Source organism: Rosa chinensis, chromosome 2, assembly GCF_002994745.2.
Source record: "Rosa chinensis cultivar Old Blush chromosome 2, RchiOBHm-V2, whole genome shotgun sequence".
NCBI lineage: Eukaryota > Viridiplantae > Streptophyta > Magnoliopsida > Rosales > Rosaceae > Rosa > Rosa chinensis.
The window spans coordinates 58,849,950-58,922,038 of record NC_037089.1 but is presented as its reverse complement, the minus strand read 5'-3'; the positions used below and the strand labels follow the sequence as shown (position 1 = coordinate 58,922,038).

At 40.4% G+C, this 72,089-nt stretch overlaps 2 protein-coding genes across 9 annotated transcripts; both read left to right on the top strand.

Annotated features, from left to right (window-relative positions):
- Window positions 1-22,983: 22,983 nt before the first annotated feature.
- LOC112188973 lies at window positions 22,984-25,341 on the top strand. Of its 8 annotated transcripts, none has more exons than XR_005806879.1 (6): window positions 22,984-23,122; window positions 23,275-23,361; window positions 23,515-23,681; window positions 23,783-23,870; window positions 24,074-24,318; window positions 25,142-25,341. XR_005806879.1 is itself a non-coding variant. In XM_024328214.2 (4 exons), exons 1-4 carry the CDS (start codon window positions 23,113-23,115, stop codon window positions 25,199-25,201), a joined length of 384 nt encoding a protein of 127 aa, XP_024183982.1. In that variant the 5' UTR covers window positions 23,080-23,112; the 3' UTR covers window positions 25,202-25,341. The 8 variants fall into 8 exon arrangements, 2 of the variants coding, with proteins under 2 accessions (XP_024183982.1, XP_040370960.1); XR_005806882.1 differs by having other exon boundaries at window positions 23,780-23,870; window positions 24,096-24,318; XR_002931663.2 differs by having other exon boundaries at window positions 23,780-23,870.
- Window positions 25,342-42,911: 17,570 nt separating this feature from the next.
- Window positions 42,912-49,127, top strand: LOC112184639 (probable LRR receptor-like serine/threonine-protein kinase At1g51880). The gene is made up of 13 exons (XM_040515478.1): window positions 42,912-43,037; window positions 43,169-43,712; window positions 43,803-44,281; window positions 44,396-44,534; window positions 44,640-44,711; window positions 44,859-44,930; window positions 45,022-45,102; window positions 45,424-45,578; window positions 45,830-46,056; window positions 47,739-47,865; window positions 48,039-48,101; window positions 48,199-48,388; window positions 48,571-49,127. The coding sequence occupies exons 1-13, from the start codon at window positions 42,947-42,949 to the stop codon at window positions 48,968-48,970; spliced, it is 2,640 nt and encodes an 879-aa protein (XP_040371412.1). The 5' UTR covers window positions 42,912-42,946; the 3' UTR covers window positions 48,971-49,127.
- The last annotated feature ends 22,962 nt before the right edge of the window (window positions 49,128-72,089 follow it).

The following is a 72,089-nucleotide window of genomic DNA, read 5'->3' as shown; positions in this document are numbered from 1 at the left end:
TTGTATACACTAAAATGGAATCCAAACAAATATCTTTGGCTTAACTCAATAATACAATGTTCTTGTTTGGGAGGCAAAACAAGAAAACACGCATGTACTAGACAAAGAAATTTTAAGCTTCTGTCACCAATTGAAAGCCATCCTAAAAACAGACCCCAAAACTTGTTATTCTAGTGCAGCATAAAAACAAACGTTTTGGCAAACTCACCAAAATATCTGAAACCTCAAATGATAAACTGAATACACCTGTGTCCAATTATTAGTTCAAGCATGATCGCATGTCAAGAACAAAGCATTTCTTGAGATCAAACAGTAAAACCCATACGAAACAAAAACCAACAACAGTTTAACTTTTTCACTTGAAACCAAGCTATATAATAACATGAAATTCCACCACAGCTGCAATATCACAATCACTCAGTCACTCAAACGTTAACCTCAGGTTTCCCAAACAAATATCAATCCAAAACATTATGATATAGTTCAACGTATACTAGAAGACTAAATAAGACTCATTTTCTACTGCTACCATTGATCATAGGTCATTCCAATATTCAATTTACTGTCCCATAAAGCTGTACATGGCTAATCATTACGTGAATCACCAGTATACAGATATGCATGTATATATGTCACACAGCAATCACATTAACCAAAAACATAATCATTCAAAACATACACACACACACACACTTGGTTTTAGGACCTAGACCTATAAACTTTGCAATTACAAGAATAGGAGCAATTATAACTATGTAAATCAAATAGTACACAGATCGCTCTAAGCAACTAGAAGCATAAGCAATGATAGACATCACACATTAAATCGATCAAATAGTCAATAAAAAATTTGCACATCACTGATTCAAAATGCTTTAGTTTTCAAATGCAGATCATGATCCACTTCTAGCTGCCTAATAACCAACAGAACTTCATCTAAATACCTCAATAACCAAAATGATAAAGACCAATATTTACCTCTGTTTAGTCAATAATTGAAAAAGAGGTTACCAATTATAAAGGCTGCTAAATAACATGCTTTATTCCGAGGTCGATGTGGGTCGATCATTATCTGCTCATTGTTTGAAACCCTTGCTCTGAGGAAAAATGCCCCCGGTCTCTCTGGCCACATTACTCCATTAGCTCTGTTTTGCAGAATTTCAACAGATAATCTCATTTTCCTCAGCTAGAAAACCATTTCCACTCATAATTGCAGCAGGGCAACGCTTTCAATCTAATTCTTTGCAGGATTCTTATTTTGGCTGTTGAGACTCCAAGAACTGAAACACTTGGTAAAACTTGAACAGTAATGACAAATCCATATTGATAATATATATATATACAAATCCTATCCAGAGCGGAGCTCCGCTTTGAAATTACCTTGCGAAGTTTGAGTTTTTGGTCACTTTTCGGTCACATATCTACATCTCGACCGTTCAGTTTTTAGGTACTACACCGAATTTATTTTAATTACATTTTATTTATTTATTATTTCTCTATTGATGGAAATGTTGGTTTTCAATATATAAGAAATCCATTTTTGATTAGGTTTTCAGTTTGTAATAAGTTGTTATGTTTGCTTGATCATTGATATATATATATATATATATATATATATATATATATAGACACACACACACATATCTGTGTGTATAATAAGTTGCTATGGTCTTTCTGCTAGCAATGAGTTATTTGAACTAGTCTCTGACATAAATTTCTTGACGCCGAAGTTGTGTACTTGTGAGTATGTATTACTACATAGGTAAGACAAGGGTATCCAACTTGGAACATTGATAAATTTGGGGTTTTAAGTATATGTTTTTAGTTGCTTGTGTAATTGAGATTGTCGAAATTATCAGCTGCTCCAGTCGTTAACTTAAGATTGCAAAGGGAATACTTAACCCAAAGAAGATATGATTTTCGTTATGCAGTTTCCAGGTGTGGTTCGTTCAAGTAACCGACCTTGATTTAGCCTTGAGTCTTTATTTTGGAAATTTTAGCATGTATTTATGCTTACATATTTGAACCATTTACGGGTTGTTTCCAACATAACGCTTTGACGATGTTCTCCCTCAGTTGTTAAGGACTGTCAGTAATGAATGGAAGTAAATCTATCTCATAAGACACTGAATTTAGTAAGAACGCAGTGGGAATTATTCATATCACAATGATTGGCTAGGTTTAAGCTAGAGGATTGTTTTTTTTATAAGGGTTGATCTCTTTGTTCTATTGGATCAGTTTTGAAGCTAATTTTTACATGATTTGAGTAGACTTGCACATCTTTTTAGTGTCTTATCATAGCCACTGCTGTATGATTGATGTGCTATTCATCTTCGAGAATGTTTACTACGGATTGGTGTGTGCACCCATCTCTACTTCAACAACATGAAATTTCGAGGACGAAATTTTTATAAGGAGGGGAGATTGTAACGTCCCGAACCTTAGACGTTCACTCATTCACTAGTTATTGGACGATAAACGACAATCGCTCACGTTTTACATAAGTTTCGGTACCATTAGGGGGCCCAAATAGTTGACTTTTTGTTCGGTCAAAATTTGAGAAAGTTTTCTTGATGAAAGCTGTAGAGGACGTTAAACCGAGTTCGGAGACATGTAGCACGCTAAAATCGGAGTTGTAACGAAGAAGTTATAAGGGTTTTAAGTTAGTGGCAGTTTTATAATTTCATGGAATTCATGTCTATAAATAAAAATTTGGACTTTCCATTTCGGGAAACCCCCGAAAATTTCCAGTTTTCTTCCTCTCTCGCCGACGTAACTTTCCGCCGCCTCATCCGGCCACCTATGGCCATGAAATTGGTGTCCATCTCTTCGTCTTGAAACAAGGTTTCTATCCATTTATGCCTTGCACCCTATCATTCACCATAGACAATGAATCGAAGCCAACAAGTTCACTGTAGCAGCTCGGGTTTTCTGGAAAATTTTCCAGATTCCGGCCATCTCCGATAGTTTTTTGGGCTTGATCGATGCGCCTCGGGACGTGGGTGACGTTCGTCCAAGTTTTATTCCACAAATTGAAGTGAAATTGGTGGATCGAAGGTTTGACTTTCTTGAACACTATTCAAATCGAATGCCACTGTTCATTGTGTTTTTCGGGCAGTTCTAGGTGTTTTCTGAATTTTTTGTAGTTGTGAAAGATGCTTAGAATGTTGAGATGATGCTGTGGATGGAATTTGGTGGCCATCGGAGGTGGTGGTCGGCAGCACGTGGGGCCCACGTGCTGCCACTGTAAATGGCGCCTGGAGGCGCGTAGGGCAGGTTTTTAATTCTTGTTTTTAGCCAATTAAATCCTATAAATATTGTAGAGCTTGTATATGTAATTTGGTGGACATTGGAGAAGTTTGTATTGATTGTGAATTTTCCGAATTTTAGAATTTTGGTTAACAATTTACGAGAATCCGCCGGATTTCTCTTGGTTCTGCCCTAAAACCTTCAATTAAAGAATTGGTTCAAATGATAAAGTTTTGGTTTAGTCAAAGAAGAAATAGAAATGTTAATTTATAGGGATTTGATGTGGGAATCGTATTTAAATTCCAGATTGTTATTTACGAATTATAATTGTATACAGGGCGATATACCGAGCTATTGCTCGATGAACGAACTCGTATGCGTGATCGCCTAAATAGTACTGTGAGTGGACATTTATCTTAAATTAAATGTGCATGCAGTATATTATTATTTTCTGATTGAGGTTTAATTTATTATTTGAATTATTGAGTATTATGATTTTATGAGCTTGATTTCTTGAGATTTATTATGCTCTATGAGTTACGGGATTTTTAGTGGATTTCCTTCCTGAGGGCTTTCAATAGATTTTCAAGCTAATTACTTATGAGTTATTGAGTTGGGAAATGATTTGCGGGAAGTGACTGATTCAGAAAATATTATGAGAATATTGATTTCAAATATCAGTTTTTATGATGATATACGAGTATGAAAGATTTAGCAAATATTTGAGCATGATTGAATTATCGAGATTTATTGAGTTTTGAGCTCCGCACTTATCAGCCTTGAGTTAGATTGATATTTCTTTCCGAAAGCATTTATTGATTTACAGAGTATTTGATTTATGCTTTCGATGATTTATTGAGATATTGAGATTTGAGTTAGCGAGATAATCCTGAGTATGCTTTCGGTGAATTTTTAATGTTTTATTGAAGTAAGAGCGAGTTTCTTTCCGAAAGTAAGTAATTGAAAGAGGTTGTTTCCAGTTTAATGAGGAGGCTATTCAGTTTATTGAGGAGACTATCTTCGGCGCATGCGTATATTACCTAGTTGGCAGTCCCTTCTAGGTAATAGGCTGGTTGACATTCCCTTCCAGACTACATCCCAGTTGGCAGTCCCTTCCAGATGACATGAGGTAGTTAGTTGGCAGTCCCTTCTAACTACTTGTGGCTAGTTGGCAGTCCTTTCTACCCACCGCCTCCTATTCCGGTTGGCAGTCCTTTCCGATGCGTCACCTGGTTGGCAGTCCCTTCTAGATGACATGAGGTAGTTAGTTGGCAGTCCCTTCTAACTACCTGTGGCTAGTTGGCAGTCCCTTCTACCTACCGCCTCCTATTCCGGTTGGCAGTCCCTTCCGATGCGTCATCTGGGTGGCAGTCCCTCCTAGATGGCATGAGATGACTAGACAGCAGTCCTTCCTAGTCATCAAACGAGCCTCTTGAAAATGATATTTTTATAAGGATTGAGGATGAGATTTTAAGAGATTGTAAGATGTTTTATTTTTTACGTGATTAAGATTGCAGTAAAGATGGTGATTAAAAGTATTTCCAATATTGTTATTGCATACGAGGTTTTAGAGAATAACTTGGGAAAGCATTAAGTTTTACTTATTCATTCGAAATTATTTATTTTTCGTCCACTCACCCTAACGGATTTTAAATGTTTTCCCCTGGGCCCTTCTGTTTCAAATGCCCAGTTTGTAGGCCAGTTTAGCTTGAGGTCGAGCATACATGAGGTTGAGACATAACTGCCATAGCTTCCGCATTATAAAAGTATCGGTCCTTTATCTTATATTTTATCATCTTGTACGCCGGTACATTAGATTGCTCTGATAACCCAGGATATTAATATTTTTAAGTTCAAAATTGTTTGTGAAATGGGAGATGTTGTGATACGGGGAGCAGGGTGGCTCCAGAAGATTAAGGGTGAATTATTTTAGAAGTGTAAATGTCTTTGTACAGGTTTTTGGGTAGTTCATTTTTAGAGGGAGTTCTACCAAATTTTTTGGTAGAATTTCTTATGAGGTGGGCCCTGCAGGGCCACTTTGGATTTCAATGTGAAATCCGGGGCGGATCCTGTCAGTTGGTAATGCAAGAATGCAAGAAAGGGTTCAATCGTTTCTCTTTCGGTTTTCTCAGAGTGAACGCCTTTCAGCCAGTGTGTTGTTGGGCACCCATACTACTTAAGACGCCGTTCGCTGGCGTGTGATCATCGTGCCTTACTGGTGGCGACTTAGCAACCCACGGTGATGGAGGCCTTATTCCCATTTGTGCCGCGATTGACATCCTCGATCGCCCACATGCTTTCGTTTCTGTATCGATTTCCTTTACACATCTTTAAGCCATACCAAATTGGGTTATTTACTGTGAATTGGAAGAATTAAAATATGCCCTAAAAACTAGCTAGACACAATAAAAGATCAATTCATTAAAGAGAAGAGGGTGAGAATTTTTCTTATAGACGACTCGATGAGAATGAACTTGCTGCTACCCTAGCATGTTGATGGTTGCGTTAGTGGCTTCTCCATTATAATCTCATGACTTTTTGTTAAGGTTCCCACAGACGCGCTAACTGTTGGTGCAAAAAAATTTGGGAGGAAGATTACCCAACCAAAATCTCCCTCCTTCAATCTCCGAGAAGCCTTTGACATATCCATCTTGCAATCAATTCTGGGGAAGAGGGACCTGCAAAACAGAAATACACTCCGACGCCCGAGTAAATATCAATTCGAGAAGAATATCAAATTAAAGAAATTGAATTGATACTTGCCACTGTTGTTAACCATTATCCTCCTCCTCCCCTAATTCCTCCATAGGCTTGAGGATTTATAGTCATTGATTGCTTTTTCTTGGCCCTTACTCCATGTTGTAGTGGGAGGAGTAGTGTTTGCACGTTCTCCACTACACGATCATCTTTTACTGTATTTCACTTTAGCAAGTTGTTAGTCACTTTTAGGTTTTAATCTATGGGCTTAGTTTAATGAGTGGGAGCTCAAAACCAAAATTTTACACTCCCACATACATTAATAAACTTCTAATTGCCCTTTCAAAATAATAATAATAATAATAAAAATAAACTTTTAATTGTTTTTTTTTTTTTTTGAACAAAGGACTTTTATTGATAAAAACCTCAAGTGAGGTATTGGAGATCGTGACTGAGAACATCACGAATACATTCAGGGACTAGTCCCAACCATACATAGTTGTGGTTTGCCTCAAAACCTATTCCCGCCAATCTATGTGCTACCAAATTACTAGATCGGGGTTGATAGCAAATGCGAATGCTGGGGATGCATTGCATGGTACATTGTATATCATCTATTAAACCTCCATTAGCTAACATGCTGTGATCTGGGCTGAGAGCTTCAGCAATAGCAACTGTACTATCACTCTTGATGACAGCCTGCTGCACTTGAAGGGAAACCAGAAAATCTACTCTTGCTTTAATGGCTAAAAGTTCACATTGCTTAGGAGATGCAGCATGCTGAACTGGTCTTGCAAAAGCTGCAACAAAATTTCCTGAGGCATCCCTTAACACTCCCCCTATTCCACCTGTGGTTTGTTGAGGTAAGAAGGCTGCATCCACATTCAATTTGAAGGCCCCATCTTCAGCAGGCTTCCATCTTGTTCTTGGTTGTTTGTGAAGTTGCTTCACAGTACCTCGAGCTCTCTGATACTTATCACACCATGCAAAACTACTTAATATGACATCTTGAGTTGTCTGCCTGGTTCCTGCCCAGAGCACATTGTTCCTGTTCGTCCAAAGGGCCCATATTATCATCATTAAACGTGCAAAAAGATCTGAGCTTAGAGTTAATGCCCGTTCCAACATCCAATCCTTAAAGTTGATCGATGGCAGTAGGGTAGCTTGTAAATGAAATGGTGGACCTGAAAGAATAGTTGAAGCTATTTGACACATACAGAAAAGATGTGTCACATCTTCTAACTGGAGGTTACAGAGTATACATCTGTTGTCTCCACTATAACCTTTGGTAAGTAATCTCTCTCTCGTGGGGAGTATGTTGTTACACGCTCTCCACACACATATGCTTACCTTTCCAGGTACTTTGGCCTTCCATAAACATCACCAAAGTTCTTTGTATGGATCACCATTGGAGGTAGACGTGAGAGTATTTTGCATGACTGCGACCCTTGCAATCCAATATGCCGACTTAACAGAGTAATATCCTCTCTTCTCCGGACTCCAAATTAACCCTATCCGGACTATGATTTCTGCTCAAAGGAATACAGAGAATGCGAGAGGCTATATCATTTGGAAAGTGACTATGCACTGCCCCCGGTTTCCATTGCCAGTTTGGAGTATCAATAAGATCAGCAACTTTGTTAAAAGAAGTGTTTTGGGGTCTAGTGGCTTGATACGAAGCATGTACAGGAATCCATCGATCACACCAAATATCAACCTGTTCACCATCCCCAATTTTCCATTGGACACCCGCCTTAAGCATTGCCCTACCTTGGAGTATACTCCTCCAGGAGAACGAAGGAGAATCACCCACTTCAGCCTTCCAGAATGAACATTGTGGAAAGTACCTAGCCTTGTACAACTGAGCAACTAGAGAGTGAGGATTGGAGTGAATCCTCCACCCCTGTTTAGCCAGCATTGCAATGTTGTATGCATAAATGTTTTTAAAGCCCATACCTCCCTCATGCTTGGTTAAACATAGTCTCTCCCAACTTCTCCAATGGATTTTCCTTTTCTCCTCTGTGTCACCCCAAAAAAAAGAAGCACATAGTTGATGTATATCATCACAAAGGCTTTTAGGCAGCAGGTAGCAATTCATGGCATATAGGGGCATTGTTTGAGCAACTGCCTTGATTAGTATCTCCTTACCAACACAACTAAGAATCATGGACTTCCAATTAATCAACTTCTTGGACAACTTGTCTTTGATATAAGCGAACTTTGTTGTTTTGGATTTACCAACTCTCATTGGTAGACCGAGATATTTATCATGTTCATCCCTCCTGTCCACCGCAAGAATAGAAGCTAGACTGTTTTGAAGATCAATGTGGACATTCCTGCTAAAAACGACACTGCTTTTTTGGAAGTTAACCCGCTGGCTAGAGGCTTGCTCATATATATTAAGAATATGCTTAAAAGCAAGGCATTCTGCAGCATTAGCTGTGCCAAATAGAAGGGAATCATCCGCAAAAAATAAATGATGAAGGGTAGGAGCTTGTGGACACATAGTAAGTCCCTTAATAACATTGGATTGCACTGCTTGTGTGATGAGAGCAGAGAGACCTTCTGCACAGAAAATAAATAAGTACGGTGATAATGGATCACCCTGTCTGATTCCTCTAGTAAGCAGTATGTGTGAAGTTGGTTCACCTTGCACTAAAATGGAGTAACTGACCGAGGTCACATTGTTCATGACCATAGTGATCCAATTAGGATGGAAACCTAATTTGGTGAGGATAGCCTGCAGGTATGGCCACTCTAACCTGTCATAAGCCTTACTGATGTCGAGTTTGAGGGAGAAAAAGCCAGTTACTTGTTGACGAAGTTTGTGCATGAAATGTGTGACTTCATTTGCTACCAAGGTATTATCAGAGATTAGTCTATTTGGGACATATGCACTCTGTAGAGGAGATATGATCTGAGGTAGCCAAAACTTAAGTCAATTTGCAACGACCTTAGAACAAATCCTATAGATGACATTGCTTTGAGCAATTGGCCTGAATTGGGCAGCTTCTTTAGGGTTTTTTATCTTTGGTATCAAGCATAAGTAAGTGAAGTTGGTGGAACGACTCATATCTCCTGTTTCTAGAAATCCACGAACTGCCACACAAACATCAAATCCCACAATATGCCAATATTTCTAGAAGAAGAAAGGAGACATACCATCAGGGCCGGGACTTTTTGATGGATGCATTTGAAATAGTGCACTCTTAATTTCTTCGTCGGAGTAGGGCTGCATAAGATGCTCATTTATTTCAGGAGATACTTTACGTGGTGTTGCTTGCATGATTGTTGCTATAGCCTCTGAGTTGGTGTTTTCAGTTGAAAACACATGCCTGAAATAGGTTAGGAGGTGTCTTTGAATTTCACTTGGTTCCACTTGCCATTGACCTTGTTCATCATTAAGTCCCCTAATTAGGTTTTTGCTTCTGCGGTTAGTAGCTCTACGATGAAAAAAAGCAGAATTTATGTCACCATCTTTAAGCCATATTGCTCTGGATCTTTGACGCCAGTACTTCTCTTGCTGAGATAGCAGTTGACTGTGCCTCACATGCAGCAACCTTTGCTCTTCATACTGTTCTGGTGAGTACTGCCTCTTCATAAGATCATTAAGCTTTTCTTGAATAACCCGCAGTTCTACTTTTTGTTTTGCAAACTCAGTTGCGTGCCACTGCATGAGGTTATGCCCGGTGTCTTGGATTTTGAAAGCCACCTGCTGAAGTACATTGCCTGTATAAGGTTTGGACCAAGCCTGTTGTATTAATTCCCCACACCTAGGGTTTTCATGCCAACACTCCTCAAAACGAAACTGATTGGTGGCTTTCTTGTACCTAAGCTTCTCATTGCTCACAGTGATTAAGAGCGGACAATGATCGGATTCACTAGGGTTTAGGGTGATGATACGACTGTACGGGAAAAGAGACCTCCATGGTGGAGGTTGAAAACTTCGGTCAAGACGCTCTTTGGTGTACTTATTACTCTAGGTGAAGCGACTACCAACAAAGCCCATATCCAGGAGGTCACAATCGGCCATGGTTCTTCGAAACGTAGCCATTGGCGCTGCTGCTCTTCGGGGGCCGCCTGATTTGTCATTGTTCGACATGATCTCGTTAAAGTCCCCAGCCATAAGCCATGGCAAGGGGCAGGGTTCAGCAGCAAGAGCTTGGATGAGAGTCCAAGTCCTGTGTCTTTCTCCACGGGCTGCAACCCCATAAATACCAGTGAATCTCCATTTGTGTGTTTCTTCTGGTTTACCAACAACTACATCAATGTGATTAGGGGACTGGGATCGGAGAGAGGCGTGTGATCATCATTCCATATCAGCGCTACTCCTTGAGACTCCCTCTCCTGTGGATAACAGATATTATCTTTGAAACCAAGGCGTCTGGTAAGAGCATCGATGTGTTCTTTCTGCGCTAGGGTTTCTGCTAAAAAATCAAACTAGGTTTACGTGCTTGGACGATGTCTATAAGGGCTCTTTGTGACTCAAAATTAACAATGCCACGACAATTCCAGACAAAAACGTTGCCTTGAAACATGATCGGAGCTTAGTGGCCATAGAGAAGCTTAATGGCGGCGCAAAGGTGCAGCGGCACTTAGGGTTTTGTTTTTAAACTTCTAATTGTAAGAGTATTCGTTAACCACAAATCTACAATCCATACAAACCATACGTAACCTTTCTTCCATCTAATGCTATCTTACCAGTAACTTAACTCGGCCAGCATCAAACACATTACGGGAGCCAACCCTAAATACAACGCCAGTGGCATGGCCTGTCCAACAGAGTTTTTCAATACATAGGCATGATAAAAACGTTAAGAAGTTTACTATAATCAGCCGTGTCTAAGTTGTTAAGGTCTTGTCTTTTAAAATTCCCCTATGCGATAGTTCATCGAACACCTCACCTTGTACGCGCTCGGCGTTCCAATAACAAGACATATATAGGTATACCCCACAGTCAAGAGGAGAGTTCACGCCCCCTCACCCTCTTTAACAAAAAAGTAGTAGCATTCTGTTTTGGCTCAATGTGAATACTTAATTATGATTAATGGGAATTGAATTTGGGATCTTTAACTTCAGTCAAAAAAAAAAAAACTTCCACGCAACTTGAGTGATTTTTTCCTCCATGATAATAAGATGAGCGGGTGCTTGGAAGATGCAATATTAACCGAGTACATATTAATTTTATCTATATCTATACTATTATTAAGAGAAGAGGGTTTGTTAGCCAAAATCTAAAATTTTGACAGAATTAACCCTAAAATATTAATAAACTTTGAGAATTAATTAAATCACAAGGATAATTAAGACATTTACAAAATATATTTTTCTTTAAAAAATTTGAAAAAAATATCTACAACCCACTTTTCTCTCCCACTTTATTTTCTCTGCAATAACCAACTTTTTATTTTTTATTTTCTGAAAAAAAAAATTAATAACGTACACATGCAGAGCATGTGTGGAAAAATGCTAGTTATTATTAAGAAAAGAGAGTTTGTTAGTCAAAGTCAAAAATTTTGACAGAAATAACCTTAGAAGATTAAAATACTTTGAGAATTAATTAAATCACAAGGACAATTATGATATTTACAAAATATACTTTTATTATAAAAAATAAAATAAAAACCCACAACCCACTTTTTACTTCCACTATATTCTCTCTGTAATTAATGACAGTTTTCTTTTTTATTTCTGAAAAAATAAAATAAAAAATACTTACACATGGAGAGCATGTGTGGAGAATGACTAGTAATAACTAATACTAATGGGATATTAGCAACTAAATATGGATTGAGGCAAAGACAAAAACAGTGTAATTATTCATTATGGATGTTTCAATTCCCATTGACCCATCCAAGTCATGGATTATCTATTACTAATGAGCCTTTTCAGCCAACTCTACTTGCAATATATAATTTTAGAGAGGTTGGTATATATCATTTGAGTTGAATCAGCATCGGGAATTTTGTCAACGTATCTTCTGCTTCGGCCGCTACTTGATCATACTCTATTGTAGCCATGGGTAGGTTTTTCCACATGAACATAAATTTGGTCATTTATTTAATCTTGTTAATTTTAAAGAAATAAATGCATACATGCATGCTTTCAAATTCATATTGCACATGGTCTTGGTTGTGATCTTGCACGTATGCTTTACTAATATTTCATATCTGATATTTATCTAGGGGACAGCAACTGGAATCTTTGCTTCTTAATATGATGATTCTTGATATCTCAAAGGCTGTGGTGGATTGTGCACAGAATATGTTCGATGAAAGGACAGAAACAACTTGAATGGCATGGAACTGGTAGTGATCAAACAATAGGCTCCTGTTCCATTTAGGCTATCAATGAACGCTAAGACATTGAGTTTCGGGGAATTAACCAACAATATATATAAAGTTAACCTATATAATGTTCCCCATGTGATTCATGTGACCAGTTATATATTTGTGCTTGAGAACAGTAATGCTAAAATTAAAGCACCGTTTTTTTTTTTTTCCTTTTTCAAAATACATGACTTGGTTGCTCATGTACTTGTTCTACTAATGAACAGTTGTGGTATAATATATGTTACATATAATAATGTATGTATATATCCGTAGCTAATGTGATTAGCTGTCCAAAATTAATAGTGATCCTTCACGTACCTTCCAGCTTTACTAGGTCAAGAAATGAAATGTGAACAGCATCATTTTCATGTATAAAGTGACATTATTGCTTGGCAACGAAAATGTGTCTTTTTTCACCAAGTATAATGATGTCAGGGACGTCCAGGCAATTCCTCTTTCCACTGATTGCTGGGTTTGCTCTTATGCTCGTAGTACATTCATGCCCAAGATCAAACAGGGACGTAACTTTTGTATGTCGTGGACATCCCCTCCTCCTCCAAATCCTTAATACACTCAAGTTTTCTAACAAATTCACAAACCCTACAAAAGTAAAACACCAAAATTGAACAGAAAAACAAAAACCAAAACTTGAAGAACATATCCAAAAATTGAGAGGCTGACTACTTACGAGAGGTGAGAGATATCAAGAGGGTGAATTGCGCGCTGACGGAGCTGTTCAATGTTACAGGTCCAGTCGTAGAAGGGCGAGATTGCAAAGTAATCAAAGACGAGAATGCGATCGAGAGGATAAGAGCTCAGCCAAAGCCGGTCCTTGAAGCATATATATTCCTGGCATTAGACAACTTTTCGATCACATTTTGACATCTCAACCGTTCAGTTTTTAGGCCATAATGTGTAGATCATTTCTACAAATTTTCAGCCAAATCGGTGATCATTAAGGCAAACGGTAACATTTCTTCTTTTTATGTCTATTTAAGCCATTGATAGACTCTCATAGACGCATAGAAGCAATTTTTCTCTTCCTCTTACTCAATTATGAATTTCACCCTCTGTTCTAATTTCATAATCATAATTAAGATAGTTGATACAATTTTAACAAATCGTCAAAGCCTGAAGTCCAAAATTTTGTGGTTAGAAAATTAGGTTCTAATGTTCTTTATTGGCATTGTTACTTTTTATTTTGTTTATATAATCTACTATGTTTTAGTTTGAACTTTGCTTTGCTGACATTTTTTTTTCAATTGACAAAATTGTTAGGAAGGTCTCTCTAAATTTTGCCTTAGGCCTTACTTTGTCACGGGATGGCCTTGTTCGTCCCCAGCGGCTGTGCTACAACTTGCGGCGAGCCACTATCCATGTTCGATGGCGGCATCGGCGGTGTAGATACCTCTACTAGCAAGCTACTTTGCTACATCACCAAGCATAAATAACATCCTTTTTGAGACACCCACAAGCCATGGTGAGGCCCAACCGAGACATGCATCTTGTAGCCCTATGTTGAAGCTACTCCAGGGTATCCGAAAGCGGCAAATACATAGCCGGGAAGCCACCTTCCCGGCCTTGCCAAGTTGCCATCACAACATAGCTTTTCTATACTAGAATAGTGATATTTGAGTCCCACATCGGAAACCATGTAAAGAAAGAGCATTCCTTCACATATAAAAGGAATGCCTCCTCCCACAACTCAAGGGACTCCATTACACACTTTGTAATCCCAAACACACATACCACAACATTCAAGTGGACGTAGTTTCCTGCTAAGGCGGGAAACGAACCACTATACTTTGCTTGTGTCGTTTTCTCTCTCTCTCTCTAAAGCTAACTAGAGAACCCCTCGGATCTCTAACGTTAACATTAGCGCTAGAAGCACTCGGCCTTCCTTGCCTTGTATTCTCAATCAAGCCTTACATCCGCCGTAGCCCATTCCAGTGGTAAAACAAAACAAAACAAAAAATCTATCCCCACAGCAGCTCCAGCGACACCGCTATACTTTTTCAGAGGACAAACGCCATCTTTGAGGTAGTCACGGCAGCTGGTCACAGCAACTCCAGCGGCACCCCTATACTTTTTCAGCTGACAAACGCCATCTTCGAGCTAGTCACGGCAGCTCGCCACAGCAGCTCCAGCGGCACCGCTATACTTTTTCAGCGGACAAACGCCATCTTCAAGCTAGTAACGGCAGCTCGCCACAGCAGCTCCAGCGGCACCGCTAGCCTTTTTCAGTGGACAAACGCCATCTTCGAGCTAGTCACAGCAGCTCACCACAGCAGCTCCGGCGACACCGCTATACTTTTTCAGCAGACAAACACCATCTTCGAGCTAGTCACGGCAGCTGATCACAGTAACTCCAGCTGCCCCGCTAGACTTTTTCAGCGGACAAACGCTATCTTCGAGCTAGTCACGACAACTCGTCACAGCAGCTCTAGCGGCACCGCTAGCCTGTGTTAGAGGGCAACAGCAGAACTGCCATCATAGCAATCCTTGGCCTTTAGCGGCAAACCCGCTAGTTGCCAGCAGCAAATTCCAACGACAAACTTTCAGCGGCAAATTCCGACGGCAAACCTTCAGCGGAAAACTCGCTAGTTGCCCAGCAACAAATTTCAGTAGCAAACCTTGCCCAGCGGAAAATTCCAACTCCAACTCCAACTCACTCCAAATCGGCATAAGATAGGTAATTATATCTTCTCTTTTACGCTCTTTCAATTTGAGCAAGTGCCATGCCAATCACATGCTTTTATTACTTCGAAGCATGCTTACAATATATCACACTTGATATGCATTTACATGTCTCCATGACCCTTACGCATGCCTAAAAAATGTTATTAGCGACTTTACTACAAGTACATGCTATACACATATGTCATGCTTCTATTTTAATTGCAACTCAATTAAATAAACATGTGACATTCATCTAGAAGCTTGTGACACTTACGACTTAGTTCAACATGCTTGGATAAATGACTTGCTCGGGTTGCGACTCGCTTGGGTATTGAGTATGGCCACGACTTGTGCTTGGGTCATGCCCCGCATGCTCGCACAGCGCCTACACACTCAACTACACTCAACTTGCTCAACTACACCCAACTCGCTCGATCATGTCCAACATGCTTTACTTAAGCCCCAAGTTCACAAACGCTTCATACTATGTCACCGGGACTACTCCCACAATTTTGTTTGGACACCCATCACACTTGCCACTATCTATTGTGCGTGTTATATGGCCATAAGATCCACATATACAAATACCAATATTTTACATGTTCATACACATTAATGGAATATTGAATTCTTCTACCATTTGTCATTTGCAACAAATCGAATTCTTTTCGCATTCCATTAATTAATACGAGCGGTAACCAATTTAACAAAGCAATCTACATATGCACGTTTTTTCGTCTCATTGTGTAGGTTAGACGACTCCCTTCTTGCTTAAGGAGTTCGGGGACTTGTAGGGGCTCGGTGCCCCCCGGTTACTTATGCTTGATGACGTCATGTTTATAACTCCCCAACCAAGAAGCTCCTCTTACTTGGGGACTTCGGGGACTTGTAGATACCTCTACTAGCAAGCTACTTTGCTACATCACCAAGCATAAGTAACACCCTCTTTGGGACACCCACAAGCCATGGTGAGGTCCAACTGAGACATGCATCTTGTATCCCTATGTTCAAGCTACGCCACGGTATCCGGTAGCGGCAAATACGTCGCCGGGAAGCCACCTTCCCGACCTTGCCAAGTTGCCCTCACAACATAGCTTTTCTATACTAGAATAGTGATATTTGAGTCCCATATCGGAAACCATGTAAAGAAAGAGCATTCCTTCACCTATAAAAAACACACATACTACAACATTCAAGTGGACGTAGTTTCCCACCCTTACCACTATACTTTGCTTGTGTCGTTCTCTCTCTCTCTCTCTCTCTCTCTCTCTCTCTCTCTCTCTCTCTCTCTCTAAAGATAACTAGAGACCCCCTCGGATCTCTAACGTTAACAGGAGGCGTGGCCATCACACTCTCTTCTGGGTTCACTCACAAAGCTCTTGGAAAAGAGAACCAAATTGGGGTCGTTGGGCAGAATGGAATAGAGATAACCAGAGAGCTCTCGGTGTAGACATATAAGAGAAGCCAGAGAGCTCTGGGTGTAGACATATAGGAGAAGCAAGGCCCAAAGTTGGAAAGAACATGGTAGAATTTTTGTAAAAATTTCTAAAACCGCAGGATTGATTTAAACTTTTTAAGAGATAGTGAACCCGGCAACGGATAAATTTACCTCCTCCACACGACGTTGTCTAGGGGAAAAACAAATAAATGGTTAATTAATGCTACCATATGCTATTTCAAATCCGCGAAAATGGTATTTTCGTTATTACGAATCCGGCAAAAGTGGAATGTTTGTTATTATGAATTCAGCCATAGTAATATGTTCGCTATTACGAATCCATTCAAAATAGCACTACACCAAAGGTCTTTTACGGCCCACCATGTTCGCGGTAAAAGCCTATTTACGGCGTACAAAAACAGGCTGTAAAACCTCGCGCCATAGAAGACCCCATCTCTTTTACGGCGTGCAAAAATGCGTCATAAAAGAACGAGTAACACCCCATAAAAGTGGTTCCACAAATGTCATTTAGGTCATTTGCTGCCCACATTGCACGCCGTAAAAGACCTCCTATTAAAGGCAGACACAGCATGTCGTAAAAGAGTGGCTAAACTCCTAGGTAAGGCGCACACTGTGCGCCGTAAATGAGGTGTGTTAAAAAAAAAAAAAATCTTTTTGGTCAAATATCATACTCATATTGCCCCCATTATAATTAATTTCATTTACAAAGTAACAATGAGAAATGTATTAGTAGAACTCATGACATCAATCAATTAAACCCATATCCCTAAACCCTAAACATATTTGAAGTTACCTAACTACAACAGAGAAATCTCGGCTCGTCACTCAACTGATTGCTACCATTGAGCTTTCATCTAACCTGTCAACTAGCAACAAGCAGCTTCTATCAACATACTTTAAATCACCACTCGAATCACATATAAATGAACTGAAGTGTTTAGTTGCAAGGTGTACAATCTTTTGAATTTGATCACTTACATACCACACCAAGATAAGAGTACGTACTGACTTCTTCTTTTGTCCAAGGTATCAATTGTTTGAATGTACTAGTGATTCATCCAATATAGCAAAAGATATCATTGATCCTATTAATCAAACAGACGATGTCATTCACCAAGTAAAAACAGAAGGTAATAAACTAATAGGAGTGTCCAAAAAACCATTGCTGACTTTATTTTCTTAATGAATACTAAAGAGCATCAGTGATCTCTTTACCACAAGATTGTCTGCCCTTGACATTCTTTGCAACATTAAAACCAAATTGAGGCTACATTAGCAGTAGGAATATTGACAATTTCAACCGGCTACTTCGAGTGTCCTCTTCCCTGAGAAAGAATAACATTGCTCTCATGCAACATACGGGTTTATATCAGCTACAAGATTCACATTTCAGTAGATTGACTTGATATTACTTTGATTTCAAAAGTATACCAGATGAATCTTTTTTGGAAGGCAACAAATAAGAAAATTGGATGTGAATTTTTAAACTCACCTGTTGGATCCACTTCATGAGAGATTTTAATTGCATCTATTGTAACAAGATCTTGATTAGCAGGTGAAATTGCTAAAATTATACTGTTGGGCTACATAAAATGTTGAACAGGTAAGATGATTAAACATAGTAAAAACTTCAGGGGAACAAAGAGAATTATAAAAAAAAAAAAAAAAAAAAGAACAAAGAAAAAGAAGAAAGCAGATCAAAATTTCAATGGACTTTACCTTCTCAATGTAGGAGCAAACCATATTTTCAATGCCTTGCACAATACTATCTGGCTGACCGTCTACATTTACCAAGGCAAACTGTTAATAGTCATATTACATATACGATTAATAGAATTCACTAAAAATTAATATGTACAAGGATCCCTAGGAATGTGTTAATAGCTATGCATTTATGTTCTACCATTCTTTTTTCCATCCATAGCCTACACGGATCCCTACTACACTCACAATCCGTGACTAGGTCACTCATTCAAAAATGTGGCACACTTTAGTTCTAGTTATACTAGTTTTGGAAATCCTGAAACAGTTAGCCTTTCATCTTATCTGTTTATCATTTTAAGAAATGTGATAATATGCAAAACTTGAGTAGATTTTCCAAAAATTGTAAATGACATTTGAAATAAAATTGTAAATGACTTTATGTCGAAATGCGATGAAACTTTCCAGATCCTTTGCTAACTAACAAAAGTAAAACATATCAAAAATTCAGGTCATTTGGAGGTCAATAAGTCAAGAAAAAGAAATATCAAAGAAGGTTGTACTGCAGGACAGTTTCTGCATATTTCTTTCAAAATACCAGAGTTCTTGGTAAGTACATTTTTTTTTATTAGTGACCAAATTGAATCACCCTCAGGGACTCTAGAAACCCCTTGTGTAATTAGTGACCGAAGAAAATTAAAATAAAATTTGTAGAGGCGGGATTGTTAACGGTTTCTAATAAAAGAAAAAAAAAAACTGAAGAGTTAAGCCATATCTAGACTCCCTCCACCAAAAGCTCCGGTTTACATGATCAATTTTCTTCTTGTGTTTACAGCCTCCATTCCCTTTTCTCACTCCCTCAAGCATAACTGTAATTCTCTCAGCGTCATCTCCAGAACTTCGATCATTTCACGTTTACTTCGCCTACCTGTCAATTCGGCACTGTCGTCAAATTTCAGGGGCTTTGGTTCGCCGTGAGTAGTAGAGCTTCCTCCGTTGTCTTCCTCAAACTCGACGCTGATGACTTCCTCTACCCTCTCGTTAAGCAGGTGTGCTTAATTTGTCTTTACCTTGTTCATTATTTAGTACTGTTCAATTAGGATTAGGATCATTAGGCTGATAGCTATATGTGAATTAGCTTTGATGTCGTTATTTTGCAGAACACATTGATTTTGAGAGGGGTTCCAGGATTGATTGAAGTTGGAAAGATTCTACTAGGTAAGGGTTTTTCGTTCAATCAATTAAGAGTCTAGTAATTTGAATCATTGAAGTGGCTTGGGAGCATCAGTTTTTGAACTTTTTGTTATTTGATGTTAAAGAAGTCTGTGCATTGTGAACTCCAACTCAGAAGAAAAAAAAAGAAAAAAAAGAGCTTAGGCGTAGGATGTAGGAGTTTGCAGCAAAGTCTCTGACTTTACCCTTTAATCTCTTCTTCATTAATTTTCCTTTTGTATTTGTTCTGGATGTAACTTGGTTTGTGAATTTTTGCACACATTTTTTGTTATGATGAGGCAAAAGTTTCAAACTTTAGTGGGTATGATTGTTGTTGTTGTTGATTGTGTTGAACTTTCTTCTTGGTAGCTGAGAAATCTGAGGAAAAGGGAGAGGAAAACTAGGACCTTTTGGAATGTTGAAAACTTGCACAAGTACTTAAATTTTCGCTTCTTTTTTTTTTAAGACTTTAAGTTCAGTCAAGATGTGTAATTCAGTTAAGAGAAGGTGTTGGTTTCTTAGTTTCGAAGCATGTTAGTGCTAATAAAGTTTGGGGGCATGTAAAAACCTTTTTTCTTTTCTTTTTATGTTCAAACAGAGAAAATTCTGTTATGTTTAAGATTTTTGTTAGATTTTCTTGACCAGGGGAGGGAGGGAGGGAGGGAGGGAGGGAGAAACTGTGTGTAGCATATGACGTAGTAATTGTTACTCAATTTGGGTTTATAGATGTCAGCAAACTTTTCTCTTGGTTCTTTATATTGTAATTGCTACTTATATGCATTCACTTGTACATCTACACGCTAGCAGATACCTGAATTTTGATATAGGCATAATCTCTCTCTTTTCCTTTTGACAGAGCAAGTTGGGTAGAAGCCAACGCGAGAAGATGCAACAGTCTACTTTGACAATAACTAGAGCGAGGTAATTTAGTAATGATATGCAACTTTAAGTGTTCCCTATTTAATATGTCTTTAAATTCATCCAAGTTAAAATGATAATGATGTAGCCAATAGTGTAGCATGATACTATGAAACAATTGACGTGAATGAAAGTTTTAGTCAATCATCATTACATAGTTGGTTGATCTGTTGTAAACTAAAAATGGAGTAATGGTTTTGTAGAAAGTGCTATCAAATGTAACCAAACTATATTGGAAACTGTATAAACTTTATTGAAATGAGTTTTATAGTAAGTGAAGTTGAAAAACGTCATTGAAATGAGTTTTCATAGTATGATACTTCATAATCTAAGTGTAACGGGTACAACCATCTACTCTGATAATTGTTTGGGCTTTGTTTTATTCTAGAATATTCTGCACTTAGCGGTGCCTTACACTTAGAAAGCGGGGCTTGACAAAACATAGAGTATCAGCAGGTGAAAGCTGATAAACATAGCTATGTCTGAAATCCTGACATGCCTTAACTACATTGAAAATATCACAACAGATGAATAATAGAAAAATGTCAGTGTTGAGGTTCTTAACAAGACCCTTTTAGATTTTGAGTTCTGCTAGCAATGCTGCTATAATGCATTTTTAGCTACCAAGCAGAATGTTCCAAAAGAGATTGGTCCATAGTTTTGATACCCACCAAAGAGCTTGTGAGCCTCCTTTTAAAAACAAAATTTTGTGTTTTTGTTTTGTTCTGGTAATATTAGAGATAGAGCATGAACTATATATTGTGTCCCTTCTCTTACCAGTGCCCTCTCTAGTCTCTATATTATTCCCAAAATTAGAGTAACATGATCGATCTAATTAAGTATAGTCCCCTAAATAAGGTTGGGTTGATTACAAGAAAATAACAAAAAGTGTTGCTCCCATGATTGATTTCGCACTCTTTGTTTATATATGAGCAACCATTTTTTATTCTTATTTGGTATTCATTAATAGTTAAACTTGAATGTGGTTACTGGTGTTTGTCAATTTGTTTATATTGTTTTTGTTAAACTAGTATTATCATTGAATCACTTGTCTCTTTGCTGCTAGACTTGCAATACTATTATCACCTTAACCCATATGTGGGGAATTGTAGTTATAGTTGATGTCCTCTGCAATCAAAAGGTTATGTTATATGTTCAAATAACAAAGGTTAATTTTATAACATGTCGTTTAACATATTTCTTTTCATGTATTTTTTTTAATACCAATTAACTTGTTTTCTGAACTGCGATTTGTGCTTGGTTTGCATTGGTGATGTTGGATGTGCCTATTTTGATAATTATCTTAGCAGATAACAATTTGTTATATGATAGCTATGGCTGACAAGATTTGTCTCATCAGGATTCATTCAAATCAGAGGATTTAGCCACAGTAAGAGACCCGGAGGATGACTCTGATGTTCAGATTGAGTGCAAAGACATCTATAAGTCATTTGGTGAGAAGCAAATATTGAGAGGGTGTGAGCTTCAAGGTGAATCTAATATCAAAATATACTATATTTATTTGATTATGACTTTTAGGAATGTTTATTGTTTCGTACTAGAATTCCAGAGTTCTTTTTTATATATATTTTTTCCTTTCCAAAAGAACGGAATGAAAGCCATGGTTGGCTTTGAATTTGGAAATTGGCCACTGCTCAAACTTTTGACTCCTAAGTTTCCTTAAATCTTTAACCATCACATGATTATATTTTAATAACAAGCTGCATAAAACCCATGCTAGTGTTTTATCATCTTGGATCATAGTAGATATTGTAAGATCTCTTGGCCTAGTTCAGTAGATTATAAGTGTTCTGTTACATTTAGCTTAGTCGCCAAAACTGCATTTTCTCTTTTTACTTGGAAAACGAACTTCAAATATGAAGTAATTTTGAATCTCCGTCTTTATTTGAGACTTGACTATAAATTCATCTTCAAATGCAGTCAACCATTCATTGGTGCAGTTAATAGGGTTCTAATAATTGGAATCTGTATATCTTTTGCTGCTCTTGTGGTAAGTCTCTCTCTCTCTCTCTCTCTCTATATATATATATATATATATATATATAATGTCTGTCTTTCCCACATCAGTTGTGCTATATTTTATTAGGCTAGTGTTCATTAATTTTAAGGTAAAAAAAAAAAAAACTGCAGAAAGTCAAGATTTAATTTAAAATTATACTATACTAGCCTCTTAACATGTGCTCCGCACATGTCAATTTGCTTATTTTCTTAAAAAACAAAATTGTAAATCATGTGTACGAACATCCAATCTTATATTTGGGGAAATTTCTCAGTTTATATTAGAGATGTTATTTCCTATTTTATCCTAATTAATTCGCATGCATAAATTAATTTTTATATTTTTTGTTAGTAATATTTTATTTCTACTTTTTTTTTTTACTATTGCAGTTATAAATCCCACTCTTTGGACAATGCTATCCCACTCCCTCACTCTCACCTCCCACGTTAGGTTTTGCTTCTTTTTTTTTTTTTTTTTTTCCAATATTTTAAATTACCATTATATCTTTTATGTGTTAGATTATAAATTATAGAGTTTTTCATGAACCATGGGTAAAATAGGTAGTTCAAAAATTTAACCATTCTCCCTGAGAATTGGCTTAATTATATAAGATATTAAAGGAGGGTGAGGGATTCGCTGTTCATCAGCCGATGATTGAAATTACAATTTTATCCTTTTTTTGTAATAATTTACATCCTTGCCATCTATTTTCTTTCCTTTTCGCTCACTCAGTCAGCTACAAGATACAACTTGAAGGCACCAATTAAACAACATAGTTTGCAATTCAGCGATTACATTTCAATTGATGGGAAGTTGCAAACCTAATCGAGAAGAGAAGGAAGAAGATGTATTTGGGTAATTGATTTCCCAGGTTTCAAACTCTGTGCATGTATAAGTTTTTGTGCGGTTTTTTTTTTCCCCTTTCTTTTTTCCTAATCTCTGTTGCTTCTAATAGCTTCTGTGCTTGGCGGTCTTGGTTATTCATGATTTTGATTTGTTCGTTTTAGGTATGTTAGTCGCCTGCTTAAAGCTTTCAAATTAGGTTCCGGAGCCTTTGGGTCCGATACAGGAATTTGAGTTGCAATCTTCTTCAGGTTAGACCTTTTTTTATTTCCAAGAAAATAAGTTGTTTGAAATATTTAGCTGGTTTTGAAATTGGCATTCAACAATTTATGTTCTTAAATTGTTCTTTTGTTGCTGATATTGCTTGCTTCTATGTTTTGGGGTTTACTCTTGAGTTTGTGAAGGGTAAAGATTGAATCTTTTCTCATGTAAATTGAGGGGACTGATGGGAATTTAAAGAAATGGGGTTTATGTTGTTAGTTAAAACGGGATGTGTGTCCTGCTAAACAAAGTTTGGGTCTTTTCTCATGTAAATTGAGAGGCTTGAAGGGAATTTGAAGAGATAGAACAGGTAAAGTTCTATTGTGATTTCTGAATTTGGTTTGATTTCTGTTGTGATGTTCTTTTAAATGATTATCTCTAAAAATTAACTGTTCTCATCTCATACAGTAGATGACGGAGCTTCAAACTCTTATTTGGTTGGAGGGCAATATCGACAGAAAGAGTCCTCTGCAAATTTCAACTACTCCACAAGATTATGGTATGAATCTTCTAATATTGACATTGATAATTGTCAGAGATGTGTGGGTTCCTTACTAGAGGAATGTTATGAAATTAGTGCGTTGCCATTTTTTTTTCTTGTCTACAGAAAAATCCTTAATGAACAAAATCAGGAGTACATTATCTGCATATACATGATTAATTATCTCCTATGCTAACATACAATGTTTCTTCAACTAACAGGGCACTAATTACGGATTTACAGTGATCATGATTTGACTGTGTGTGTAAAACCTCAAGAGGAAGTTGATGAAGACAGGATCAGTAAAATGCCAGATGATGTTCTCTGCTTTCAGGTCAAGATAGGTTGCTATTCTGTACATATTCTTAAACACCTTTGTGGAGAGGAGACGTCACTTATTCCAAATGATGAAGAACCCAGTTGTGATGGCGTAAGCAGACTTGCAAACCATACATTTAGCCATACGGTGAGAAATGGATTAGAATCTAAACTATGAAACTTATTTTTGACACACTCATAAGGAGAGGTTTGGTTTTGAAGTTCATTGAGCTTTTTTGTTGTATAGTATTAAAAAAAAAAAAAATTCCTCTGAGTTTGATGAGTTTTTTTTCTCTGCTTCTTATTACTCGCTTACTCTACTTTGCACTAGCTGATCGTTCATGTATATGGGGCTCATTAGTTCTTAACTCAACATGTCTTATTAAGTTTGAAGGGACAATCTGTTTTCTCAAATTAGCATGACAAATTAAAAAGTAAACTCTACATCCAAAATTTGAAACTTCTGACTATCAATAGCTACATCTTCCTTCAGTTGACACCTATAGTTATTTGATCTATAACTTCTTATGTCGTACTGAGATTTGGTATATGAGTGAGAGATTCTATCTTTGTGAAGGACAGTGTTATTGACCTACATGTAGTTATTATTTTACAGTAATAAGCAGTTACATAAACTTTTTTTTATAGAAATCAGCGTGTTAAATTCTTCCCTTCTGTGTTGGTATAGAGTATAAGTTTGCTCTTGCTCCTATAAGTTTGTCTGGAGAAATGTTTTTGAATTGCTTCGAGGTATACAAATGATGCGATAACTCAAGAAAGCTGTGTATGATTCCAAAGTAACTTTCAACTGTATAAAAATCTCAAGTTGTTTTAAATTTGGGAAAACTACAAAATTCCTTCTGCCATGAAATTACGGTAGAGATCGAAAGCTATTGTGAAATGGTTTATTTATTTTTGCGCTGTGTTTTCTTTGCACCTGAAGGGATTTGCTGCCATTTTATATTTTGCAGGGCAAGCATTACCCCTGGAGCTGTATTGATCGTTATGGCTGGAAGATTCAAGGGCAATAGGGTTGTCTTTTTGAAGCATCATTCTTCTTGCTTGCTTTTGGTCACTGTTAAGTTATTGTTTTTCTTAACTATGTGAGAAATTGTTTTTACTTTTGGTTACCAAGTACTGCCTTTTGATGAATGTTACATGTAGTTTGCTATGTTTGAGTGTCATTGTGGATGTATAATCTATACTATTATTAAGAGAAGAAGCTTTGTTAGCCAAAATAAAAATTTTTGACAGATTTAACCCTGAAAAATTAAAAAACTTTAAAAATAAATTAAATCACAAGGGTAAATATGACAATTACAAAATGGATTTTTATTAAAAAAATAAAAAATAAAATTTTCCATCTCCACTTTTCTCTCCCACTATTTTCTCTCTGCAATAACTGTATTTTATTTATTTTTTTAATTTTCTTTAAAAAAAAAAATCTATCTGCATGTATGAAGAACGCTAGTGTATGTAATGTTTGCAAATGTAGTATTATTAAGCTGACCACCCGCAGCATCGCGCGGGCCGCAATACCTAGTAAGAATCTAAAGTCAAAGAAAACCCACATATGACTTGCAACCCACGTAAGGTTTTAGTCCGTCTTGCTGACTAGGAATTTAGTTGATGAAGCGATGGTTGCTTTGAATTTAAAATTCACGTTCGATCATTTGACGTCTCTAAAATTCACGAAGCAGGCAATATCTATTACAAAATGGATTGTCATTTATTGCGAAAAAAAAAAAAAGATTAGTCATTTTCAGACCCAAAAACTTGACTATGTCTCCAATCATATGAATTTAATTTCTCCAGCTGCTACTATTACTTTGAGAATACATTAATTTCCAAAATCTATAAGATTCATGACAAACATATTTGCAGCTCTTACCAATCAAAGGCAACTGTCCTACTCGAAGAATCAGTCTCAAAGCTTCAATTGAACTGTCATACTCAAAGAACCAGCTCTAACGAATCAAATGCAGCTGTCTTACTCAAAGAACCAGTCTGGACGATATTATTCAATAGGAACTAAGAAAGCATCTCATTTACTAGTCAATTGCTAATACGTATCCATGTCATTAGACGCCTTCCCCGCTACGTTCATTAGTCTCTGAAGCTCGACCACATGACCAAAAGAAGACTTGTTGCACGCGGTACGTACTTCTCCAGTTACCTAGACGTTGACATATATGACACATGCATTGCCTCACCCAAGACTCTAGACTCTTCCGTCCCAATCTACAAGCAAGAATCAGCTAGCTCTACTTGCAGATACTTTGGTCCCATACCATTCATACCAGAAACCAGATCCACACTTGCTAGCCTCGCGACATGTATTGAATTGAGTTGAATTGAAAGAAACATAGAGATAGAACTATTTAACTTCTTCTTCTACTTCTTTTTTGTTTTCTTTCCCCTCAACTTCTTAATGCACTCCTTTGGCTTCTATTTCGTTACTATTATCCATCTTTCTATTACTATTATGGATAGGAGTTCAGAAAGCTGGTCCAAATAAAGTGAGGCCACAAGGAATAATATCATATATGTTCGGAATAAGCACTTAGTTCACTAGGTCAATTGGTTGTTTAGCAACTGTTCAATCACAAAAATTCCGCCAAAAGCATTGCAGCTTCACGTGCATAGGAATTCACGCTACAAATATTATGAATTAATTTTCGATCACTTTTAAACTTTAATTGAACAGAAAGATTATGAAACTTAATTTCCAACTTTCATGGTAGAAAATATGAACTAAAAAAAATAAAATAGCTCAGTACCATTTGGTCTAGTAGCATATTCTCCCCTTGTAAGTGGGAGGTTGTGAATTCAACTCACGAAAGACTAGTTACAGCATTTGAGTTATTTACCTTATCAAAAAATAATAATAATAAAGATCTAACATCACTCTTAGATTGATGATCAAAGTTTTATTGGTGGAACTAGAATTGAATTAACCTGAGCTGAGCTTTAACTTTTATTTCCTATGCTTAAAAGAGGCATTTCATTATAGACCCAATTTCTAAAAAATCTTATGGAAAATACCCACCTATAATTTCTTTTCAATCTACACCCAATTATAATAAAAGTATTACGCAAGCGTTTCTCTCAGTATTGCTAGGGAGAAATCCTAACTTAGCGGCGGCCAAAATTGTGAAACCACTCTCGTCCGATGGCCGCCCTGGCATCTCGGCTGACCTTGGCCTCACCGACACCACACAGTTTTGCTACCATATGGGGATTGAATGCGACTGTTCGAGTATTCCCTTGTGAGTGGTGTTGCTCAAGCTTTCTGGCAGGAGGTGTTTGGCTTCGGGTTTTGGAGCGACATCTCTAGAAGGTGGTCGATCTCGTTTTGATGGAGGCTTGGTTCAAGATCGGCGACAGCGTGGATCGGGGATGCTGAAGACAGGGCGTGTTCATGGTGAAGCGGCTTGTGGCGGTGGGGTTCATCATGATTTGGGTCGTGGCGGTTTTGACTCAAGATGGCGAGATCATGGTGGAGCAATCACAGTGGCGGAGCTGCGCTGGGATGCTTTGGTGGTTTGGAGGTAGAGGTTGGACATGGGCCAAAGCTAGGCCTGCTGGGCCTTCTCTTGGGCAACTTTGGACTGCACAACTTTGGGCCGGGGCTTTTTGCCCTAGGCCCATCTATATGTTTTTAGTTTTTGTGTAATTACAATGATTTCCTTGTATTTAGGAAGCTATGCACATGTGTGCATTCTATGTACCTCTAGCGCCTCTGGAGTAGTACTAAAGGAGGATTCCCACTACGTCTACATATTTGATGTCTAATAAGTGGACATATTTTTATGTACCACCGTGTGTACTACCACAACTTCTTGATTTGTCTCGAAAAAAGGCAACAGAAGGGTATGTAATGGCCACTTTGGCTTGTGATGAATGAAATCGAAACCCGATTTGGGATTGATCAAAAATCTACACCCAATTATTACAAACTAGAATAAAATATTAGATTTCCTTTTTTGAAGAATTACATAAATTACCATAATTTAAATCTTACAAATGTAAATTAACTACCAAGATTAACATCATCTTTAAATACCTTAATTGTAGATTTTTTTTATTGGTCCCATTATTATCGCAGTTTTCATTAAATTCATCATGATTGTTAGAATTATGGAGTTTTTGTAATTTTCAGAATTCAAAGGTTATATAGATTTAACTGAATGTGATATTTACTTTTCGGTAACTTAACTTTCTATTTTAAACATAACTTTCTGTTTTACTTGCAACCTAACTTAAAGGTAGAGGTTTAAAGTTTTTAACCCAACTAATAGATTGGTTTTTTTTTTATTACAACCTAAAAATTATAAAAATATGTTTTTTTTTTTTAGTTGAAGGAGATTAGACTTTAAAATAAAAAGATTACAATGGAGAAATGCCAAAATACATCCAAAAGGAAAAGCAACAAATGTGAACATAGATGCAACTGCATCAAAAGTACATGAAAACAAAAATATAGCAAGAGCACTAGCATGAAGCTGTTTTTACCACTACGGATTGCTGCCGTGTAGTGTATTTTGTAGTCGATGGTCTGACTACCCATGCATATCCAACGCCTAAAAAGACAAAAGTCAATTTTGCGAAGAATATAGGGTAATCTTCCATCAGAAGATCGAAGCCGACCAAGGGTGTCAGAACATGGTCGTGTTGGCATACGATCCCTTTCGACCAAATGCCATAATCCTGAGTCCCCGACCCAATACAAATAAATATCAAAATCCCAAAACCAATGCAAAAATTGGAAGGGGGCCCAATAGAAATTTTGTATCAAACTTCTGGGTCAGATCCAAGACCCACCCGGATCCTATATCTCGATCCAACCCAAACCTGTCCACCAAACCTAGCACCAAGTACTGCCTAGAGTCCAAAGGCGTTCAAACCTTCCGCCGCCGACGTACCATCCGTCCACCAAACTACTCGGTGGCCTGTCGCCTGCAACACTATCTATACCGCTTCGTCATCAAAGGTCGTCAATTGCTATGAAGAAGTCGACTTCAACTCCTCTAAAAATAGCATAAGCCACGAACCCACAATCTGGTAGTAGCATATCCAGGTGATCAGGCCAGAGAATGAAAAAACCCACTGTGATCGATGACATCTCACTTGAATTGCCACCATCCTCACCGAGATGAATCGGCCCTTTGAGACGACCATGGAAGAAAGGCAAGAGATCCGACCCTTCTAGATCCCACTCTCAATCACCAACAACTGCCATCCTAACAAGCCCTTTTCTCGCCGGCAACGTTACTCAAACCCTGCTAATACGACCACCATCATTGACATGCAGCAAACCAAAGAAAAGAAAAAACAAGCCTAACCCTTTGCCTTTGGAAACAGCAAGGGTACACAAGAAGAGGCCGAAGCCTGAAGAAATCTCCACAAATGGAGAAGGTATAGATAGCGACAAACCCGGAAGCGGCACCGCTTCACAAACCTTAGCAGAGAGCTAGTTCATTTCAAATCAATACATGAAACATATGTTTAGCTAACCTGACTTCTAGGAATTTTCTTATCAACCTATTTATTATAATCATTTTTCACATCAACCTCTTTCTTAGGTATTCTATCATTGCGAGTTGACCATGTTTGTTAGGTTGAAAGTCTCTATATTATACCTAGGGCTATCAATTCTGACACGACCCGATTATGCTATACTTCTTCTTGAATTTTTTGACGTTGGGAGTATTTGATCATAGGATTAGACAATTTGAAATGTTTTGCTTTATAATTATTGGATTTAATTATTTATTAATTATATATAATTATTTATTTTCTTCGTCTTGTGAAGTTTTTAGTGAGTGTAATCAATTTATGCATTTTTTTAGTTACATGGATTGCATTGTTAACCCTTAAATATGCCATTTTGTCTAACACATCACGATCTAGTTATTAAATGGGTTAAGCGGGTTGGAAACGGGTAACCCATTTAATAAATAGGTTAAGTTTGAGTTTAAATTTTTGACATGATTATTAAATGGGTTGGATTTAGGTCTGTCTGTTGCGACACGACAAATACCTTGACCCGACACGAACCCAACTCAACACGACCCATTGACAACCCTAATTATACCTATATGCATATATCTATATAATAAGGTACCTGTCATCATAACACTTTTTCTAGTTAATTTGATTTCAAGTATGTATCTAATATATATGAGGTTTATTTTTTGTTTCTTTTTCTATATTAGAATCAAATTTTTTTTTTTTGTATCATACCTCTTTGTTAGGCTTTCTACTACATTATACCTATGATCGTAGAAGATACGATATCTTTTTAGCTTGAAGGTTTATGGTATTCAAACCTTACTTACATATAACTATTTAGTAGGTAAATTAGAAATGTACTAGTTGAGAGTGAAAAGCTATCATGGGATTAATATGACAATATACCTAAAAAGAAGAAGAAAGTAATCCAAGAACAAGATACATATATACCTTACAATTAGACATGTTTTCGAGTATGTAGGTAGGCACCGAATGTGAGTCTAGGAGTGAAAACACAATAACAAAAGTTTTTTTTCCCATTTCCTGACCCCATCTCCAACCCTTTTGAAAATACTTGGATGAAACGTTTTTCTGGGTTTTGGGGATTGATAGACATGTTGCAATCCTTACTGGGCAGAAATCAAAAAAATTCACACAGAAAGCACAATTTTGGTTTCGTAGTGAAAACCTCAACTTTGAGATTAAAAACATTGCGGGGCTCTTACTCTTGAGAACCCAAATAAAATCAATCAACTTATTGATGAAGGATATGGTTCTTTACAAACACATATAGCTTTCTACGCGGCTACAATCTCTAGACTCACTAGAGAGGTGCTTGTCTTGAATTTTGACCTTCTGCTTCACTTGAACGGTCTGCAAATGTCGCTGCACTTGCATCACCAATCTTCTCTATTGATCTCGAGAGAATCAATGCATGTATATGAATGAACAATGAAACACTTAGACACGGAACAAATGTTTCATGGACTCCTATGGAACTATTTCTAAGCAAGCAAGACACACAATAATTTTCGCATCAAAAATCCCTACACAATCAACGCTACGTTTCTCAATGTATTGAGGAGAAAATAAATTCTCAACAATTAAGACTTAACCCTAATTGAACTCTTACTAGGAAAGATCTTTTAATAAAAGATATGCAATTAAAATAAACAAATCCTAAATCACCTAGGACTTCAAAAGCACGATTTTATCAGTTGAAAAATATCTTTGTTAAATAAAATCTAAAAACCAAAAGATACTTTCCAAAATTGGACTCCCAAAAACGTAGGGTTGACTAGGACTAACTCGGGCTGACTTGGGGATTGCAACACATGTTGCAATCCGTGCTTATGCTTGAGAAGTAATTACTTGAAATTCTCCGAGATCAGTTTTGATGAACTTTGTAGGCTTCTTCAGTGCTTTGTATAGAGATTCCAACACATCAAGTGTAAACCTGGCCTTATACCTACACCTTTTCCTTTCTTTAAGAACATTTCTTCAGTTGTCCCTCAGAGACACAAGCAAGAAGTAGGCCATAAATACATTTTCTCTCAATGTTTGAATCAAAGTCTCTTTCCATCTTTTGGAACAATAATTGATCCCATAAAGGAACAGGAAATCGAAATTCTATTCGGAAAGAAAATACCTACATATAAGAAAAACAAGAACTAAAATTTGTATTGGAAATGAAATACTATTGTAATGAGTATATATAGAAATATATACTCAAGTCAGTAATCACAATATAAAGCAAGGAAGAAATTAAGGATGCAATTGATTATGGTAAAGTCAAAACAAATTGATTTTTTAGCTTAATATTTCAAATTCAAATGGATGATAAGATCAAAGTAGATACTTTTTTAAGAGAAGATTATGGTAGATACTTTTTTGAGAGAAGATTAAGGTAAATACTTAACTTAACTCTCTATAATCATAAAGGCAAATTAGATATATCAAAAATATAGAAAAATAAAATAAAATAAAAAATCAAGGATAATTATTTTCATAAAAATACCTAGTAGCCTAGTTTTGCTAGGGTTGAGAGAGCGCCGCCCTTGGCCTCTCAGCAACTTCATCCATCATCGATGGAGAACTAGTCTGGTACCGATTTCGGCGTCGGATTCTTTGAGCAAGACTTCTGCCTTTTCCTTAAAAGAGATGGTGGTTAATGAATTTGTCGGCAATGACTCATTCTCAGATCCAATATGACATTGGCGGCTCTACTTTGGGGGAAAATGTTAGGATTGTGGCGCATTCATTCTAGATCAGTTTGGCACCGAGAGTTGGAAGCCTCTGTCCAATTCTCGCGCACCTGAAGGCGCTATTGACAGATAGAGGCTTTGGCCTGGTGGTCGTGTGGGTAGGTGCGGGGCTAGAGTTGGCACGCCTTTCACCTATGAGTGTAGGGAAGTGTTCGGCGCGGCAAAGTATCCTGAAAGCGGACAGCGGCCGGGACTACGAGCTTGCTTTGCCCGATCAATCACATATCAATCCCAAGGTGGTTCTGAACTGGTTGGATCAGTTTAGACAATGACGGTGACAAGGCAGCCATGCGGTGAAGGTGGCGCAGCAGTTACGGGGTAGGTCGAAAGGCTAGTCAGGCCTTGTTTGGATTCTGATAGAGGATTTGGGTGCCCAAAGAAAATCTCTTTTGACCTGGGCCTATGTTGATTGGGCTATTCTTGGGGCTGTGTGCAGGCTCGCTATTATCTGGATCCGCATTTGGGTTCTTGGAGATTCAGTTTGGGCTTCATCTTTTGCTGCACTATGGAATTGGGCTTTTTTGGGTCAGTTTGGGCATTTTTTGCTTTCATTTGAATTTGGTTTTTGTTACTTGGGGAAGGTTAGTGACAGAAGATTACCCGCTACTAGACATATTTCGGTGTATGGAGGTATGATGCACCATATCGTTGGTATCTTATTTAGTTTCTTGAACAAGGTCGGTGGCGGAAAGTTGCCCTCTACTCGACGCATATCTCTGCGTAGAGGTACGGTGCACCATATTGTCGGTACCTTTTTACATAGCCCAGGTTCTGTTCAGTGCTTCATCAAATGCTTAATTGCATCCTTTTTTATTGCTTTTCGTACTGTTTTTGATATTTCTCAATTCAATGTAGCTTCTACATCTATCGGTTATGATATTTTATTTAATAAAGACTTGTCAGTTGTTTAAAAAAAAAAGATATATAAAAAAAATGAGAAAAACTATTAATTATAGATATATACTCTACATGGAAGGTTCTTTTTTTAATAAATGAGAATTTCATTGATAAAACTCATGCCAAGAAGGCCATTACATACCCTCCTGCTGCCTCGCAATGGACAAAACAAGGATTCATGGTGTTGGTGACGAAAAATTCCGTAGAAGAGTTTGACTTACCAATAAATGCGGACTAGAGTGGGAGCTGATCGGGATTGATTGAGAAGGTTTCTTGGAGCGTTGATTCGAAGTTTGGCGATCGGCTAAAAGAGAAGGGGGGGGGGTACCTGCAGAAAACCCTCCAATACCTAAGTCAGTACGTTTCTCAGTAGTGGAGTAGAGAGAATTGGAATCAGATGGATTACCTGCACATCGAGATTCCTTTATATAGGCGATGACTAATTTGGGGAACAAGCCGCCATTATTTATGCTTTTACGGCTTCATTATTACACATTTATGATGACAATTATTGTTGCACTAATAACAGTTAATCGTTGCGTACTTACAACCGTCATTCATTGTGTATTTATGATAGTCATTCATTGCGCACTTATAAGCATAATTATTGTGCGTAGTTATTGTCGTAATAATCGCTGCATTCATGACTAAAATTTAACGCCATACTAACTACGGAGTTAATCGCCTTAATTGTGGACCCAATAGAATTTGACCATTCCCACAATGCCCCCAAAATTTCTCTTTAGACACTCGTCCTAAGAGCAAGTTTCCATTCTCTAGCTGTTTCGAATCTTGCCTCGAATATTTCCTCGAGCCTTGGCCGTCTCGATTATTTCCTCGAGCCCTGGCCGGCCCGATTCTTTCCTCAGACCCTGACCGCCCCGATTCTTTCCTCGGGCCCTGGCCGTCCTGGCCGCCCCGAATCTTTCCTCGGGCCTTGGCCTCCCTGAATTTTTCCTCGGGCCCTGGATGCGTCGATTCTTTCCTCAGGTCCTAGCCGCCTCGATTCTTTCATCACGACAAAGATTCTATCATTTTCAGCATGAGACATGGAATTGCCCCCATTTTCCTTTGAATCTGATCAACAACATTTTATTCTCCTTAGCCACCGGCCTTGGGTATTTACTTGGCCACCAGCATTACACATACATTTCAACAACACTGACTACAAATATATTTCAAATATAAAAGGAAAAAATCAGAATATGATTACTAAAGGAAAGAACGCTAGTCTACGTTACTTAGAATTGTATCACTTCGGGGCTTGTATTCCATCACTCCCAATCCTTAGTGATAGAAATGAAATTTCTAATGGTGCAGCTCCTGCCATCACTTTTTAGGGAAAAGTGCTTCCCGCAGACGGCGCCACTTATTGGAGGTGAAAAATTCCGTAGAGGAGTCTGACTCATCAATAAATGCGGACTGGAGCGGGAGTTGACCGGGATTGATCGAGAAGCTTCCTTGGAGCGTTGACTCGAAGTTTGGCCGTCGGCTTGAAGAGAAGGGGGGGGGGGTACCTGCAAAAAGCCCTCTAATGCCAAAGTTAGTACGTTTCTCAGTAGTGGAGTAGAAAGAATTGTAATCAAATGGATTACCTAGATGTCGAGCCTCCTTTATATAGGCGATGGCTTACTTAGGGAACAAGTGGCCATTATTTCTGCTTTTATGGCTGCATTTATTTACACACTTATGATGACAATTATTACTGCACTAATAACATTTAATCATTGCGTACTTACGACCATCATTCATTGCATATTTATGATAGTCATTCATTGCACACTTATAATCATAATCATTATGCGTAGTTATTGTCGTAATAATCGCCGCATTCATGATTGAAATTTAATGTCATACTAACTATGGAGTTAATCACCTTAATTGCAAGCCCAACAGAATTTGACCACTCCCACACATGGTGAAGACCATAGTGGTACATAAGGATCAATAGACTAACTATATTCGAACATATCGCTCACTTAGTTAAAGCAAGCCTATAACTATGAGATAATCTGATACATAGTTTATCGGCATAGAAACATAAAAGAAACTACATATTCTCCTTGCCCTTCAAGTTGGGGCTAAGAGGTTTTCCTGAGTACAACATGCTCAGGACTTCATCAGTAGGTACCTTTTTAAATTTAGGCAAACTTGACTGCAATAGAGGGCCACCGTGCAATTGTTGCAAGTGCCAACGTGTTGCCTCTCGACCACAGAGCCTACACCTAGTAGCACTGCCCAACTAGCGACACCAATCACCAAATCTGATCAGAATCAGATTGAAGAGGGGAGCCTCATTTGGGGGATGATCGTTCTTGATCCATCCATGGTGCACCTTCGGCAATACCAAGTACACAAAATTCAGACCAAAACATCATAGTTGGAGCGATCGAAGGCTTGGAAACAGTATTTTAGAAGCACAAGATGTTGTCTTGCTCCATGGAGGATATGCTATTGATGATGGAGAACCAAAGCAAGGAATTGAAGCGATGGTCAAAGATGAACATCTTGATGGATAGAGGTTGAAGCCGTTGCCGGCCACCTCTTGGAGGAAAAAGAGGTTGACAGCTAGGAAACCCTAGCAAACGCATCCTTTTTTCCTTTACATGGAAGGTTTGCTTATGTAGAGTATGTGTAAATTGAAAGAAAAATATTTATGAGTTTTTCCCAATAAAAGCTTATATTTTTGGGTTTATATCTAATTTTCTCTTCTTCTTTTTTGGATCTTCACTCAATGCCTAAATTTTACCAAAAAAAACTCCCATTCACGCTACCAACAAATTAGAATTCTCATTCACCCCCATTTAAAGACAAAATGTCAATTTTGGACTTTAATGAATTAAGAAATTACATTCTCTCTCAAATCCCCTCTGTCCCTCTGACTTTAACTTCTACCGGCGATATCAACCTCTGACCTCCATAGTGACAACGCAAAACCCGCATCCGAAGATATCAATCTCTCTCTCTCTCTCTCTATGTGTGTGTGTGTGTGTGTGTGTGATAATGGGAGAGGGGGCAAAATAGTCTCACAAATGAATAAAACACAAAAAAATATGAACTTAATTGGATATTAGGGAAAAAAAATGTGTAATCTTATGGGTAAGGGTGCAAGCTTATAATTTTTTGCGGCAAGTGTAGCTCAAATTTGAGTAAATGAACATTTTTGCTATTTTTTTTCTAACAAGAGTATTTCCTATGCTTTCTATGTCGACGACTAGTCAGCACTTTGGCTAGGATGAATTCATTTACCATATATATATATTTTTTTGGTCGGAGCCATATATAAAATATTAAAATAAGAATATAAAGTCAAAGAAAACCTACATATGACTTGCAACCAAGGATTCAAATTTCGGTTTCGGTTTCAGTTTCAATTTTGGTACTTCAAATTTAAAGAAATTATGGAGAAATTTTCGATTTTGGTGGAAATTTCTATTAAAAATAAAGAAATCACATTAATTATAAAATGATATTTTTGAATGATACTTTTACATAGACTAAACTAACCAATAATAAACCTATTTACAAAGTAACCTCTCTAAAATTATACATTATAATAGAATTGTGATATTTAATATGGACGAGTTATTAACTAGTACCGTAGTGGGTGATAGGAGCTTAAATGTGACAAATATAATGTGCAACCTTTATACTTTTCTTAGCTATTTCCTTTAAAAAGTTAGTTTTAACTTTGTTTTCTTTTTAAGTAGTTCGTGGAGTGATTCAAGAGAAATAGGAGCTGAAAGGGAGCAACGAAGCCATGGATCATGAATTACTGATGCAGAGGATTGAGTTTGATCAACCTTTTGGCTGGAAATTACAAGGAAAGTCCACAGAAAAAGTTGTGCAAAACAGTTGCTGCAAAGCAGAAAACTGCAGTTTCAGAATAAGCTTTCTGGGAACGATATTGAGGAGCAATTCTCGCATTCTTCCAGCTGCACCTTTGAAGAAAGGGGAAGCGATCCTTAAATAGATGATGTTTTAATTAAACAAAAGCCAAAGAACTGGTCAGAAGTGTCAACGAGGCAGTGGGAAATCAAAGTCGAATTATGCTTCTCGATAAGGCAGAAACTGTCAGCTTTTCACGAAGCTTTTTGGGAGATCTTTTCCAGCTATTTACTTGGAGTTTTTCCAGAAGTTTATTAATCATTGTAGAAGATGTGATGTCATAGAACACGTAGGAGTCAAGAACCATCCAGAAACGTGTCAAGAAAAAGTTGTTCCTTGTCCAAGAAGGAAGCTTTAGAGACAGAAATTGAATCCTAGTCAAAACAGGGCATTTTGGCCAAGACTCTTCTTTGGATGGATTTCTTGGGCATTTTTGGAAGGTTATTGCTGCTGAAAATATTAAGGAGAGTTCTAGAATAATTCTACAAGATTATGACAAGATTACCAAGGTTTGAAAATCATTTAATTGAGCACCAATTAAAGGAATCCTCAAGCAACTAGGGAAGGTTTTCAAAGCATTGTTGAAGAAGGAAACTAGGGCTGCACTTCTCCTATATATATTGAGCTTCTGCGCACATTGAAATGAACCGCACCCTCCACCTTCTCTTCTACCTCTCTTTCTTGTTCCTCGCCACCGTCTTTTTTTATTTTTCCTATTTTATTGTACTATGTTATTTTGCTACAATGTATAACTAAATTACTTTTGTTAGGGGCAAGGTTTGAAGCCCTAAGACATGTTTTTGACATTGTTTTTATTCTTAGTTTTGAAACTGCTTTGTTGTGAAATTTTTTATTTGGTTTTGGTTTACTGATAACTCTTGCATGTTTATGTTTTATGAATGCGCACATAAAATATTATGATCATGTGAGTGGGGCTAGAAATAGGTATTTTAATCTCCTAAACGGTTAATAATGCTTATTTCAATGGTAGTAAAACCTATAGGACAATAGGTGAAACCAAATAAAAAGAATTGCATGCTAGGTAGGCGTTCCACACTAGTTTTGCATACTTGTTTCGATCAAATTTCCACAGGTGATTAATGCTTAGAATAAATTGTTGATAGAATAAATTTTTCCTGAGCACGTTTTGGTGGTGGATTTCCGAATCTCTAACATCTTCATTCATATTATTGTAAATCCCGCATTGTTTTATGTTTTACTTTAATTTTTTGTGTTACAAAACCTAAAACCCCCCTTGTTACGATTTCATGTTCATACATTCTTTCATTATTTTCATACATACTTATATTCATACTTTGATTCTTTATTTGTTACGTAATTACTTGTGTACCCTCAATCCCCAGCTTGAACGATCCCTACTTATTCTATACTAACAACTACATTTTGCAGGGTTAAGTTGAGCGTCTATTTTGGGCGTATCAATTTTTGGCGTTGTTGCTGGAGATTGAAAAATCACTTGTTTTTACATTTTATACTTGTTGATATATACTTGTTTTAATCTTTCTATACAAATTTACGTTAATTACACATGTATATTCTTGTGATTATTTCATCCATTTGTTTAGCTTGTATTTCGTACAGGAAGCGAGTTCAAGTAAATGGCCATCGCTTGAAACTCTACTATGAAGTTTTGTGGAGCATGATGTGGAGGAAGTACCCCTCCAAAACACCCGACAACCTGAAGACTAAATGGAGGTACCGTCTGGCCGAAAGACGTTAAATTCAAGCGCTTCGTGGGAGGCAACCCAATGAATGGAGGAGAAAGATTGCAGCATTCAAGCTTCAATTTCTAAGGATGCTGTCTTTATTCCTTTTATTCTATTTCTTTGTTTTATATTTTGTTCTTGTTTTATGTTTTTTGTTTTTGTCCAGGTCAATAGGTAAGGAAGGTATGAAAAAAGTTTCACTTTTTGTGCAAAACAGAGTCCAGACGTGCAAATCAGTCTACTTTGGATGACTGCAGCTTTTAGCTCAGATGGAACCAGACGATCTATCATATATGCATAGAACGATATCTGAGTCTAGTTTATGTACGATTTTACAGAACTGGATTCGGAGTTCATATGCATTCCCAGTTCCAGTTTGAATGCAGAAAGGTCATCTCAGGAAAGCAGAAAACTGTGCAGTTGCGTCACATAAAAGGCAAAACAAGGAAGACTTTCCGTGGTCCAATTGAGGAGTTCTTTATATGGAATTAAATCTCTATATGTGTACTACGTTCAGGCCAAAAATCTCTTCCATTGGACCAGGGATGCTTCCGGAATAAAGGTTTGAGTGGGTAAAGGTCACTTTGCCAGGTTTTCTGTTCAATTTCTATAACTTTCAAACCGCTTGGATTTAGAAGGTGTTCCACATATTCATAGAAAGCTAACAATGTCAACTTTCACCTCCAAGTGGTATCATAGTCATCTGACTCTGTATTCAAAGGTTATGGAGGCTGAAACATGGGCAGACGACACAAAAATTGTGGTTTCAAAAGATGCAAAACGATGATTTCTTCCCTTTTTGCCCTCAACTACTTTTTCCTTGGCGTCAACTTAGCATGGAGCTTACGGTAGGAAGTCAAGGCCTTATGGTCTTGAGGTTGGGGTCTTTGTTGTCATCCCCAAAGGTCGTGAGCATGGGAGGTCTACAAGGGGGAGATTCTCTATACACTTTTTCAATTTTCTACCTTTGAATCTTCTGATTTCCTTTCTTTACACTTCTATTATGCATTGTTTGATTTAATTTTCCATACATTGAGGGCAATGTATGATTCAAGTGTGGGGGAAGGGAATCCAATTTGAGTCTCATTAAAAAAAAAACCAAAAAAATCAAAATTTTCAAAAATCCAAAAAAATTTCGTTAGTTATTTTCTTTCTTTTGGCGTCTGTAGTCTTTGTTTTGTTTTTCGAGTCTTAGGTTGCTTTCAATTGTCTAGGATGAACTTATATCTCTGAAATTATGGTTAAAAGAGGATCACAATATTGAGATGATGTTAAAAGAATTCTTTGGTTAATTACGATATATATAAAGCATATGATTGTGTAGTAGATGTGGTTTTTGTTGACCTTGGTACAGATTATTGAGCATGTTGATGATGAGTTTTGATTCATAATAACCCTTGTGAGAATTTGAGCCTATTTGCCATTCTTTGTGAGTGTTTATTGAAAATTATACTCTTATTTTTCTTGGCGATGCTTAGTGATCTCATTATCTTTCTCTTTGATTGACTGCTTGCCACAGATTAAGTTTAACGGACTCTAGAGATTACTAGAACTTGCTCTTGTACTAGTTGAAACTTTTATCAATACATGTCCCTGATTTCGGAAAGGATAAAAGCACCTAGGAACTTCCACCATAGCCAAAATAGCTTGTGTCCATATTTGTGCCCGTCGTGGGACTCTCCTATTTTAACTCCTTTGAGCCTACTTTTTTCTCTCTTCTTGGTTGGAGTACTCAACTTTATAGCAGATAAAAGTAAAAAGGTTTTTTGTTGTATTCAACTTGATTGCAAAAAACAAAAAATCAAAATTTCATATTTTCTCTATGAAAGTACGAAGTAAAAAATTCATTATTAGTGAAATACAAATTTCACAGAAATTCTGAAATTGCAGACAAAATTTCAGCATGAATTTTTAAATATATCTTCGGAAATTAAGAATTTCGCCGAAATGTACGGAAAATTTTGAAAAATTTTGGGAAACTCCTGACGGAAATGATATAGCATATAAATTTCGTTTCGATACTTCAACATTACGAAAATTTCGACTGAAATTTCGGTAGTTTCGGAGAAATTTGAAACCTTGCTTGCAACCCATATAAGGTTTTAGTCCGTCTCGCTAACAAAATGGATTGTCATTTATTGCCAAAAAAAAAATTAATGGTCATTTTCAGACCCAAAAACTTGACTATGTCTCCAATCATATGAATTTAATTTCTCCGAGAATACATTAATTTCCAAGATCTATAAGATTCATGACAAGCATGTTTGCAATTCTTACGAATCAAACACAACTGTTCTACTAGAGGAACCAGTCTCGAAGCTTCAAGGAAACTGTTATGCTCAAGGAACCAAGTCTGACGAATCAAACACAGTTGTCTTACTCAAGGAACCAGTCTTGACAACATTATTCAATATGAACTAAGGAAGCATCTCATTTAGTAGTCAATATTTACTAGTCAATTGCTAATACGTACCCCTGTCATTAAACCCTGCTGCATTCATTAGTCTCTGAAGCTCGACCACATGACCAAAAGAAAACTTGTTCCACGCAGTACGTACTGCTCCACCTACCTAGACGTTAACATATATATATGACACATGCATTGCCCCGCTCAAGACTCTGCACTCTTCCGTCTCAATCTACAAGCAAGAATCAGCTAGCTCTACTTTCAGATACTTTGGTCCCATACCATTCACACCAGAAACCAGATCCACACACTAGCTAGCCTCGCGACATGTATTGAATTGAGTTGAATTGAAAGAAACAAAGAGACAGAACTATTTAACTTCTTCTTCTTCTTCTTTTTTGTTCTCTTCTTTTGTTTTCTTTTGAACGTAACCCCTCAACTTCTTAATGTATTCCTTTCGCTTCTATTTCATAAGGTCTGCTCATCTAAGAGACAGTTTTTAAGGGACTGTGAGACACAAGTGAATGTGACAGCTAAAAATAAATGCACAGATTTAAGTTGTTATAATTTCTGCTTTTATATTTAATACATGTCAACGATATATTTGTCCCTCATGGTCCCTTAAAACTGTCCCCTAAGTAAGCAAATATGTCTATTTCGTTACTATTATCCATCTTACTATTACTATTATGGATAGGAGTTAGGAAGCTGGTCCAAATAAAGTGAGGCCAGAAGGAATAATATCATATATGTTCAGAATAAGCACTTTGTTCACTTGGTCGATTGGCTGTTTAGCAACTGTTCAACCACAAAAATTCCGTCAAAACCATTGCAGCCTCTTGTGCATAGGAATTCACACTACAAAACATTATGAATTAATTTTCGATCACTTTTAAACCTCTTTTTTTTTTTTTTTTGGAGAATCGATCAATTTTAAACTTTAATTGAACAGAGAGTATGAAACTTAATTTCCAACTTTCATGGTAGAAAATATTAATTTACTAAAAAAATAAAATAATAAAGATCTAACATTCACTCTTAGATTGATGATCAAAGTTTCATGGTACCAAAACTCATTGTATCCAGTTCATTATTAATGAAGTTTCTTCTTGATCAAAAAAAAAAAAAAGTTTCATCTGCGGAACTAGGAATTGAACCTCAGCTGAGCTTTAACTGGTATTTCACTATTTCCTATGCTTTTCTTTTTTATTTTGACTCAGTGTCTAAATTTTACCAACAAAAAAAAAAATTTCACTCCCCCTACCAACAAATTAGAGTTCTCATTCACCCCATTTAAAAACAAAATGTCAATTTTGAACTTTAATGAATTAAGAAATTACACTCACTACCACTCATCTTTCTCTCTCTCAAATTCTTTCTAATGCAATTGGACAGGTATATATGTCCAATTTTATTTAGTGTTTAGACCAACTAGTCAAGACATATTACAATATGACTCTTCAAGGATTGAATGAGTCAACAACTTGGATGTGTATATATATGTTGTACGTATAGCTTTTTTCTTATAAGGATAGTCTTCAAAAACAGATTAATTTGCGTCTCATCTTCCAAACTGTAATGATGTTGCTTCCACTGAAGCAAATCCTCTTTGCACTGCTTGGTGGTTTTTCTCTTATACTCCTAGTCCATGCCCAGGATGATCAATCAGGTACGACAGAGATATATCTGCATTCGATCTGCGGTAAAATATATAGCTCAAGCATGCTAATTTTTTTTTTCCAACATATTTTAAGCTAATTAAGTGTAATATTGTTGCATGTCTCTCTCTTGTATGCTCAGGCTTCATCAGCATAGATTGCGGCCGAACTCAAAACTCCAGCTACACTGAAAAGACAACAGGCATCAACTACATTTCTGACACAGGCTTCATAGACACCGGTGAAAGTAAGCTCGTTTTGCGTGATGTAAAATATAATTATCAACAGCCATACTGGGGTGTCAGGAGCTTTCCTGAAGGAATCAGGAACTGCTACAAGATCAATGTTACAAGTGGGGACAGATATTTGATCAGAGCAAGTTTCGTGTATGGGAACTATGATGGCAAGGATGAACTACCAACATTCCTCCTTCATCTTGGAACAAATTTGTGGGATTCAGTGAAGGTGGAGAATGTATCCCATTCCATACACAAGGAGCTCATCCATGACCCTCTCCGAAATTATATCCATGTTTGTCTGGTGAACAATGGATCCGGGGTTCCGTTTATATCAACAATAGAACTGAGGCCTTTGCCGAATAGTACTTATCAAACACAAACAGGGTCCTTGGCACTTTACAGACGACTGGACACAGGTCAAATAGCACCTAATCTAACTGCATATAGGTAATGAGATATTTACATATATTGATCCACTGTTGATCAATTTACATGTCGGAGATGAATACTAATGGAAGTTATATGATCTTTTAATAGGTATCCATTCGATATGCATGATCGATTCTGGTACAGTCATAGCCGAGAAGATTGGACACAATTAAGTACCGCATCGACCATTGACCTCAATCAAAACGACTTTTACCAGCCAGCATCTGATGTTATGCGTACTGCTGCCACGCCGAAACTTGCAACTGATGACTTGAGTTTCTTCTGGCTGCCTGCTGATGAAAATGCAGAATATTATGTTTACATGCACTTTGCAGAAATTGAAGAACTCTCAGCTAACCAGTCTAGACAGCTTGAAATTACCATGAACGGAGAACTGTTTTATGGACCATTTGCTCCTGGTTACTTGGAGACATTTACTGTTTGGAGCACTCAGGCAATGAGTGGAGGACAATACAACTTTTCAGTCATAAAGGGAGCTGGCAACTCTGACCTTCAACCTATCCTTAATGCCATCGAGATTTATACAGTAAAAGAATTCTCAGAACAAGAAACAAACCAAGATGATGGTTAGTAATTATTCCCTTACACTAGCCTAAATTCATTGCTATCTATTAAGTGCCTATGTACATTACGTATTTCATTGATTTGATACATTTTCTGTTTGATTCTGAAAATACTAGTGAATGCAATCACAAATATCAAGGTAGCATATAAAATTGAGAAGAATTGGCAAGGAGATCCATGTTTCCCAAAGAATTACTCATGGGAAGGTCTAAACTGTAGCAATTCTCCAAATGATTCACCGAGAATCATATACTTGTAAGTCTATATGTTTTCCAAAAATTTTCCAAAAAATTACTGAAAATTTCTATTGTAGTACAAACGCCTTTGTAAACTCTGAGTACTGGAACATGCAATCTGCAGGGACTTGTCATCGAGTGGATTAACAGGGGAAATAGATGCTTCTGTACGGAATCTCGAAATGATACAGACTTTGTAAGTAAAGAAATATGTCTTATTGTCATCAACGTTAACAAGTTACAAAAATAACTGCTAAGGTAGACAACATAATATTGTCAGATTTCCATTTGGCAGAATTTCATTTAGCTGGTTGATATCTGATTGAGCTGCTTATGATTTCAGGGACCTGTCTAACAACAACTTAACAGGACCAATTCCGGACTTTTTGTCTCAAATGTCAAATTTAAATGTCCTGTGAGTCTTGTTGTTAAATATATATTGGCAAAACTGCAATTCAACCATTTTGTTACGAACTGTGCTATAGTGCTTAATTTTACCTTTACAGAAACTTGGAGAACAACAAGCTCACAGGCTCAGTTCCAAATGAACTTAATGAAAGAGCGAAAAATGGTTTACTATCATTAAGGTTTGTTTTGTTGAAAACCTGTACCATAGAATTTTCTGTATTCTTTTGGCCTGTTGATTCAAATTTGTGTTTACTCAATCTAAAAATATGATCTTAAGATTGATGAAGATGCAAGGCACCAGTTTTTTTTTTTTTTTTGGTTATTTCTATTTTCAAATATCTTATTTCATGATAAAATAAAATGTTCAGGTTTTTCCACAAAAACTGAAGATGGTTCAGCATTAAAACATCTGCTTCTAATATTATAGATGAAATTTCAGTATTTGTGCCTACAACTGATCAAATTGTAACTACACGTGCTATCAACCATTTTCATGTCAGTTTGTGCGACAATCCAAATCTATCTGGAAATGTTTCTTGCAAAAAAAAGAAGCAGAGTTTCGTTATTCCCATAATAGGGTCAATCATCGGCATTTCAATCCTCTTATTAATTGTAGCAATTATCTTCTGGCACCTGAAAAGGAAAAGACAGCATGGTGAGACTTCCCAATATATGTTAGATTGTATTTTATTTTTGTATTTCAATAAAAAATATGAGATAGAATTGTAGATCCTGAATCAAGACTTGTGCAGAACAAAAAATAGGAGACATTTGTGCAATAACGCTTGCAAGAACTAAAGAAATTATAAGAATAATGTGAAGCAGTATAGTAGTACAAGATTTTCTTCATATATATATATATATATATATATGCTCATCATCAACTTTTTATGATTATGATCTTAGGAGCTGTTTTGGGGGCAAAACCCCCCAGTGGGTCAGTGGAACTTGGGCCAACACGACGACAGTTCACATACTCAGAGATCCTCAAGATCACTAACAATAGACAAAGGATTCTTGGCAAAGGTGGGTTTGGAACTGTTTATCATGGCTACATAGATGACAACACTCAAGTAGCTATCAAGCTGCTTTCGTCATCCTCAAGTCGAGGGCTTGAACAATTCCACGCAGAGGCAAGTTTGTCGAGATAAGTGATATGCTATTTCTATCCACCTAAATAGATGCATAAAAATGCCTATAACTTAACCCTACAAGAATATCGAAAATAGTATAGGTAAGTAGGGATCATTCCCGAAAGAGAATCACTAATCTAAAGACTCAAAACAAATTAAACCTAAACTGTCCAGTTATAAAGATCTGACTGGCAGACGACTCTAAAATATTCTAAATGTCACAAAAAATTATAGACAGACTTTAGACATGATAAACTAACTACTGACAAAGTTTGATAATTTTTTAAGGTGTTTTGGTTGACGAACTAATTAAATAAAAACGAAACACTAAATGACTCCGAAAATAAAAAGACTTGATTCAAGGTTTTGAAAATATATCAAAGATAAAACAAGTTAGAGGAATTGCATCCACCACCAATCAATCAAGTAAACTAATCATGTTCAACCTAATTTCATTTATGTATGGATGAAGATGCTCAAGTTAACTCAACGCTTGAATTAACCTATTATTTTTCCTTACTTGTATGCTAGGTGAGAGACGCTCTACACCTAACCTATTTTCTAAAATGCAATGTAGGTTGACGCAACTCTAGATTTAACACAAAGAAATCATTACGCAATAGAAAAACGAGACATCACAAGGCATCTTGAGTACGACGCGTCTCAATTAACCTAGGAACCTAATCACTTGCCTTATAGACAATGTACTACTCTAGAATTCTCAACGGAACCCTCGAAGCAATGCACAGGCAATGATCATTCTTAGCAATAGAATCCTAAACATGCAATCTAAGTTACGCACCAAAGAAAACATGCAAAGGAATCATCAATGTGAAGATAGAAATTCAGTTCTCATCCAATAGATAAACAAAACTAACTGAAAGACATAACAAGTTTACAATCATGATTTGGGGCTTCAACAACCCCTAACTAAAGAGTTAGTTCAACATAGAAGAAAAAAAAAAACAAAGACGGGGAGGAAGAGAGAAAGAGCTGCTGCAGATTGATCTCCTTTTATATGCTTAGAGGTTGCCTTCATCTTTCTTGTTGTCTAGGAATCCAAAACCTAAAAGAATTAGGGTTCACGTACTTAGGTGGAGTTTTCCTATTGGCTCTTGAACTTGATGACTTATTCCAACCATTCACATCATGCCAATTGTCCACCATAAGTCGGAATACGAAGCAGAAACTCGTCCTCCAGCTTCTTGGTGTGATTTGGGCCTCGAAGCATAAATTCCCGTCCAACCTCAGATTCACGCTTAGCATGACCTTCTTGTACTAAATCGGCTATAACTTCTTCTAGAAAAATGATATTGACAAGCCGTAAAAATATCTGGAAACTAGACATCGGAGGCTTTCCATCAATATAAAGATCATTTTATGGATCATTGTGAGCTGGTCTCAATGATCTGTCGAATTCGACTGATCTGCACAGGCAGATTTGCTGATTTTGCTTTTCAATCCCTCTTTTACTTCTTTTCTCCTTCTTTGCTCAAAATACCTATAAAACAAGTAAACAACGTAAATAACAAGAAAATACACTAAACTAACAAAGAAAGTATAGAGATTAACGTTATTAATATTGCATAATTATGCTCCTATCAATATTGCATGCATTATATTTTTTGTCAATCATATATATAGTCAAATAATATGTTTTGTTTGTCACCTCTTGATTATAGGTTAATCTTCTTATGAGGGTTCATCATACAAACTTGACTAGCCTTATAGGATATTGTGATGATGAAAACAACAAAGGACTCGTTTATGAGTACATGGCCAGGGGAAACTTACAAGAATATCTTTCAGGTTTAGTAGCTGCAATATCGAAATTAGTCACTAGCAAATTCTCAGTCCTCCAATAAATTTTCAGGGCTTTGAGTTTTATACACTAGAGATATATTTTTTTAAGTAAATTCTACACTCTGCTCAAACATTATGATTGTGGAGGCTTGAGCTATTCTGTGTTTTTATGGATGTAGATAAAAGTTCAAATGTCTTGACTTGGGACGGTAGACTTCAAGTAGCAACAGACGCTGCACAAGGTAAGCAAATAGTTAGCAATATTCCAACTCATGTCTTAGCTACCATCTGATTTCCTTCTGTCTAAAATGTGAAATCAATTGAATATTTGAAATGCAGGATTGGAGTATCTACACTATGCTTGTAAACCTCCTATGATCCATAGGGATGTGAAAACAACAAACATCTTGCTATCAAAAAATTTCCAAGCCAAACTCTCTGATTTTGGCCTCTCTAGAAATTTCCCTGCAGGCGATGGGACTCATATAGTTACAGGTGTTGCTGGAACCCCTGGCTACCTAGCACCCGAGTAAGTAATATGTCATACTACGGTTCTATTATGATTCATTCTTTCATAATGAAATCTCAAGCTCTTATGAATATGTGACCTGCATCAAATCATTTCCCAGATCATTGATCCGAACTGATCTGAAGTTTCTCTTCATCACATTTATTTCTCAACTAAACTTGAGTTGCATGGTTGGCTTGAAGGTATAAACAACTAAACAGGTTCAATGAGAAGAGTGACGTCTATAGCTTTGGGGTTGTACTGCTGGAGATTATCACAGGTAGACCTGCTGTTTCGAGGACACGAGAGAGAATCGCCATCAATGAATGGGTTGGATCAATCATTCCAAAAGGAGACATTGACACTATTGTGGATCCGAGGTTAAAAGGAATATTCAATGTCAGCTCTGCCTGGAAAGTAGTGGAAATAGCAATGGCATGTGTCTCTCCAGAGGCCAATAAAAGGCCAACCATGAGTAAAGTTGTTGGAGAACTGAAGCAGTGTCTGGAAACACAACTGTCTCAAAGAAACCAGAGGAATTCCTTTGAGATTGTGTCTCACAATGGTTATTCGATCACTATGCTACGTCCCTCAGTTAGATAGCCGCGGTAGTAATCTTATGTAAAATAATGGGAATTGGAATTTGATATTTCAACCCTTCAGATTAGCCCTTGTTGTGTAATATTGATACTGTGTAGATTGCAACTATCTCATAGTCAGAAGGTGCATCTTTTTGTGCATATGCAAGAACTTTGATAAATTTGGTTCCCATTTCTGATCTTTCACCGATGATTATGGTACTGCATGGTTTTCCTATTCGATTCTTAACAAGACTTCTGCTGTTTGCTCAATTACTCTTGTCTTTTAAACAATGCTAAGTGAACCACCTTTTTGGGATGCGAAAACATCACCAATGGACACTGAGTTATGACTTATTCGACACTTAACTCACTGTATTTTCAACAATATCACTTAACTCACTCAGTTTTACATCTGTCTTTCACTTAACTCACTGTCGTTAATTCTGCCTTTAAAATCTATTAAAAGTGAGGGTATATTTGTCTAAACACTAAAAAAACGCATTTCTAACTTCTTCTTTTAAAAAAAAAAAAGACAATTTTTTTCTTCAAATTATATTTAAGTTAAAAAATCATTTTTTATTAGAAATCTCAGAAATTTAAAAAATTGAAAAAAGTCTAAAAATGTAAATTGAGGGTATATTTGTCTAAACACAAAAAAAATGCATTTCTAACTTAAAAAAAAAAAAGAAAAAAGACAAATTTTTTCAAATTATATTTACGTTAAAAAAAATCATTTTGAAAATTTAAAAAAATTGAAAAAAAGTCTAATAAATGTAGTTTTTTTAAGTTAACAATGATTTTTAAGTGTTTTGACAAATATACCCTCAATTTTAACGGCTTCTAACTGTAGAATTAACTGCAGTGAGTTAAGTGAAAGACGGATGTAAAACTGAGTGAGTTAAGTGATATTGTTGAAAATACAGTGAGTTAAGTGTCGAATAAGTCATGACTCGGTGACTATTGGTGATATTTCCCCTTTTGGGATTTCAAATCTTGGCTAACTTAACCCCTGAAACTTATCTAAGCTCGTGCTCCATATACTCAATGCTTGTGCTTCAATTTTCTTTGAAGTGTGTGGGACTGAAAACTCACTTTCAAAACACTGGGGCTTTTGAATATTTGAGCTTCAAGTAATGTTAAGGACGCCAAAACAAAATTCTAAATTGATCCGCCAGTGTTTCATTTATTCTTCTTTTTCATAAATGAAATACTAATTCATACTTTTTTTTTTCTCTTTTTTTGAGAAAACAAAACTGCAAGACAACATTCATTTCAAAAAAGTATCAAAACAAACAAAAAGATAAAACAAGATTTTATTGTCAAATTTTAAAATGTGTATGATAGTGTAAGATTTTATACGTATGAGAAATTATGGGCAGCTATTTGGAATGCTAAAGTTCCTGGTAAAGTTGCTCTACATGTGTGGAGATCATGTGCTAACATTTTGCCTACTAGAAATTGTCATAGTACTAAAGGTTATGTGGGGAATATGACATGTCCTCTATGTGACGAGGGATTGGAAAATAATGTGCACCTTTTTACTTAATGTGGATACGCACATGAAGTTTGGACAACAACTAGTTTGACTTTGACAACGGTACCAGTGTTAGATTTTAAGGATTGGCTATTGCATATAGTAGCTAATCTAAATAAAGAGCAGTTTGGTAAAGTAATGATGCTTATATGGGCAATCTGGAAGAATAGAAATACTCAAGTGTGGGAGGGTGTCAAACAACACCCCTGTGATTCTGTTTTATTGTCGTTGGGTTGGCTGGCAGAATTCTCAAAAGCGAATGCTACTGGACAGCAACCAAGAGTACAACGTCAAGGATGGGTATTGTTAATGTCTAAAAGTTCGGCGGTAGCTGAACCTTTGTTAACGCCGATCCGATGGGCGGATCGATACTTGTGGTGTTCTCAAAGCCTCCGCTACCTGTCAAGTAAAATACAAAGGGCGTCAGAGGGAGACCGCGCTGAGCGGTCTTCAACTCTCCGATGCCTAAGTTAGTCAATGTATTTATGTTGACAAAGTAACAGTAGGTAAGTATTGAATGCGTTGTTAATGAGGAGAGAGGAGAGAACCTTTTATAGGTGAGGAGGAGGCTGACCTCTTCCTTGTTTTCGATGTGGGACTGAAGTGCTTCAGTTCCCATCTTCAGGAGCTTCTGATGCTGCTCTGGCGAGGCGCGTGGAGGCGCGTTGGCGGTGATCTGGGGGTGATCCGCAGCTGAGGTTGTAGCCCGCCTGGCGGTGTATCTGTATGTCATTCCTTTGGTTGGAATTAGTACCCTTGGCGGTACAATGAGCGTGGCCCATTATAGCTAATTATGCTTGCAAATGTACATGTATGTACAAGTCCCCCAAGTCCCCAGTCAAGGAGGGCAATCTTGGTTGGGGAGTTGCTTGGCGGTTTGAAGCGTTCTCTTCCGCTAGACTTTGCAGGAGCATAATTAGCGTCAGTGCGTTGTCAACCATGGATTTTGTGAGAAAACGCTTTATACCCTTTCGGGTGGGCCCCTGCTAGGCCCCCCAGGGAGTCCCCCACTCCCAGGCTAAGATAGACCTCAGGATGGTCGGCAAATTGTTCGTTGAGGGGGAGCTGCACGGAGCAGAGGGTGTTAGGTTGCGACCCCAATCTTAGCACCCGAGTGACGGGGGTCAACGTGCCTGATCAGGGCCGTCGTAGACTGTTGATAAGTCCCCGTGTCCCGTAGGGACGGTCTGACCGTAACGCCGCGTGGCGGTCGTTGTCAGAGTGAGGCGTGGCCTCTGGATCCGCCGATGGCGGATATCCCCCAGCTGACTGCAGCAGGAAGCAGCGTCCAGTAGACGTGCATGGCGATACTTTATTGAGCGATATTGCGTTGAACAAAGCACGCAGTTTGCAAGATGAAAGGGGGTTCCGCCACAGGTGTGTAGCGGAAGACACCCCGCTTGCAGGATGGCTAGGGAGAAGTTCTGCTGGCGGGGTTTCGCTCAGCGGAGACTTCGTCACTTGGAAGATGACAAGTGAGAAGTTCCGCTGGCGGGGTTTCGCTCAGCGGAGACTTCGTCGCTTGGAGGATGACAAGGGAGAAGTTCCGCTGGCGGGGTTTCGCTCAGCGGAGACTTCGTCACTTGGAAGATGACGAGTGAGAAGTTCCACTGGCGGGGTTTCGCTCAGCGGAGACTTCGTCACTTGGAGGATGACAAGGGAGAAGTTCCGCTGGCTGGGTTTCGCTCAGCGGAGATTTCGTCACTTGGAAGATGACGAGTCAGAAGTTCCGCTGGCGGGGTTTCGCTCAGCGGAGACTTGGTCACTTAGAAGATGACGAGGGAGAAGTTCCGCTGGCGGGGTTTCGCTCAGCGGAGACCTCGTCGCTTGGAGGATGACAAGGGAGAAGTTCCGCTGGCGGGGTTTCGCTCAGGGGAGACCTCGTCGTTTGGAGGATGACGAGGGAGAAGTTCCGCTGGCGGGGTTTCGCTCAGCCGAGACCTCGTCGCTTGGAGGATGACGAGTGAGAAGTTCCGCTGGCGGGGTTTCGCTCAGCGGAGACCTCGTCGCTTGGAGGATGACCAGGGAGAAGTTCCGCTGGCGGGGTTTCGCTCAGCGGAGACCTCGTCGCTTGGAAGATGACGAGTGAGAAGTTCCGCTGGCGGGGTTTCGCTCAGCGGAGACTTCGTCCCTTGGAAGATGACGAGTGAGAAGTTCCGCTGGCGGGGTTTCGCTCAGCGGAGACTTCGTCACTGGGAAGATGATGAGTGAGAAGTTCCGCTGGCGGGGTTTCGCTCAGCGGAGACTTCATCGCTTGGAGGATGACAAGGGAGAAGTTCCGCTGGCGGGGTTTCGCTCAGCGGAGACCTCGGACGGTTGGTGAAGTCATCCAAGTGGTTACTTCCACCAGACGCTTCGTCTGGTGGTTGCTGATATGTGTCCAACCCGTAGAGGGTTAGCGTGCGGAGGCTTGCTTCCTAAGCCTGGCCGTCTTCTCGCCATAAATGATAGTAATTATGGATTTTGTAACCGAGGCGTCCGGAGGGTAAGTGGAGACGTGGGACACGTGTACGGCTGGCGTGAGATGCCGTTTTTCAATGGATGGTTTAGAATTCTTTGACGTTGACATAATTAGGGGGGAAACCTGCGAGATTGGACACTTTGCCAAAACTTCAAACTCTACTCGTCGTCTTCAAGCTCTGCTCGTCCGAGACTCCAGCAAGAGGCTGCCGGGATTTCGTGGAGTTCTCGTGCCAGGAAAGACGAAAGTTTCCCTCATCGAAGATTACTGTTCATCACCACTCCGGAGTTTTCGCCTTTGAGGTTGGTATCTTGATTTTCTTCCCTGTTTCATTGGTTCTGTTGATTTTTGGGTTTTGTTGGTTCTGTGTTTGGGGTGTTATCTGTTCTTTTCTGGTGTGCTCTGAGGGTGTAAAGTGAGATTTGGGGGTGGGTTATGGTGTTTGGCAGAGGGTTTGTGTTTAGGGATTTGCTAGATGGTCGAATCTGGGTTGAGTGTGGTTGTTCTTGTTTTGGCTTTTTCTGGGTAACTGTTCTTGATGTTCTTGGTTATAACTGATGTAAGAATAGGATAGATCTGTGTTTGTGCTAACTGGTGTGGGTTTTAGGGTTTGGGATGGCTAACGTCATAGAGATTTCGAGCAGTGAGGATTCCGGGTCTGACGTGTCGTTCAGCGCGGCGGATAGAATATTTATTGACTCGTTGCGTCCGTCTGCCCATGCAGGAACCTCACTGCCAGAACCGCTAGAGGTTGAGCCGTTACAAACAATACCTTGGGGCGTAGCCATGGGTCGTGTTTCGCGTCCTGAGAGTTCTAGGGCAGGGGAGACAGCCGCTGCAAAAAATAGGCGTGACGAGCGGCTAGCGAGTAACAGTGCCGCCAGTGGTTCCGTTGACGGGGGAGATGTGGCGGGAGAGAATGCCGAGTCAGCGTGGGTTCTTTCCGATGGTACCTTTGTTGACGAGGCAGGTGGGCGGATGAACGATGTCGCCGTCAATCGGTTGAAAGGGATGTACCGCTTGCCGGGAGTGGTAAAGCTGCGTCCTCCGACAGTGGACGAGAAGGCATCGATGCTGCCAAGGGGGTCTGCCGCCATGCACGAGGCGATATTCCGCCAAGGAGTGACATTCCCACTGGTGCCCAACCTACAAATTTTGGTGTGCGAGTTCGGCCTTGCGTTCGGGCAAATTTGCCCCAACATGTGGCGGTTGATGTTAGCGCTGAACTCGCTATGACGGCTGTCTGGTTGTGAAGGGCCAACCGTGGCGGAAGTGCTGCACTTCTACGAACTGGTATATGTGAAGCGCCAAGGCTGCAGGGGGCAGGTGAATTTGAGTCGGTGTGTGGGAGCGCCGAAGCTGATCGAGAATTTGAGGGACTCTATGTCCTATTGGCGGGGGACCTTCTGTGTGGCCACGGAAGGGTGGGAATACCAGGTCGGGTCCAACGAGGGGGAGCCGACGTTTAGGATTAAGTCGGAGTTTCAGCCTATTCGAGGTTGTTCGTCGAACATAACTGGCGATTTCCATTTGGCCATATCTTTGGTACTCTTCTAACGATTACAATTTGTTTGTGCAGCGCTACAACTTGAAGCGTGAAGAAGAGTGCCGCGTGACTCGTATCAGAGGCTGTTGGCGGAACCGCAACCTGCTGGACTTTCGCCCCCTCACCGGTTGGGAGTTGCTGGTCGACCTACGCCTGACACGTGCCGTTGGTAAGAAGTCCCCGTCACACTGTATCTTCAATCATATTGTCCCAGGCTAACTTGTTGTTGTCTTTTTTTTTTTTTTTTTTTTTAATAGAAACGCCGCCGGGTAACACGCGAAGCCGCGACGCCTTTGCCAAAGCTATAGACCGTGTGGAGATTGACAATTTCCTGGAGATGATGTATGCAGCCAGGCTGGCGGCTCAGCAGACGGTGGTGAATCCGGAAACGCTGGAGTTAAGTCAGTCCGAGGTTCCGGTGACGCTGCCCATGCCGCATCACTCCCACCTTGGCGATGACGGCCTGCCAGTCGCCCAAGCTAGGGGCAGCGTGGCAGGCGGGGAGAAGAGGTCTACTACCGCAGCGCCACAGAAAGAGAGGGAGCCCGCTACTCGTCGTGGGCCTCAGAGGAAGCGAGCGGGGACCAGCACTGCGCCTGGGACGGAGCAGCCTGCAAGGGAGTCGAGGCCTAGTGCTGTTGGAAGCACACGGGTACTTCAGCGAAAGCGTCGTCAACCCGACTCCGCCGATGAGGAAGAGGAGGATGATGTGGAGACCATTGGGGCCCGCCAACAGAAGAAGGCGCGACAAGGTCCGCTCAAGGCTCCCGCTGTCGAGGGGAGAGAGGTTCCTGCGAGCGACCTGGATTCGTTCGCCGCGTACGCAGTGTTCCTTTTCCACCTCTGCGAGCGGCTAGGGTTTGGCGGCCTAGCGGGGATTTCGAGCCCAACTGCCATTGACCAGTCGCCCTTCAGCTCGGCGTTCGGTCACTTGTCTGTTGGCTTGCATGAAATGTTCCTGGCGGCGTCTAAGCAGCCCCTGGTTGAGCGGGAACTCAGGGAGGAGATCCAGGGTCTTGAGAGAGAGTTGGCGGAGGCGAGGGATAAATTGTTGGAGGTGGAATAACGCCTGAAAAAGGCGGATACTGATGCTGCAGATGAACGTGGCAAGCTGCAAGTGGCCATTCAGCGGGACGTGGAACGAAATGACCATGTCTCCAAGCTGGAGCAAAGCATGTCCCTGCTGGAGGAACGGGTGGCCACCAAGGACAAAAAGATCGATATCCTGCAGCGGGAGTTTGCCGCCAGGAAAGAGGAGGTGAAGAAACTGGAAGGTGAGATTGCCCGCCTAAGAGCTGAAGGGGACCGCGCCGCAGCCGCCGCTGTTGAAGCATTCAAACAGTCGGCGGATTACAAGAATGCGATGAATGAGGCAGCGAAGGCTGGGGCCCTAGCCAACGTAGAGATGCTGAAAAAGAAGGGCGCTATTGACTGGGTGAAGGCGTCCCAGCCAGAGGTGCCGCTGTCTCAGCAGACCCCGCCAGCGAAGAATGTCCCGCCGGCGAAGAGTACGGCCCCTTCCCAAGTTGAAGGTGCTCGCTCGGGGAGTGGAGAGAGTGGTTCTCGACCGGCGGGTGACTCCCAGCGGACTCCTCCTACCCAGTCGGAGGTGTCTCGTGCTATTTTCCTGGCGGCCCACACTAGAGCAGATGGCACAATAGAGACTCCGAGTCCAACTGCCCGAGGGTCTGACTAAACGAGCCGCGCACATCCGCCGTCGCACGCCGAAAGTGAAGAAGCTGAAGCCAACCCCTGAGATGTTGTACTTTTTTTTTTTTTTTCTTTTGTAGCCACTGAGGCTTAAAGTTTTTGATGTAAAGAACATGTTTGGGTGGGAATTCCCAGCCCGTTTATGTATGAAATGAAGGTTCGAATTTTGGTGCTTTATGATATGGCCTTATAACTTGGAATTTTCTTTTGCAATTAATGAAACATTAAAGGAATTAAGATTGGTCCAAGTGCACTACGTGGCGGACGTGGTCCGCTGACGCTTGCTGGCGTCGCCAGTTGCCCTCAGTGCTAGACTTGGTAACAATGGTTTGAATAATTCCTCGTTTCATTGATAGCTGACTGATCAGCGTTTTACAAAAGCGGGGGTGTACCCGTTGGGTAGCTTCCCTTAGCTAAATATTGAATAAAAATTTAGCTAAGTCAAGATGCTCTTGGGTAGCGGCATGACTATTTGTAGTAATATCGAAGGTGTTCGGTATTCCAAGGGTGGGTCGACGTGACGCCATCCTTGCCCATTAAGTAGAAGGTGCCTGGGCTAACGACTTCCGCAATTTTGTATGGACCTTACCATGTTGGGCGGAGTTTTGTTGGCGGTGGAATGACTTGCTTCATTACCCAGTCCCCCAATTGGAGGTTCCGGGCCTTGACTCTGGCGTTGTAGAAACGCGATACTCGCTGTTTGTTTTGCAAGTTGTGCAAGTGAGCCTTGTGTCTTTTTTCTTCTAGGAGGTCCCTGTCCAGGTTGATGCCGTCGCTGTTGGTCTCTGGGCAGTAACCTTCGACCCTAGCGGTAGGTTGAGTTACTTCAACAGGTAGGACAGCCTCTGTTCCGAACATCATACAAAAAGGTGTTTCGCCGGTGGCGGAGGTTGGAGTTGTCCGGATGGCCCATAGAACTTCTGGAAGCTTCTCCGCCCATAAACCCTTGGCGTCGTCGAGCTTCTTTTTTAGCAATTTCTTGATTATCTTGTTTGCTGGTTCAACCTGGCCGTTGGTTTGGGGATGGGCGACAGATGCAAAACTCAATTTGGTGCCCAAGTTGGCGGTGAAGGAGATAAGTTCCGTGTTGTTGAACTGCGTGCCGTTGTCTGTAATGATTGTGTGTTGGACACCATAGTGGTAGTAGATGTTCTTCCAGATGAAGTGAATTACCTTGGCGGTAGTTATTGCCGTCAGTGGCTCCGCCTCTATCCACTTGCTGTTGTAGTCGATGGCCACAATAATGTGCTTAAACTGGCCCTTGGCGGTTTGGAATTTTCCCATCAAATCAAGGCCCCACGTGGAGTGAATCCATGGGCCGATGATGATTGACAGTGGCACCGCCGGTGCATGTGGGAGGTCTGCAAACTGTTGGCATTTGTGGCAAGACCTCGAAATCCGTCAGGCGTCATCACCAAGTGTGGGCCAGAAGTAGCCCTGTCGCATTGTGCGGTTGGCCAAGGATCTGGCGCCCGAGTGGTTTCCACATTCTCCGGCATGGATTTCCGCTAGGACGGCCTGTCCCTCCTCTGGGGTTAGGCAGCGAAGGTTGGGATGGGTGAATCCCTGGCGGTAAAGCCTGCCATTCTGGAAGTTATAGCCGGTTGCTCGCCGTTTCAGCTGTCTCGCCTGGACCTTATCCTCCGGCAATGTGCCACTGCGCTTGTATGCAATGATCTCGTCCATCCAGCTGGGACTGACCTCAATGCTGAAGATCTCCGCCAGTGTCTTTGTGATACTTGGCCTGTCAAGGCATTCCACTCTTGTGTCCGTTGGACTTTGATGTGGCTGGGCGGTTGCCAGTCTCACCAGTGAATCAGCTTTGGCGTTCCTTTCCCTGGGGATTTGTGTGATGGTGTGAAATTTGAACTTTTTAAGCAGCGTTTTGAAGTACCCCAAATATGCCGCTAACTGCTTGTCCTTGGCCTGGAAGCTGTCGTTGACCTGGTTAACGACTAATTGAGAGTCGCTGAATATGTTGACGCTGTCAGCACCCAAGTCGATGGCAAGGAGTAGGCCAGCAATGAGTGCTTCGTACTCCGCCATATTATTTGAAGCCTTGAAGTTGAATTTCAATGCGTACTCCGCGTTTAGTCCCCCTGCTCCTGTCAAGATGACTCCAGCGCCGCTGGCCTTGGCGCTAGCGGAGCCGTCCACATGCAGGTTCCAATCCGAGTGTAGAGGAGTTGCTTCCTCAGCGGTTACCATCTCCGTTCTAGGCCCAGTCTCGGTACTGGGGTCTGGTTGACTCTCGGTGAGTTCAGCGATAAAGTCCGCCACTGCTTGGCCCTTCATGGCGGTTCTTGGCTTGTAGTCTATGTCGAACTCGCTGAGCTCAATGGCCCACTTGCTGAGGCGCCCCGAGTGTTCAGGGTTTTGCATCACTTGCCTCAGCGGTTGATTGGTTAACAGATGGATTGTGTGAGCCTGGAAGTATTGGCGGAGGCGCCTGGCGGCAACGATGAGTGCGAGGGCTAGTTGTTCTAAGTGAGGATATCTTGTTTCTGCTCCGTTCATGCCCCTGCCGGCGTAGAACACCGGGAGCTCGTCTTGGCCCTCTCGCCGGACAATGGCGCAGCTTACTGCCGATACCGAGACCGCTAGGTATACGAACAGGGTCTCTCCTTGCACAGGGACAGAAAGGAGAGGGACTGTCGTTAGGTATTCCTTCAGGCCCTGGAACGCCGCCTGACACTCTGGGTTCCAATTGATGATTTTCTTGTGAGTTGTTTTGAGGAGTTTAAAGAATGGGGCACACCTATCAGTGAGTCTGGAGATGAATCGAGAAAGGGCGGTTAATTTGCCCTGGAGGCACTGGACGTCTACCTTATACTCGGGGTCCGCCAGGTTAAGGATGGCATGTACCTTGTCTGGGTTAGCCTCGATGCCTCGCTCGCTGACGATGTAACCCAGAAATTTGCTAGCGGTGACTCCAAAGAAATATTTTTCTGGGTTGAGGCGCATACCATAGGCCAGGAGAATGGTTACTATGATCCTGAGGTTTGCCACATGGCCGCCGGCCTTTATGCTCTTAACCAGCATGTCATCCACATAGACCTCGATGATTTTTCCCAGATGCTCAGTGAACATGGCGTTCATCAATCGCTGATAAGTTGCACCGGCGTTCTTGAGACCGAAAGGCATGACATTGTAGCAGTAGAGGCCTTTGTCGGTGGTGAAGGTGGTGCATTCCTGGTCGCCGGGGTGCATCTTGATCTGATTGTATCCGGAGAACGCATCCATCATGCTGAGGAGCTCATGTCCGGCGGTTGTATCGACTAGCTGATCGATACGAGGTAGCGGGAAACTATCCTTTGGGCATGCCTTGTTGAGATTTTTGAAGTCGACACACATCCGCCACTTACCGCTGGGCTTCTTGACCATTACCAAATTGGAGATCCACTGGGGATAGACGACCTGGCGGATGAATCCAATGCCCTGTAGCTTGGTGACCTCCTCTCCTATTGCCTGGTACTTTTCCTCATCAAAGGCCCTCCGCTTCTGCTTGATGGGATAAAAGGAGGGTTTGATGGTTAGCTTATGAGTGATGATTTCAGGAGAGATCCCTGGCATGTCAGCGTAGGACCATGCAAAGACGGCGGCGTTATCACTCAGGAATTGGGTGAGCTCTGCCGCCACCTCTGGGTCTAGCTGGGCGCCTATGCGGACTGTCCGCTCAGGGTGCTCGTCTGAGATGCAGACAACCCTCAACGACGTCCCCAGGCTGACCGGTTCTTTCTTGACGTACTTCTTCTCCTCATCCCTAGGATCCTCAAAGATTTTTGGTGTCTGATTGCCCACCGTCAGAATTTCATGGCGGCTCGCTGACCGCGCTATAGTTGTTGAATAGCACTCCCGAGCCAATTGTTGACTTCCTCTCACACAGCCCGTGCCGTTGGATGTGGGGAACTTCATGAGAAGCATGTATCCGACGATAATGCACTTAAGCTTGTTAAGCGCCGGTCGTCCAATGATGGCGTTGTACGAACTGAAACAATCGACAATAATGAATTCCGTATGTACCTCCGCCATGCATGGACTAGTACCAATAACCAGTCGCATGTAATCCGACCCTAGCCGTTGTGTGACGTCGCCGGAGAAGCTGACCAGCTGCTCGTGATCCTGGAGTAGTTTTTTGTTCCGCTTGAGGTTGTTGTAGCATCCGCTGAAGATGACGTTGACAGCGGACCCGCTGTCCACCAAGATTCTCCCCACCGAGAACCTGCCAAGAATGGCGTCAACCAAGAATGGGTCGTCATGTGGTAGATACACCCCGCGCTCCTCCTCCTTTGCGAAGGTAATAGGTTCCCAACCTGATTTTGGGAGTTTGGCGGATCTTTCGTAGCGGATGTTGCAGACTTCCTTTGGGTGATTAGCGCGTGCATAGCGCTTCCTTGCCCTGTGGGACATGCTAGTGATTGGGGCACCGCCGTCGATGGTGTTGATACGTCCCAACATCTCAATATTAGCGATCACAGGTGGCGGTTGGCGTACCTTGAACTGCTCCATTTTGCCATCACGGTACAAGGTCTCAATGGCCGTTTTGAGAGCATTGCAGTTGTTGGTATTGTGGCCGCTGTCCTCGTGGTATTTGCACCACCTGCCGGTGTTCTTGGGTTTACCCGTTTTTGGGTACTTTGGAGGGGGTGGTGGTGGGATCTGATCCTTGCACTGATTGTAGATGTCCTCATACGAGGCCGTGAGGACTGTGAACACTGCATACCGCTGCGAGGACTCCGCCTGCTTGTTGCGGTTATCCCCATGGGTTGGGCGGTTGCCCTTGTTGTAGTGTTGGTCCCTCTGCCGCTTGTTCTGGTGGTGGCCCTACGGCCACTCCCTCTTCTTGTCAGTTAGAGGTGCCGAAGGGGTCTTGTTAGCTGTTTCCTGGTGACTGGAGGATGGCTGTGTTGACTTAATTGGAGTTGCTGGAGGCGGTGGGGTTTCTCCATACGTAAGGAATTCCGCCTGGGCATGGATGACTGCCTCACTCATGACATGGTCATATACCGTATTAGGGTGATTGTAATTGAAGTGATAGAGGAATGGCCCTTTGAGGAGTCCCTGCTTGAAGGCCGCCAATGCCATTGTTTTGTCTAGGTCACGGCACCGAGATGCTGCCGCTCGCCACCTTGTGACGAAGGCCTTCAGTGATTCGTCCGCGCCTTGCTTGACGCCGAACAGCTGGCTTGTGTTGTGATGTCCAGCGGACAATAGGATGAACCGAGAGAGGAAGGCGTGTGATAATGCGTGGAATGAGTCAATGGACCCTGGCGGACACTCGAAAAACCAGCTCATCGCCTCACCGTCCAATGTTTCGCTGAACAAGTGGCATAGGGTGGAGTCGTCAAATCCCTTGTTGTTGGTGACTTTTTTGAAGGTGTCCATGTGGACGAAGGGATCAGACATTCCGCCGTAATGCGACATCTTCGGGGTTTTTGCATACGCTGGTCTGCTGGCTTGCAGAATCACAGCGGCAAAAGGCCCAGGTCTGGAAGCGAAAAGTGGATTCTGAGTTGGCGCTGGGGCGCCCGACTCCGCCGGATCAACCTCTGCTCCAGCTGTTGTATCCTTGCCAATATCTGGGTGGTTGTATCGCCGGCGAAGTCAGCCCGAACACTCTGCTGGACCTCCCTGCGTCTCGGCGCAGGCGGATTGCCTTCAGCTCTTGCCCTAGCTTCCGAGTGGTTGGTGCGTGGCAGTGATTCCGTCTCCTGCTCTAGCATTAGTTGGGGGATGGGCGGTGGTCCCATCTCCAATAACTTAGGAGGTTCCAGCGGTACCTGCATCTATATGACTGGCTCTGGTACCAATGTGCCAGCGCCGGGTCGACTACGCCTGGTGCTACGTGACTGTTCGCTTTGCGCTGGATTGGCGGTAGCCTCTAGTGTCCTCTTCAGTTCATCAAAACGTGACACTAGCGTAGCCAACTGTCCTTGAGCTTCAGCCTTTTCCCTGCTCTCCTCCTCACGTTCTCTGTTTGCTTTATGAAGATCCGCCAGCGCTAGTTCGTACATAGTGACGAGATCCTGGCCCGGCGGGCGGCTGCTGCTTGGATTTGTCTCAACGCCGGGGTTGGCCGGGGTTGTGAATAGTGCGCGGTTAACGCCTACCGCTGGGTCGGAGGGCTGGGGGATGGCGGAATGGTTTGCCTGCTGCCCTTCAGCGTTTCCCCCGCTACCGTTAGTCATGGTAATTATGGTGGGATGACCTTTTGTTCAAGGGTTCCCACAGACGGCGCCAATGTTAATGTCTAAAAGTTCGGTGGTAGTTGAACCTTTGTTAACGCCGATCCGATGGGCGGATCGATACTTGTGGTGTTCTCAAAGCCTCCGCTACCTGTCAAGTAAAATACAAAGGGCGTCAGAGGGAGACCGCGCTGAGCGGTCTTCAACTCTCCGATGCCTAAGTTAGTCAATGTATTTATGTTGACAAAGTAACAGTAGGTAAGTATTGAATGCGTCGTTAATGAGGAGAGAGGAGAGAACCTTTTATAGGTGAGGAGGAGGCTGACCTCTTCCTTGTTTTCGATGTGGGACTGAAGTGCTTCAGTTCCCATCTTCAGGAGCTTCTGATGCTGCTTTGGCGCGGCGCGTGGCGGCTCGTTGGCGGTGATCTGGGGGTGATCCGCCGCTGAGGTTGTAGCCCGCCTGGCGGTGTATCTGTATGTCATTCCTTTGGTTGGAATTAGTACCCTTGGCGGTACAATGAGCGTGGCCCATTATAGCTAATTATGCTTGCAAATGTACATGTATGTACAGGTAGCACCTGTGCAGGGTTGGTTCAAATGTAATACTGATGGAGCCTTCTTATCGCTAACTGGCAGAGGAGGTGATGGCTTAATTTTTCGTGATGAAATGGGCCACTTCAAGGCTGCAACTACCAAATTAACCAATTAGGCACCTCACTTCTCCCTTCCACGTGGAGTTGTTTGCACTGCATGAAGGAGTAAAGCTGGCTGAATTCTTACACTATGAGTGGGTCTTTGAAACAGATTGTCTAGTCTTGGCTCAGGTCATGCACCAAGAAGAAGAAGACTTTTCTATGGTGAGTTTTCTTTTAGAAGATGTCAAGAACAGTATCAGAAGACATGTTGATTACAAAGCTTATGCTCCTCGTGAAGCAAATAAAATAGCTCATAATTTAGCTAATCAAGCACTATGTAATAGTGATAGCCAAACTTGGTTTGGCATTGCTCCCGAAAGTATAAGGGATGTCATTTTAAACGTGTACTGGTTAATTGTTTCAATAAAATTCCTTTTCAAAAAAAAAAAAGCAAAAAATATCCTCCTGTTGTAGAGAAACTGAAATTAAGAGGAATTTGCTGTGTATTCTCATTGATAATAGGGGCCTCTTTAATAGAGGATTACAATGTATAGAATCTCAATCATACAAGGAAAGTAATTATACATTGAATAGGAATCTAGATCCTTCTAATTTAACCCTATTACTACTAGAGCAAGTAACCTAGAGTTTGGGCCATACACAAATTAGGGTTTACTTGAACACTCCCCCTTGTGTTGCCCAAAAGCGGTGCTTCTCTCGTTGCCTCGTTAAAAATCTTGCCGAGTAACAAAAACCCAGTGGGACAAAAACAACCTCAGTCGAAGGGGAAAAAAAGCACAACACACCCTTCACGATTCGAGACGAACATGTAGACATCTCCCCCTGATGACTACGATCATGGGAGTACAGATAATTTCCGCCAGCCAATTCTTGCCACATGTTTCTCGAACATGGATTTGGGCAATGACTTAGTAAACAAGTCTGCCACATTGTGCTCAGATCAAACCTGGTTCACTTTGATCTTGAGGAGCTTCTGTTGTTGCTGATTGTAGAAGAATTTAGGCGATATGTGCTTGGTGTTGTCGCCTTTGATGTAACCTTGCTTCATTTGTTCAATGCAAGCAGTATTATCCTCATAAACGCTTGTTGGCTCATCTGTGGTAGACTTCAGACCACAATTGCTTTGAACATGCGTAACTATGGACCTAAGCCATATACATTCACAAACTGCTTCGTGAAGACCAATAATCTCTGCATGATTCAAAGAGGTAGCGACTAAGGTTTGCTTTGTAGACCTCCAAGATATCGCAGTCTTTCCCATAGTGAAAACATAACCAGTTTGGGAGCGACCTTTGTGTGGGTCAGAGAGGTACCCAGCATCAGCAAAACCTTCCAAAATACTTATATCGTTTTGGGATGGGGAGAGGGAACGCAGTCCACCATATATAGCGTCCCTAACACTAGATGGGTCCGAATCCATCTTCTCTCTGTAGGGATAGAACAATCCCATATCGATCGTACCACTTACGTATCGAAAGATATCTTTAACACCAGTCCAATAGCGTCGTGTTGGCGCAGAGCTATATCTAGGTAGCAAGTTCACAGCGAATGAGATATCCGGTGTTGTGCATTGTGTTAAGTACAATAATGCGCCAATTGCACTTAGATAGGGCACTTCTGCCTCTAGCACTTCTTCGTCGTCATCTTTTGGACGGAATGGATCCTTCTTTGGATCAAGACTACGGACGACCATTAATTACGGTGCTTGAAGGCTTAATCTTGTCAGTGTTGAAACGCCTAAGCATCTTTTGGGTATAAGCTGATTGATGAATCAGGATACCATCTCTACGGTGCTCAAGTTCTAAACCGAGGCAAAACCGTGTTTTCCCAAGATCTTTCATCTCAAACTCGGATTTCAAATGTTCAGCGGTTTCCCTTAACTCTTTAAGGGTGCCAATTATGTTCATGTCATCAACATAAACCGCTACTATTGCAAATCCGGAACTTGTCCTTTTTATGAACACACATGGGCATAGTTTATTGTTGACATATCCCTTTCAATCAAGTAGTCACTTAGACGGTTATACCACATCCGTCCGGATTGTTTCAATCCATATAGTGAGCGTTTCAATCTAATTGCAAACGCGCTCCGTGGTTTGGAGCCACTTGATTTGGGTAGCTGAATTCCATCTGGAACTTTCATGTATATTTCCGTATCTAGATCCCCATATAGATACGTTATAACCACATCCATAAGCTGCATGTTCAGTTTTTCGAAAACTACCAAACTGACAAGGTAGTGGAACGTTATGACGTCCATTATGGGAGAATAGGTCTCCTCGTAGTCGATTCTAGGGCGTTGTGAGAAGTCTTGCACCACAAGACGAGCTTTGTACCTTATAATCTCATTTTTCTCATTATGCTTTCTAACGAATACCCATTTGTGACCAACTGGTTTGGTGTTGGGCGGTATTGGTACAACATTGCCAAATACCTTTCTTTTCGCCAAAGAATCAAGTTCTGCCTAGATCGCATCTTTCCATTTTGGCCAGTCAGCTCTACGTTGGCATTCATCAACGGAGCGTGGTTTGATGTCATCGGTCTTAATAATCTCACGCGCCACTGAATACGCGAATACATCATACATCATCAATGATGATGGAGTTTCTTTCCCACGTCCCATGTACACTAGTGTAATTAACAGAGATCTCTACATTCTCAGGGATAGGTTCTGACATTGAGGCGTCCCCCAATGATGTCTCTTGGACATAATCATAATCTGGAACATTCTCATGGGACGAATTTTGAGTTTCGATGATCAAAGGATTTGTTTGTGCCTCATTCGCTCTCTTTCTAGGGCGAGTATCCTTTGAACCAATTGGTCTACCGCGCTTCCTTGAGGGACCTACGGCCATAGACGCCACATCATTGCCATTCTGGGCAATGGCGCCATCTCCTGGTGTCACAGGAGTGGCGTTATGTCCATTATTTGGGACATCAATCCTTGCAGGCATGTTTGCAGTAGGTATGTGTGATCTCGTCACTTTGGCAGCATCAGAAAATGCATCAGGCAGAGTGTCTGCTATGTTCTGGAGCTCGATTATTCTTCGCACTTCAAGTTCAGACTGTGCGGTACGGGGATCGAGATGAGACATAGTGGGGAAAGACCACGAAAATTCCTGTCGTTCCTGTTGAACATATGTGTTCTTATCTCCCCCTAACGATGGGAAGACTGTCTCATCAAAGTGACAATCAGCAAATCTAGCGGTAAAAAGATCGCCTGTCAAGGGTTCAAGATAGCGGACGATGGTTGGAGATTCATATCCAACGTATATGCCCATTCGTCGTTGTGGACCCATCTTAGTACGTTGTGGCGGTGTAATAGGCACATAAATGGCACATCCAAAAATGCGTAAGTGCGCGATATCAGGCTCGTACACAGTCACTAGCTATAACGCAGAGTAAGATTGGGTTGCGGTAGGTCGTAGAAGAATTAGCATCGCTGCATGCAATATTGCATATCCCCAAGCAGAAACAGGGAGATTGGTGCGCATGACCAATGTCCGTGCTATCATTTGTAGTCGTTTGATAGCAGCTTCTGCGAGACCATTTGGGTATGAACATGGGGAACTGGATGCTCTACATCAATCCCCAGTGACATGCAATAGTCATCGAATGTTTTCGATGTAAACTCCCCAGCATTATCAAGTCGAATCGACTTAATAGGATGATCAGGGTAGTGATCCAGTAGACGGATAATCTGGGCAAGGAGTTTAGCATAAGCAGCATTTCTAGTGGACAACAGCGCGACATGTGACCAACGTGTTGACGCATCAACCAATACCATAAAGTATTTAAAAGGTCCGCATGATGGTTGAATTGGTCCACAGATATCCCCTTAGATTCTCTGTAAGAACGGAATGAGTATTTTAGGATCCTTTGAGTAGGACGGTGTCGGTCCTAATTTTCTGAAGGAACAAGCTTCGCGAAATGAGCGAGGGGCCTTAGAAGCAACCAATGAGGATTTTGGTTGGGCCTGAGCGTCCGTAGCGCTATTAGAAACAAAGTGTGTGACTACATCTCCCATCATGGTATTAGAGCCATGGAAATTGGTGGGTGTGGCGTCATGGCCACGAGGAGAGGCAACCATGGCGTCATGCTCATGGTTGGCGCCATTGATGGCGTCATCACATGGGACTTGGGCAGCCCTATGGCGCCCCAAGACGGCTGCAGCGCCAGAGGCTGTAATTGTTGCGGTCTTGCTAAGTCGAGGAATCAATTTTCGATTCTTGCTTCTTCTCACTCTGAATAATGGATGTCCATGTGAAGTCTTTAGTATACGGAGCATCATATCACGACCAGGATGCCCTAGTCAGTCATGCCAAATCCAACATGTGTCTGAATCCAAGAGATCTTCTCTTATGACATTATTGGATTCAATTGGTCAAATTGTAATGACATAAAGTCCACTAGATTGACACATAAGCTTCTCTAAGATGCGTTTTCATCCGCAATCATTAGAGGTAATGCAAAGGAACTCTTTTCCGTTCTCAATATGCGTTTCCGCATGGAATCCGTTGGCTCTTATATCTTTAAAGCTCAATAAGGTTCAATTTGCCTTAGGAGCGTAGAGAGCTTCAATGACTTTAATCAAGGTGCCATTTGGCAATATGAATTGGGCCGTTCCATGTCCTTGAACTAAACCTGATGGCCCAGCCATCGTAGTCACAGAGGAATATGTAGGCAACATCTCTAAGAATAATTGCCTATGTCCTAGAATGGTGTCCGTAGTCGCACTATCCGCAAGACATTGTAGTTCATCCATTCCTAAAAGAAAAGCTCATAATTAAAAAGGAGTCATAAAGAAAAGCACTCAACTTTTATTAATAAGCCAAAAGGAATTACATCATCATTTCTTTAACCAAAAAGAATCTAATCCAATAAACTAGCTAATGCAAAACAATGGTAGTCGTCTAACTCCTTTTGGTAATTTCAATGCAAATGTGACCAGGTGAGTAGAGAGATGTCGGTGGAGCAAAGCTCACTTAAATACCACTTATCTCAAAACCTTCATAGACATCACACTTACATTGAGTACGCCTCTTTGAAGAAAGACTAATATCATTGGCATCTACTATAATAATATGGCAATTACCTACATCTCTTGGAAAATAAAAAGACTTAATCAAAATCGCCAGTTTCTGGGTCTTGATCCTTGTAGTCTTCCACCCTTAGATTGAGATCGCCATCTTGATCTTCTTGTTCCATATAGTTTGCCTCCCTTGCTTCACGATACGTCTTGTATGCGTTTGCAACTTGCTGGGGTGCTTTACATGCTTTTGCCCAATGTCCAGTTGATCCACATCTGAGACAAGCATCATTATGGTCAGGTTCCCTTGATCGAGGCGCTCTGGGAGCATTTTGAGGACGGTTATTGTCTTTGGTGGCGTTACCACCATAACCAGAGGCTTGGCCTCTCTCTCTCTCTCTCTCTCTCTCTTCACACGTTTACCTCCACGGTTCCGTGCACGCCTATCTTGGCAGTTTCCTTCCTCTTTAGGGCGAGAATATGGACCAGAACGTCCATAATTATCCCTATTCTTAGGGTTTCGCTCCTTGCGTCCTCCCTTGGAGGCGCAACTATAATTAGTATCTGGATTTGACTTGGTTTCCACGGGTCTAGAGTTATAGTTCTTCACAAGTATGTTGTCGTGCTTTTTAGCTACGTTCATGGCACCAATTAGCTCATGAAATCTTGTGATGCGTCTAGCATTGACATCAATCCGATAGTTTTTGGCTATCATCAATGCAAAGACGGGGAAGGTGGAGAGAGTCTACTCGATCAACATCATATCAATGATTTTCTGTCCACAGAATTCCATCATAGACTTGATATGAAGTGCTTTTGAATTGTAGTCAAGTACAGACTTGAAATCACAAAAGTGGAGGCTATGCCATCTCACTTCTAAGTCTGGAAGCAGGGAATCACAGACATTGCCAAAACGCTGCTCGAGTTCTACCCATAGTTTTCTTGGGTCTTCCTCATTGAGGTACTCATTTTGGAGCGCATCATTCATGTGTCTTGTCATGAGAATGATGACTTTAGCTTCATTCGCCTCTCTCTTAGCTCTATTTGCTTCAAAAGCAGCAGCTTGTTGAGGAGTAAGCACGTCCTGACTTGGCTCTTGGATCGTACTCAGGATCCCATCAGCCTTAAGATGCTGGCGCACATCACGGACCCACTTGTGGTATCCTGCGCCTGTTGTCTCTAGTGGAGCGATGCTCAACTTGTTCAGGTTACTCATCCTGAGAAAAAAAACAAGAAAATATGGTTAGTTTTGGAGCGAAAAGGGCTACCACGAAAAACTATAAAATTTCTGGGCGTAGTCGCTTCCAAGAAATTAGGGATTTTCTGAGCATAGCCGCTTCCAAGAAAATCCGATTCCAATAGGGGTTTTGAATTTAGATCGAAACAATGATGTATGTGGTCGATCGTTTTTCTTCTCAACAAACTCTAAGTTTGGAGAACTCTACAAGCTCCAAGCTTGGAGTAAGCACGAACCCCCACAGTTCGTCTATTGGTCTCCCCTATGAAGAAGAAAGGGGGTAGAAGAAGGGATGTTGAAAGTCCCCAAGAAAAGAAGAGGAAAGTAATAAAAACTTTAAAAACGGGAACTTTTAGAAAAGTTTAACTTGAAAAATGCCGAAAATCTTGACAGGAAAAGTTGGCGGGAAAAATGTCTTCGAAAAGTGGCCGGAAAAGGTTGACTGCGCTTTGACTGGTCGTTGACTGGTGTTTGACCTAGGTGCTGACGTGGCGCACTGATGCTGATGTGGCAGGCTGACTGGGCGTTGATTGGGCTGCTTGCGTGTCAGTGGGCTGAGAAGTTGGGCTTCTAGCCTAGGGCCGAGATCCTGCTGTGCTGGGCCTAGGGTTTTTCTTTCTTTGGGCCGAAACTTGATTTCTCTGGGCTGGGCTTCTGGGGGAAGGCAGATGCAAACCGGAATGAGAAAGTCAGGGCTTCTACTGGTCGGTCCGGGGTCTTGACGGCCAGTTCCAGGAAAGTTGTCACCGGTTCCCAGATCTTGGGGTGGCGTTGCAGCTCCTGACAAAAGGTGGCGGTGATCAGTGGATGGGAAGGATGCGAAATCAGGCAGAAGATCGACAGATTCTTCTTGGGGGCCGGTTCAGTCACTTCGGGTGTCTGGTTCAGTCGATTCCTGCCGATTCTGGGGGTGGCGCCGCCGATTCTGGGTTCCTGTGATTGAGAGCTTCAAGGTGGGCGGCAGTAGTTTCTGAGATTTAAAGGTTACGAATTTAGGGTTTCAGGGTTAGGGCTTCATGCTGATAACGTGTTGTAGAGAAACTGAAATTGAGAGGAATTTGCTGTGTATTCTCATTGATAATAGGGGACTATTTATATAGAGGATTACAATGCATACAATCTCAATCATATAAGGAAATTAATCATACATTGAATAGAAATCTAGATCCTTCTAATTTAACCCTATTACCACTAGAGCAAGTAACCTAGAGTTTGGGTCAAACACAAATTAGGGTTTACTTGAACACCTCCATATTTTTCTAAATTGAGAGAAGGCAAAAGTGAAAAAAGTGAAAATGTCAAATTGTTGTTTTCACTTTTCAATGTTTGGAGTAAAAATTAAAAATATTTTATATTTTTATTTTTCACATTTTTAGAAATAAGTCGTCGAGTACTAGGCCTGGTCACACGCCGAGTTTGTTCAGAAATTCCAAGGCCCAGGACCGGCTAGTTTTGTATTTTTTTTTTTGGGCCGGGTTTGTGTAGTTTAAATGCCAGGCCCGATAAAAGCCCAGACCGAGTCACAAAATTCCTAGAAAGGCTAAGCCTTCCATAAATGGCAACTTTTATATATTCAAACCTACATCAAACCGTTCCATAGCCATTTTCATGACCATAAATAAGTTTCTAATGACCATATGAGTTTTTGGAGCTAGAGATGAGGCCATCTACTAGAAGCTGCAGAGTTTGCACCCATCGATTTGGGTTGAAGAATTGAAACTGCCTTTTTGGGGTTGAATGCTTGAAGCAAGGGATAGTGATCGCCTCACAATAACAGGTCTGATTTTGCGTCTTCCTCAATTGGAATCGCAAATGGTCGTCGGTCAGTGATTTAGGGTTTCAAAACTAGAAAATGACTTAAGGGAAAATGGTTGTGGTTGGGTTGAATGGAAATTTGGGGTTTTATACACCCCTTATCAGGTGAGTTCGAATGCATGATTGTAGAATAATACTGCCCCTCATAGCAAATGAGAAGCGGACACATGTCAAGACCGGGCTTTTTGGTCTTTTTCAACACTACATTCTTGGGCCCAAGCCCGACCTAATATACCACTTCATTAGGCCCAAACCCTGACAAAGATGCATCACTCAACACTACCGGCCTGATCTGTCATTTTCGGCCAAGTTTTTCGGATTTTTGAATTTTCAAGTATTTTTTGCCCAAACCTACCTAATATATTTTCACTATATTTTCATTTTCATGCATGAAAACTTTACCGAATTTCACCAAAAGTTCTTAGATGACAAAAAGGTTCGAGAGTCTCAATCATAGACGTTTCGGTCCTTGAGATTAGGAATACAATTCATCACCATTAATGAATTGGCTGGATTTATGCTTAAATATATTTATGCTGTTTGGATGGAAATTATTCTGTACCGACGGTACAAATGACCCAACACTTATAAGATGGTCTTAACCCTTGATATTTATAATTAATATTTTTATTAATAATCTAAGAGTGTATTTAATATAATCTAACCATCCATTTATGTCGATGCACTGAATCATCCCCCTGTTTGGATTAGGCCCTCTCCTATTGTAACCGGGCCTTCTAGGCTTTAATTAAAAGAATCCCAAAGATCGTGCTTACGTGTATGAAACTATGAATAGATACATTACCATTTCGCCCTAAGGTGGTTCTAGTTAGACCTCCAAATTTGATATTTGAACCTCTCCTGCTTATAAACCTCCAAATCACTTTTTTGAATAGTTATATAGCTAATTACACCTCCTTAATTTTATCAAAACACCCTTACACAACTAACATGAAGAAATAATTT

Bases quoted from the DNA above. Each gene is read 5' to 3' on its own strand.
- LOC112188973 (XM_024328214.2), top strand. The intron at 23,871-24,095 runs GTATGAATCTTC...ACGGATTTACAG, and splicing joins AACTACTCCACAAGATTATG to TGATCATGATTTGACTGTGT. The intron at 24,319-25,141 runs GTGAGAAATGGA...TATATTTTGCAG, and splicing joins ACCATACATTTAGCCATACG to GGCAAGCATTACCCCTGGAG.
- LOC112184639 (XM_040515478.1), top strand. From the start codon at position 42,947: ATGATGTTGCTTCCACTGAAGCAAATCCTCTTTGCACTGCTTGGTGGT. The intron at 47,866-48,038 runs GTTTAGTAGCTG...TTATGGATGTAG, and splicing joins CTTACAAGAATATCTTTCAG to ATAAAAGTTCAAATGTCTTG. The intron at 48,389-48,570 runs GTAAGTAATATG...GTTGGCTTGAAG, and splicing joins CCTGGCTACCTAGCACCCGA to GTATAAACAACTAAACAGGT.